Below are 72,089 nucleotides of genomic sequence, written 5' to 3'. Positions count from 1 at the left end.
ACAGTCACCCTGAAGTACCACCTTAAGAAAGCTCTGTGCTGCCGGATTTAATGGCCACATGTTGCAAAGGCAGGTGTGTTTGGATCTGTGGGTTGCATTCCATAGATAAACCATTTTACTAACCAGCACCAAATACCAGGGTCAGAATATTCCTGAAATCTCCGGGGAATGCAGAAGTGGCAACCGGTCACTTATATCACCGAATATCTTCTCTGTATCATTCATCCCTCCCACCACTCACACAAACTCTGCAAAATGCCTCCGCTGCCTTTGTGTTCAGGTTTGCTGCCTTTTCCTCTTAAACGCATGAAATCTGACCTGTCCTCCTGTCCATCATCCCATTAACACATTGGCGTGCCTGAAATCATCGCTTTTGTCTAATACAGCTACTGATTCCCGTTGCCAAGGCAACGCCATCCAGAAGCAACTAAACAAAGAAAAGGGTGTGTGGGTGCAGGGCAGCGCGTTGTGTGTCTGAGCAGCAGCTGAGAGTGGAAAAACTCGGCTGCATGTGCTACCCTCACAGCGGTACTAGGGGGGAGGTGTGCAGGCCACGATCGAGAACGCTGCTCGCCACCATCAATGGCGGTCACTCCGAGGGCAGTGGGTTCTGGCCACTTATTGATTCATTTCCATATGGCTGCAAGAGTCATAGAATCGTAGAACTGGAAGAGACCTCAGGAGGTCACCAAGTCCAGCCCCCTGCCCAAGGCAGGACGAATCTCGCGACACGGCAGAGAAGTGTGGAGCGGGCCAGGGTGAGGGGTGTGTGGAGAGGTTCTCTCCGGCAGAGTAGCTTGGTGAACGAAGCCAGCCAATGGAACCCATGGCAAAGTTTCAGGGAACGACCCCCTACGTAGCTACGCATGAGCCTCAGGTTTGACACCCAGCCCCTGGAGGAAAGGCATCGCCCCCACTCCAGTGACCCAATAGAAAGGCAGTGGCAGGCTCCCATGCAATCTCCATCCTGTTTTCTCCACTGAGAAGTTTGGAGGCCATGGCAGAGAGACCAGAGAGCTGTCAGCGAGGTGTAAGAGGCCAGCTCATGCTCTTCGAAGAGGCGGGGCCTCAGGCGTAAGGGGTGGAGCCTCATGGAGAAGGGGCGGGGCCAGGACTGCCCTCTCACCACCTGGAGAGTGTTGTGTCCCCCCCGAAAAGCCCTCTTGTGGCGATTTCCAGTATCACGGTATCACTGGCAATGCCTGGGAGACCCAAGCACCTTAGAATTGCTGGGCCCTGGTGAAACTGCCCTATTTGCCCCGCCCGCCGCCACCTGATTCGGCAGGCCTGAGGGGAAAAAACCCTGGGACGGTTCTATTGTAAATAAAACAAACTCCCATCCCTGGCTCTTTACTACATTGTCGAGGCAGACCAAACAAAAGTAAACGATCTGCCAAATATATTTTCGTGTGGGGAAAAATGTGGTGATTTCTTAAATGACTTTCTGTGGCTCGTATTCGACCCACCTTTACCTGAATGAGACTCCAACTGGGTGAAGGTGCATCTCAGTGGGGACTGGTAGCCTAAAGCAACACGGATATTTTCTTTGAAGTCATTGGCACTGGCTTTGGAACAGCAACCCGCTTGCAGCACAATGGTGGGGAGATTTTACATCCTGCATGAATATTAGCATAACCCTCATGAGATGAGTCTTGAGGAGAAGTGTGATGCCACTAACTATCCTGACTCTGTTTCTCCTGTTGCCATCTCAGACGTATTTGGGATCCCCCTTGCTTTGTAGCCAGCCTTTACTAGCCCTGTTCCCAGGGACCTTTTTCACATTTCTCGTATTCAGCAACGTGCGCAAAATGGTTCACACTATTCATGCCCGCAAAGACACAATTGGAACTGGATGAGACTCTGCCCATCACCTGTGTTTCTTCCATTTTCCTTGTTGTTGATTCAGTTTTGATTGTTTTATAGCCTGGAAATAAGGCCCCAATCCTGCCAACACACAATGGAAGGAGCAATTTAGCACCTTTAGATAGAAAAGAGCAGCTGAAGGAATGCCCAAGGCTGAAGGGAGGTCAGAGCTAAACTGATATCCCTCATTCCCTAGCAGGAGCTGGAAAACTGGTTTTGCAACCTGTGTGTGGTAAAGGCAGAGAAAGTTTGGAGACACATTTGTGAGCATGCCTGAAAGGAAGCCAAGGAACAGAGCTACGTGTTACAGAGCTCGCTGGTGTGGCAGACTTCAGATCTCTCCACAAGGCAAATGCCTGCTTGGAACTCTGCGTCCATTCGTTGCAAATTAAGAAGTCACACCAAAGAATATACCTGAATCATATGATTGGTTTCTCATTGTAACTCACAGAACCCTGCATCGCACTGCTGAGGCCAAAGGAGCAACGATATGCAAATGGATGGTCTTTGGAGTACTAACCGGATTGTACATAGTGGCATTCAACTCCAAATTGCATACGCTTCAAGGAAATGTGGAGAAAATGCCACCCCTTGAGAAGCCACTAGACAGTTACTGTCCTTTGAAACTTACGAGTTCCCACACTACTATACTGCTTTCATGAAGGCATGCAACACACTGGGTCCAAACACTCAGCAGGGAAGCAGGGAGTAGCTGGGACTTTGGTGGGTGCCTATCTCCAAGCCAGTCCCAGTGGCAAATGTTCTTGGCAATGATTATGATGTTAATGTCTGGTACTATAGTCTGGCAAGTGAAGAGTCTCAGGGACTAACATCATTCCAGACATGAAGAACTCTGTGTAAGCTCAAAAGCTTGCCTCCCTCTCCAACAGGAGTCGGTCCAATGATGGGCGGCAGGTCATGTAGACACGGGAAAGTATTGCCTTCCCAAAACTGCCTACAATCTCTGGCTGTGGGGGCTCTGACATGGCAACCCGGCTCACTGGTTGCCAAGGAAGACTCAGGCGGCAACGCAGCAGCTCCGACCCTCCAGGTGGCCAGGATGAATAGAGCATGGATCCATTGCGGGAGGAGGTTCCTGAAAGGGTGGGTCCTCATGTGAAAGGAGAAGGGCCGGGGCTTACCTTCCTAGCTGGGCCTTCACCCGCCGCCCATGGGTTCAATAAAAAGTGTTACCTCACCCACCTTGCCTCTCCAATATCCTTGGATCGACACAGTCCCAACAATACTGCATATTTTTAATACAGACAAGCATAATTTTTCTGCTTCAAGAAGAATAGACCGAACGAATGCAACAGCTCTGTGTCCGGGTGACGGTTGCTATGAATCTGCTCTTTGAAAACTTTGAAATCTTTTCAAAACTATTTAATAGATCAATTCCATTTCTTATCACTCGTTTATTCTCTTCCCACCGCCCATGAAGTCATCTGAAATCATGTGCCACTTAGCCTTGTTATAATTATGTTGTAGTTATTTGTTAGCATGAAATGCCTATCCACTCCAAAAGGTATTGTTGCTGCAAGATCTAATTGAATCTCTCAATGAATATATTCCCTTGAATAACAGTATATTGTTTGACAGTTCCTAAACGCTTGAGTGCTTCGAAACATCAAAGAAGCAGAGTACGCACATTATTATCTGAAGATTCATTTAGCAAATCAGGATAACAGCCAAATTAATAATAACAAAGTGTATTTTTTAAGGCTGGATGGTCAGAAGTTTGTCTACGAATGTCTGATATTTCCCTCTTCCAACTCCCGCTTGGCTACAATAGAAATGGACATTTGTTCCCACCTACTTTTTCATGTTTTATTTAATTTTTTTGTGGGGAGGAGTAAGCGTAGGGGGAAAGGAAAGTACATGGTCATGAGAAATACTAACTGGACACTGAAATGCAGGACAATGTAGCACTTTAAAGACTAACAAGATGGTTTATTAGATGATGAGCTTTCGTGGGCCAGACCCACTTCCTCAGATCAAATAGTGGAAGAAAGTAGTCACAACCATATATACCAAAGGATACAATTAAAAAAATGAACAAATATGAAAAGGACAAATCACATTGCAGAACAGGAGGGGGATGCGGGGGGGGGGGGGAGGAAAGAAGGTAAGTGTCTGTGAATTGATGATATTAGAGGTAGGGAGAGTGGGATGTTTGTGAGTTAATGGTATTAGAGGTGATAATTGGGGAAACTGTCTTGGTAATGGGTGAGATAGTTCAAATGTTTGTTAAGTCCTTGTTGGAAAGTGTCGAATTTTAACATGAATGACAGTTCAGAGGATTCCCTTTCAAGTGCAGATGTAAAAGGTCTTTGTAGCAGAATGCAGGTGGTTAAGTCATTGAGAGAGTGTCCTTTCTGGTTAAAATGGCAAGAAACTGTTTTCTCTTTGTGATCTTGTCTGAAATCTGTTTTGTGGGCATTAATCCTTTGGCGAAGTGTCTGAGATGTTTGTCCAATGTACATAGAAGACGGACACTTTCGGCACATGATAGCATAGATTATATTTCTGGATGCGCAGATCTTATAACTCACTTGGTTAGGTCCAATAATGGTATCAGCAGAATGAATATGTGGACAAAGCTGGCAACGGGGTTTGTTGCAAGGGAAGGTACCAGGGTTGGTATTAGTGTGGTACGTCCTGTGGTGGTTGGTAAAAATCATCTTGAGGTTAACCACACTAATACCAACCCTGGTACCTTCCCTTGCAACAAACCCCGTTGCCAGCTTTGTCCACATATTCATTCTGCTGATACCATTATTGGACCTAACCAAGTGAGTTATAAGATCAAGAACACATATTCCTGCGCATCCAGAAATATAATCTATGCTATCATGTGCCGAAAGTGTCCGTCTTCTATGTACATTGGACAAACATCTCAGACACTTCGCCAAAGGATTAATGCCCACAAAACAGATTTCAGACAAGATCACAAAGAGAAAACAGTTTCTTGCCATTTTAACCAGAAAGGACACTCTCTCAATGACAACCACCTGCATTCTGCTACAAAGACCTTTTACATCAGCACTTGAAAGGGAATCCTCTGAACTGTCATTCATGTTAAAATTCGACACTTTCCAACAAGGACTTAACAAACATTTGAACTATCTCACCCATTACCAAGACAGTTTCCCCAATTATCACCTCTAATACCATTAACTCACAAACATCCCACTCTCCCTACCTCTAATATCATCAATTCACAGACACTTACCTTCTTTCCTCCCCCCCCCCCCCCGCATCCCCCTCCTGTTCTGCAATGTGATTTGTCCTTTTCATATTTGTTCATTTTTTTAATTGTATCCTTTGGTATATATGGTTGTGACTACTTTCTTCCACTATTTGATCTGAGGAAGTGGGTCTGGCCCACGAAAGCTCATCATCTAATAAACCATCTTGTTAGTCTTTAAAGTGCTACATTGTCCTGCATTTTGCTTCAACTACCCCAGACTAACACGGCTACATTTCTATTTCTAACTGGACACTGATTTCCTTCACAGTTTTGAGGGGATTTAGGGGAGGAACAGGGACCCACGTCCTCAAACATATTTTGACTCTTAGCTTCCGTTTTAATCAGCAGAAATACTTTAATATCTTTGAGGTTCTGAGCCTGGGTCTTTTGTTATTGCAACATCCAGTCTGGCTAAAAGCTGGGTTTACAGATGTTGGCTGTATCCCTTTAAAATGTCTGCAAGTTTGTAGTACCTTGTCACTGTGACTAAAACAGAGGAATTGGCGCCTTGACATTTTGCAACAATCCCCTAGGTTCCATTCCTATGGTTGAGAGGTGTCATCAGAATCCCTCTTCCAGAAAAGTCACCTCTGACCTCTTCCTGTTGGGTGAAATTGTTATAATGGTGTCTTATTTCCTTTGCAGCCATTCCTATGAGCCTCAGCCAGTGTTCAAGACCAGTAATTCCTGTTAGATGAGTGGCTGGGCAGCCACCTAGGACAGATTCAGTTGCCATCCAGCTGATTAGCACAGCCAGCAGCATGTGTTTCTACTGGTGGTGCACATCTGCCCCTGCCTTGGTGCGTATAACAAAATTTATCCCACACTTGGACGGAAAAATTTGAGGGAACATTCTTCAAGACCCTATTGTGCTTGGCACTGGGAAGACACAGAACAAAGAGATAGATTGGGAACTTGGTGGGGCAGAGGCTAAGCCCGGAGCATGCCCCAGGAACTAATGCATTGATGACTAACAGCATCAAAAGCAGGGGTCAACAGCACATCAGCTGTTGATAGGTTGTCCAAAGAGGGAAAAATTCACATCTGTGCATGGGGCCGGCACTCATCCCAGGCTCCCCTTGAGTCCTAGTTAAGAGCAGTATTCCTTCTGAACACACACACACACACCCCTCCTTTCTGTCTCTCTCACATGCATGCTCCTTCACGCCCACCTCCACACCCACGCAAGGAGAAAGCGCTCGCACGCGCTGCTCTTTCTGAAAATCCTCCTTCGTAGAACAAGCACTAATTATTTGCTCGTCTCCTTGCAGTGCACCCCTCAGGCCTCTCTCACCCAAATGCTCTGTTTGTGCTGACGGCAACCTGGAGTCACTGCTGGACATCAAAGGCACAATCATTCCTTTAGTATTGGCTGAAAAAAAATGTCTAAACAAGAGCTACTAGAAAAGCAGGGAGAGGGAAGGAGGGAGGCAGGGAGAGAGAGAGAATGAATGTGCCTACGGGGAAGGGAACTGAACGTGTGTGGGAGGAATATTGATTCTAAACTCCACAGTAGTTCTATTTTTCATAGGAATAATAAGAAGGAAAGTGTAAGATGGTGTAATTAGGGGTAGAAATCACCGTGATGCCTGGGTGCTCATCTGCTGCTTTTACTAAAAGTAAAATAAATACCTGGGACCATTTGGCTCACTGAAGGAGATGGGAGTGAGGTTTTAAAACAAAACTTCCCTAAGTGATTTAGGAGCCAAAGTCCCATTTTCAGAAACTTAAGATCCAGATTTTTAAAGATATGTAGGCGTCACTTCACTAAGTGGTGCCAGGCCTAAGTGATTTAGGAGTTTAGCTGTCACTGAATGCCAAGAGGGACCCAAGTTTCATTTTCAAAAGTGATGGTGGCTCTGAAGAGCCTAAGTCACTTAGGTCATGCAATGCTGAGCGAAGCCACGTCTCAATACCTTTAAAAATCAGGGCCTAAGTGCCTTAGAAGCATTTGAAATTGGGACTTGTGTGATTTTAGAAATTTTACCTGCATTGTTCCTATTGTTAAGTCCAATATCAGTGTCACTGCCACTGATAGCTGGTTTATATGATTTTAATAGATGCTCTTTGTTGGTTGGGCTTTGGGAAAAGTCTTAGTCCAGTTCTTACAAGTCAGCAAATATCCACATTGCAAATGCCTCCCTCAAAAGCAACTTCCCTGTTAGGAATCAGAATCATAGGATGGGAAGGGACCTCGAGAGGTCATCGAGGCCAGTCCCCTGCCCTCATGGCAGGACTGAATACCCTCTAGACCAGTGGTTCCCAACCTTTTGGGGCTGCCAGGCACCCGGGCGTCGGGCCATGCATGCGCCTAGGGGCGGGGCCAACCATATGCTGTGTGCCCGGTGCTGGTGCCACGCATGCTCCGCCCTCCCGGGGCTGGTGCCACAACTGTGCTGTACACCCAGGGTTGGAGCCGCCCATACACCATGCGCCCGGGGCCGGAACAGCCCAAGTCCTGTGCGCCTGGGGGCGGGGCCGTCTCCGCCCATGCACTGCGTATCCAGAGCTGGAGCCTGTGCCATGCGCCCATGAGCTGGCAGCCCCCATGCGCTGCACATCCGGTGGCAGGGCTACCCATGTGCTGCGAGCCTGGTGCCAGTGCCACCCCTATTCCACGCGCAAGGGTCGGCGTCACCCATATGCTGCAAGCCCAGGGCCGGCAGAGCCCCTGCATTGCTCACCTGGAGGAGGGGCCACCCATGTGCTGTGCACATGGGATCGGCTGCCCCTGTGCCGTGCGCCTGGGGTTGGCACCGCCCATATACCTGGGGCCGGCACAGATCTCGCGCCGTGCACCCGAGGCTGGCACTGCCCATGCGCCGTGAGCCCAGGGGCAGGGCCGGCCCTGATCACTCGGCGGGTGCACAGAAATGGCCGAGTGGGCGCCATGGCACCTGCAGGCACCGCATTGGGGATCACTAGTCTAGACCACCCCTGATAGACATTTATCTAACTGACTCTTAAATATCTCCAACGATGGAGATTCCACAACCGCTCTGGGCAATTTATTCCAGTGTTTAACCACCCTGACAGTTAGGAAGTTTTTCCTAATGTCCAGGGCTGGCTTTAGGCCGATTCCCCCGATTCCCCCAAATCGGGCCCCGCACCTAAGGGGAGGGGGCAGGGCTTAAAAGGGCCCCACTCCCGGGCACGTGGTACATGCATGGCCCCGCCCCCATAAATTGGGCTCCACACTTTCTAAAGCCAGCCCTACTAATGTCCAACCTAAACCTCCCTTGCTGCAGTTCAAGCCCATTGCTTCTTGTCCTATCCTCAGAGGCCAAGAAGAACATTTTTCTCCCTCCTCCTTGACACACCCTTTTAGATGCCCCCCCCCTTAATCATCTCTTTTCCAAACTAAACAAGCCCAATTCTTTCATTCTTCCATCATAGCTCATGTTCTCTAGATCTTTCATCATTCTTGTTGCTCTTCTCTGGACCCTCTCCAATTTCTCCACATCTGCTCTAGGAGGTGAGGAATTGAGCTAGGATGGAAATGTTGTAGCTGTGCACTTATACACATAGGAGTCCCACCCAGCTCCTGGCGGATGCTTACTGTTTGTATGACAAATCCAACTCCATGGTCTATGCTAGGAATTTATTTCAAAATAATGGCCGTCTCCCGGTTGAATTTATAAGCGGAGTGTCTACACTACCAACCCCATCATTTCAAAATAATGGGCCATGGATTTTAAAATCTGCATTTCTGCTTTTCATCAGGAGTAACACCAAATCTGAAGTTGTTATTTTGAAATAGCGGGAGTGTGGGCGCTCCGGTTCCACTATTTCAAAATAAGGTACTCTCCTGAGTAATTTGAACTAATTACTCTCCAGTGCTGTGTCTCCACATTAACGGAGCCTGCCTCAGACTAATTTTGAGGCTTTCCCATAGTGCGGACATGCTAGTTCAGGAGTTAAGTCGAATTTACTAATTTCAAAATTGTTTTCTAATGTAGACATGGCCAAAAGGTCTGGATAAAATGTAGACAAGCATCCTGCCATCTGATCTCAGGGTTGTCCAGAGAAATGGAAGTGTCCATTTTTCATCTATCAAAATACATAAGTATCTAAAATGAAATTAACTAAACACCTGGATTTTAATTTGGTTCCAAGTCCTTTGAAGTTTCACACATTTCTCACCCAAGCCTTTAACTAATATGAGCCAAATTCTTTACACTGGCACAGAGCTGATGGCATTTACTGACAGCAATGGGATTTCACATTTGTAAGTGAGAGAAGCATCTGACCACTTCAGTGGGCTCAAACACAAAGGGAGAAACCTACTCCACACAACTTGTCCTGCACTGTAAGGGTATGTCTACCCTACAGCGTTATTTCAAAATAGTTTATTTCAAAATAGTTTATTTGAAATAAGTTATTTCGAAATAACGTGTCTACACACAAAATGCATTTCAAAATAGCATTTTGCTATTTTGATATAGCACATCCACACTGAGTGGACGCTGAATTGCTTTTAAGGCCGGCCAGAACCACGTCCGGCATGGTATCAGGTCAGGAGTTACTTTGGGTGGCTGCTGCCTGAAGCTATCTGAGGCCTGTGCTTAAAGGAACCACCCCCCTGGACAGCCAGTTCTCAGCTTTCCCTGCTTGCTTGCCTACCTCGATGAGGGACAGCAAAGCATTTTGTCTCTGTATGCTCTGGTTGCCCTCACTCAGGACACCACAGCACTCTGCAACATGGAGCCAGAGCTGCCCCTGGGCACTCTGGTGCTTCTTGTGGTTGTGTTGCTGCAAGCCTGGCTGCACTTTCTGCAGGCTGCCATCCGGGAGGTCCATCGGGGGGCTGTCAGTATCCAGGAGGCCCTGTGGGAGAGTTTCCACCCTGAGGAGCACTAAAAGCCTCCCTGGTCTGCCCCACTGAGGGCTTGTGCCTCATTCGTCTCTCACATCCTTCCACTTACCCCTCCCTAACCCCCCTTCCTGATGTCAAATAAAATACATGTATTTTCATAAACACAAACTCTCTTTATCTAACAAAACTCTGGGCGGGGCAGAAGGAGAGAGGAAATGAAACTCTGGTGAGACTGGGGAAAGGAAGCAGGAGAGTGGAGAAGAGAGGGTGGGAGAGGGGAGGGGGAAAGCTGGGAGGAGGGAGCTGGAAGGGGGAAGAAAGGGGAAGAAGGGGGAGGGGAAGCTCAGGGTTGGGGGTCTCGCTGGACCAACTTGATTTTCATGCAAACCTGCTCCTGGGTTCACATGTGGCCTTCGGTGGCCTGCTATAGCCAGCCATGTTCCTCCATCTAGTGCGGAGATCATGGACGTTGGGGGCATCCCCCCCAAACCTGAATGAGGTCCATCATCTCTACCCTGGATCAGGAAGGCACCCGCCTTCTCTGGGCCCTGGCAGGCTCCTGGGAGTTGGCAGACTGCTCCTGGGGAGTGGTGGAGGGCTGGCTGCCAGTGGCTTGCTGGCTCATGTTTTGGGGCCACTGGGTCAGGGGCAGTGACTGCTGGCTCCAGGCTGGCAGGCTTGGAGCTGGCACAGGCACTGTGGCCAGAGTCAACCCCTTTAAGGGCTCCAGGGATGGGGGAGGGAGGGGAGTGTTCTTGGTTGAGGCTGGAGTGGCCACCAGGGCACCCTGGGAAGGCTGGAAGCTCCCTATTTCAATATAAGGGTATGTCTACACTAGCCCCCTAGTTTGAACTAGGGTGGCTAATGTAGGCATTCGAACTTGCAAATGAAGCCCGGGATTTAAATATCCCAGGCTTCATTTGCATGTACCCGGGTGGGCACCATTTTTAAATCCCCTTAGTTCGAACGGACTGCCCGCGGCTACACACAGCAGTCAAAAGTTAATCCGAACTAAGTTCTTAGTTCGGATTAACTGTTACACCTCATTGCAGGATGGGTAACAGTTAATCCAAACTAAGGACTTCGTTTGGATTAACTTCTGACTGCTGCGTGTAGCCGCGGGCAGTCAGTTCGAACTAAGGGGATTTAAAAATGGTGCCCGCCCAGGAACATGCAAATGAAGCCTGGGATATTTAAATCCTGGGCTTCATTTGCAAGTTCGAATGCATACATTAGCCACCTTAGTTCGAACTGGGGGGCTAGTGTAGACATAACCTAAGTGTCTACACTGAACTTAATTCAAAATAGCTATTTTGAATTTGGAGTTATTCCTCATGGAATGAGGTTTACCAAATTCGAAATAAGTGCTCCGCTATTTCGATTTAATTTTGAAATAGGGGTTTGGCTGTGTAGACGCTCCTAAAGTTATTTTGAAATAACTTTGCTGCGTAGACATACCCAAAGGCTATGTCTAGACTACATCCCTTTTTCGGAAAAGGGATGTAAATTAGACATATCACAATTGCTAATGAAGCGGGGATTTAAATCTCCCCCGCTTCATTAGCACGGAGCTTTGCCGGAAAAAAGCACCAGTCTAGACGCTGATCTTGCTGAAAATAGAGTCTTTTCCGAAAGATCCCTTATCCCTCTTGAAATAAAGGATAAGGGATCTTTCGGAAAAGGCTTTATTTTCTGCAGGATCAGCGTCTAGACTGGTGCTTTTTTCCGGCAAAGCTCCGTGCAGAAAAAAAGTGGCAGCCATTTTTATGCTAATGAAGCGGGGGAGATTTAAATCCCCGCTTCATTAGCAATTGCGATACGTCTAATTTACATCCCTTTTCCGAAAAAGGGATGTAGTCTAGACATAACCTAAGAGCTCTTGCATAGTGGTAGCAATGTAGGTTATTATTTGTTTATGGTGTTGTGGGAGTAAGTACCAATCAGATGCAGCAAAGTGACATTACCATACTCTTCCAAGGAACTGCACAAACAGAATTATGCGCCAAAGTTAAGGGCACAGAAACAAAAATCTGTGCTTGAAAATCTGGTTGTGTATATTTATGCGCACAGTCTGGAGAAATGTTGTGGTTTTAGGTGTATTTTAATGCCTCTTTTTTTTAGAAACATAAAACAAATGGCATTTTTTGGCTGTGTCAGCTTAAAAACAATAAGAGTAGATTTTTCATATTAAAAAGAACAGGTTCCAGCTAGGGATGTAAAAAAAAATATATAAATATTAACTGTGTAACCGATAAAAATTCGGTTAACCACGGGGCTCGACTGCCAGCCCCAGGGGGCAGGTGATGTTCTAGCCAGGCCACACTGCACCAAAGGCCACAGTTCAGGTGTGTGCTCTAGATGGGTTGGGTGCTGGTTAACCAGTTACCCTGTATCACCCAGTAACCCTAGTTCCAACCCACACAGCTATTACAAATCAAGTTAAAAGACAGGACTATCCTTGAAAACAACTGTTGGATTGACTCCTCTAGCTCCCCGGATTGTACAGTTTTACCAGTCATCTGAGTTTTCAGTCTCAGCAGACAGGATTGTCATGAATCCAGATTTATTTCCTGCTATTTCATATCCCCCGTGGAAAAATCATGTTCACTTTAAGTTTCTTCATTGTTTCCTAAAGGAAGGTCATCTGTCTCTAGGGGTATGTCTACACTACCCTCCTAGTTCGAACTAGGAGGGTAATGTAGGCATACCGCACTTGGCGATCAGGGCTTTTTTGAGGAAAACCGCGTCTAGATTGGCCACGGACACTTTTCCACAAAAAGTGCTTTTGCGGAATAGCATTCTGCCAATCTAGACGCGCTTTTCCAAAAATGCTTTTAACAGAAAAATTTTCCATTAGAAGCATTTTCGGAAAATCATGCCAGTGTAGACGTAGCCTGAGTGTCAGTATATGGCTGCAGCCTGCCAGCAACACTCAGGTCACTGTCTGGCTTCTGCCACCCTCCGACTTCCAGCCTTTTGCCTAAAACATGTGTTCGGCAGTGTAAAGACTCTCCCGGAGAGTTCAGATATTACAGTTCCATAGCCCCGGTAAGGGGTCAACACAGAAGTTTGTTACTTTTGTCACCAAACAATTACTTTTAAACTCAACCTGGGTTAGTTTTGATTAAAGACAAAACAATGAGATAAGAACATAAGAACGGCCATACTGGGTCAGATCAAAGCTCCATCTACCCCAGTATCCTGTCTGTCGACAGTGGCCAATGCCAGATGCCCCAGAGGGAGGGAACGACAGATAATCTTCACGTTATCCCTCTTTTATCATCCATTTCCAGACAAACAGAGGCTAGGGACACCACTCCTACTCATCAGGGTAACATCAGCCTGATCTAGTGAGGACCAGCTGTAGGTGGTCCTTTAGTCGTCCTTTAGTGCTCCACAGTGACCTTTTCCCACAGAGCCACTCGGAGCGCACAATATGATGCTCCGGCGGTGATTTAAAGGGGCTGGGGTTCTGGCTGCTGCTGCAGTAGCAGAGGTGAGGGCAGGCCTGCAGGCATCCATTACCCTGGAATTCACTTCCCACATTCGTCCAGTTGTGCAAGGATTTGAAGATTTCCTGGGTATACTGAATGGGAGCCCTTTTCTCCTGACAGTCTCCTGACTGCGCTCTACACCTCCCTGAACACAGAAGAATATCAGCAAAGCCCCAGTTGCCAAAGAACTGAGTTGTACCTAGTTTGTATTTAAGAAAGGACTCGAGGCCAAAGGATGAAATCTGTTTTACCAGCAAGCATGGTGGCTGCAGTATCATGGAGGAAATAGGGTTGTCCCTTTTGCAGGCCAGACTGAAAGGTGCTTAAATCTCTGTGCACAAATTCCTGCTATTTATACATCCCCGTGTCAGCTCACTCTATACAAGGGACAGTTGAGAGTCCATGATTATTTATTAATTGTTTTACAATAGCACAAAAAGGACAAGGCCATGTCTACACTACCAGGTTATTTTGAAAAATGTGATTTAGAAATAATTCCCGAAATAACTACCTCGAAATATGCTTATTTCTCTGCACAAGCAGGAGTTATTTCAAAATATCAAGCCCCTTATTTTGAAATAACAGGCCTGGTAGTAGTGTGGACACTCACCTTGTTATTTCAGAAGAAGGGGAGTGATTTCAAAATAACTCCTCAGTATAGGCATGCCCTAACAGAGAGAGGGTCCTATAGTGGGTAAAAGACAGCCCCTGCCCAATGAGTGTACAAGGAAGACTAAAGGGGCATGTCTACACAGCAGGGCTAAACTCGAAATAAGCGACACAACTTGAGCTATGCTAATTGTGTTGCTTAAGCCGAAATAGCTTATTTCGACTTTTGGCGCTGTCTACACAACGAAATAGAGCACTCTTCCCCTGACTTATTTTACTCCTCATACAACAAGGATTACAGAAGTCAGAGCAAGAAGCCCGGTATTTCAAATTTATTTCAAAATAATGGTCTTGCTGTGTAGATGCGCACTATGGGTATGTCTAAACAGCAAAGTTATTTCGAAATAACAGCCGTTATTTTGAAATAACTTTCCTAGCATCTACACAGCCATTCTGTTATTTCGAAATTAATTCAAAATAGCGGCGGGCTTATTTCAAAATTGGTAAACCTCATTCCACGAGGAATAGTGCCAATTTTGAAATTGCTATTTCAAAATAAGTGCTGTGTAGATGCTTATTTCAAAATAAGGGGCCTCCAGCCCTTCTCAGGGTGCCCTGCTGGCCGCCCTGGCCACAAGGCTTCTCCTGATTTGATACCCTGTTGGAACTGGTTCTAACCAGCCTTAAATGCGATTCAATGTCCACTCAGTGTGGACGTGCTATTTCAAAATAGAAACACACTATTTTGAAATGCATTCGGTGTGTAGACATGTTATTTCGAAATAGCTATTTCGAATGAACTATTTCAAAATAGCTTATTTCGAAATAACGCTGTAGTGTAGACATACCCTATGTTATTTCGGAATAATTCCAGTTGACGTGTGTAGACATAGCCAAGTTGAGCCAGGAATTAAAATCATAGAATCATAGGGTTGGAAGAGACCTCAGGAGGTCATCGAGTCCAGCCCCCTGTTCAAAGCAGAACCAACCCCAATTGAACGCACATCACTCAAATCCCAAGTCCATTACCGGATCCGCTAGCTCAACTTATTCCAGTCTTTTTGGTAATGAAACAGCAGCCGTCCTGAGACGAGCTGTAAAACTGTGAGGGCTTCACATGCTTTGAATATCACCTTGAGGTGAATCCATTGGCTTCGCTTAAGCATTCCCTATTTATTGTCCATTCCAGCCAGGGCTTAAGTATTAATCAATTAATCATTTCTGAAGTTTAATCAAGTGCAGGAGCTGTAATCAATTGGCCACCCAATGGAACATAAGGATGTTTGCTTGACTGCCCGCCTACCCTCTCGAATCTTAATTAGCAATTATCTCCGCTGGGTGACCCCTTGATCCTGCACAGTTTAGCTGAAGAATAAATATATCCAAGTGGTAATTTCACCTTTTGCCTTCACCACTTGGTATTATTCTGAGTGTTTAAATAAATTCCCAGCCTCTGCCGAGCTTGCAAGATGGGGAAATCTTCACTTAAACCTGCAATTACTGTAATGAGAAAATATAACAAAGTTATCCTTAGGGCAGGGGAAAAACATGAAACATCCTTTTCTCCCCTTACTCGAAACCTTCTTTTGCTCACGCCCACGGACAGAGAACGTTGGCATTTTAATGCTGCCCCTTTTAGCTTTCTACAGTCAGAACCAACGGGCTGGAATTTAATGGGAAGGTTTCTTGGGGTAGCTTGGACCCAGGTTTCACTGCTTCCTTCCAGCCACTTCTTCAGAAAGACCAGTTAAATCACAGCACTCTATGAGCCATGTGCCGATCACATTTGCTTTGAACTGAGTGCTCACTGGCAGATGTGGTCTGGGAAGAGCCAGCGTGGTTTTTTTCCCCTCACCAAGACCCCTTGGCAGCATGGTAGGTCTTGTGAACTCGTGCTTTGGCTCTTTTTAGAGTGGCCCAAGAAAGGAGGAAGTGGATGTCTGTAGCCACCTGTGGATTCCATCCTGTTTCTACCATGCCCCTTTCAAAGGGGACTTGCCTCTGAAAAGTCATTGAGTGCCTTCAACTCCCACCGATTTCTGCTCACGGTGGGCAACACCGTCCCCTACCACTCGCTGGCCAGCTGTACGGGGGCTTTAAAAAAATCAAGAGCCATTGATTTCTTACTTAATGATGGATGTGATGGGGTGTGTTCCCCACACTAGCCCTGAGAAGGTCAATTAGGCTGGACAGGCCTAATTATACAATTAAGCAAGATGTAAGGGAGAAATATAGGCTCCAAGACAGGTCATTTGTTAGAAGCAGGCTTAGCTGGGTAGGTTCAGGAGGGACCTGTATAAACCCCAGGTGCTAAGAGCAGAAGGGGGTGGTGAGGAAGGCAGGCAGGCAATGATTACTCCTTGAGTGGGGAGAGTTGGGAAACTGGTATGCCTGGAGACAGAGGAAGCCAGGTATGTGGGGAGAAGTCCTGGAAGACATCAGCAAAAGCTGGCATTGCAGGATGAGAGTGCATGTTACAGGATCCCTGGCATGGGGCTGATTTGGAGGGGGGGTGCCCTGCTGCTCCTGCAGGGCAGATGGGGGGGGACTTGATCCCTCAATCCCAGGCAAAAGAAGCTGTTGCTTTATCCATTAGGCCCCTGGGACCCACCTCCAGCCTGGGGCAGGCAGCTTGCTCTGGTGCCGCACCGTGGAGCACAGGGCCACTGGTACCCACCCCACTTCCCTATCTGCAGCTGATGCCAGCTCCAGCCCTGGGTAAGCTAGTGATGTCTGTCTGACATCAGCAGGGATAAGGCATCAGCCTCTGTTCCCTGGGATTGTGGGTTCAAGTCACCCCAAACCCCACCCCCACATCCCAGGAGCAGCTGGGCAGCCACTACCAGCTTCCCTAGGGCCAGAGCTGGCATCAGCTGAAGGTAAGGAGGATAAAGCATGAGCTGAAAGAGGTGGGGTGGTCCCCAGTGGCCTAATGGAGACGGCATCTGCTGCCAGAGCCTAGGATTGTGGGTTCAAGTTCCACATTATGCCCTAGAGCTGGCATGGGGTGGGTCCCAGACACTGAGGAATGACTTGGTGTGAGCCCAGACAGCTGACCTGGAAGGACTGTGACTTCCCCTGAAGGGGAGGAACACAGTTAGATTGCCAAGCCATGGCCTGGAAGCTGACCCTCCAAAAGGGAGAGCTATGCAGCCCAAGAGAAGACAACAGGTAGGGAGAGCAAAGCACCTGGCAGAGCTAATCCCCAGCAGCAGTGAGAGGAAACCCCATTGCACCTGACCTGAGACGGATTCTGCAAATGAAATTGAGCTGGCAGTCTTGTTGAGCTAGAAGCCAGGCTAGAACTCGTGTTTGCCTTCCCTAGATGCCTGGGCACCAGGGTAATGCTATGTGGAATAAAAAGGTGTTCAGAACCAGGAGGAATCATTCAAACCGACCCCCCAGCAGTTCCAGAAACATCTCCTCTTGGCTTTTGAAAGCTGGCCTGGAAGCCAGTCTTTCTAGGATTGCAGAAGTGAGCTTCTCCCTGTCTGTCAGCCCACTAAGGAAGATTAGGCCAAGTTTGCTTTGACGAACAGGGCTATGGAAGAAGAGTGCATCGGCAGAGACGTCTGAAGATAAATAGCAGTAATACTGCAGCGGTATAAAGCTGTCATCAGCAATATTCCCACTGGGCAAGTGAATAAAATATTTGCTTTAAACAGTGCAATATTCCCAGGAGAAGGACCCTAAATTAGACCTTGGGATAGCTTCCTATTACTGAGGCATGATGGATGTCCACGCATTAAAGAAGCCATCTCCAGCCATTGGAAGTGCCGGTACAGATGAAATATTTTGATGAAGTACGGCTGTTCAGGCTTATATATTGAAAAATGCATTGGCTTCAGAGGTAGAGGCACTCAGCGGAGCTTTTGCCGGGTTCTCTCGGTTTGTATTCTTGCAACGTGAGGAAGGGGAGCAAAATAGCCACAGGAGCAAGAACAAAATTTTCACCTCCACGCTCCAAGCCCCAGACTCGGATGTCTGGGGGAAAAGTTGCAGGCAGTTCTATCTGTTTGAACGTGGGAGGGACTGAGGGACTGTCAGTGAACGCCCAACCAAACAAATGCGTATTGTGACCGACCAAAGGCAGCAGGCTGCAGGAATTTGGAGGAGGGCAGGTACACTGGTAGTTGGGCGAGTGGGTTCCTATTCCCTGAATAGACTGCCAGAGATGGCAGCTCAGCAATTAAGATAGGCAGGCGCTTGAGACTCATTAGCAGCAGCAGGCTAATTGGACACCTGCAGCCAATTAAGGCCTACTGGTTGTAACACGCTGTGACTCATCACTGGAGCGCCTCCTGCTGGTCGCTCTGGGAATTAGCTTCTTGCTGCTGGAGCGCCCCCTTCTGGCTGGTGTCTCCCCATGTCTCTACACTTTGGGGTCCTCCCCCTCTGGAAACCCCGAACCTCCTATGCCCTGTTTGCCTCAGTGACCCATTGCCAGACTTCATCAAGCCCTTTACCTCAGGGGCAAACTGTAGTCTGAAATGATCACGCATTGTTGGCAAGGGGTGTGGATCTGCTGCCTTTGTTTTCCCTGGCTCTCCCAGCATCCCTAGTAGTCTCAGGCCTTGCTTCAGGTCCTGCAGCCCAGGAGTTTGCCTAGCCAGCTTCCCAGCTCTGCCCGCCTTTCCACAGACCTACTCTAACTACAGCCCTAGTATTCTCAGGCCCTGTCTCCAGAAGCCTTCAGCTTCCCTGGTAACCAAGTCCCTCCCATTCCCCAGTCAGAACAAGAGTGCATGTGTTTCCACCCCACCAGGAGCCTTTATTTATACAGCCCTCAGCTGGCCCCTAATTGGCTCATACCGGCCACAGCTACTGGCTCCACAGCTCCATTGCTCCAGCCCTCTCCCAGGCTGGGTTTTAACCCTTAAAAGGCCAGTGCAGGGCAGACTGTCCGTCACACTGGTCCACTATAAAAGGCTTCCCCTCAGGTAAGGCAGGGGAAAGGAGAGGAGTGACGGATGGGAGAGGAGGAAATGCAGAGTGGAGGAAAACTGGAGGGTGCCAGGAGAAGGTTCTGTGGGAGTCTTTGGGGAAGTGGCTCAGGGAGAGGTTGCTATTCTATGGGGATAAGGGCAAGATCCTCACTACTGGCTGCTACCTAGGGCCCTGGGCCAGAACCCATAGTCAGTGGACGGGACCGGCTTCCCCCCAACCCTCCCCATGCCTGTTGGGCCACCACTGGGGGGGAAATGGGGACTCTCTGACCACCGAAGGGTTTTTTCCCTAGCCAGTGGCTTGCCTGTGATAAGTACGGCTCATTAAATGGGGACTTTCACCTCTGGGAGAGACAAGAGGTGGTGGGAGGGTCACTCCGAGCCTCTGAGGCACACTAAAAATCCATCAGGAAGTACAACCGGAGCACCGCTACAGTATTTAAGCACCCCCGTGACAATGTACCCCTTTCGGTATGGCTATGTCTAGACTGCACGCGGAACTTTCGAAAGAGCGGCTTGCTTTTTCGAAAGAAAGCATCCAGCGAGTCTGGATGCTCTCTTTTGAAGAAGCCCTATTTACATTGAAGAACGCCTTCTTTCGAAAGAGGAACTTTCGAAAGAAGGCGTTCTTCCTCGTGAAATGAGGTTTACCGCCATCGAAAGAAAAGCCGCGTTCTTTTGATTTAATTTCGAAAGAACGCGGCTTGAGTCTGGACGCAGGGGAAGTTTTTTCGGAAAAAGGTTACTTTTCCCGAAAAAACCCCTGAGTCTGGACACAGCCTAAGAGTGGTGTCCATTCAATTTAGCACAGTGGGGTCCATGAATGAGGTTTAACACAGATAATTAACAAAAGGAACTATATTTGAGCATCGGGCTCCCCCCATTGACTTGGCTGAAGACGGTTCCTCCTGCTCTTTCCCTAGTGTTGCGTTATCCTAAGACTGATTCCCCCCTCCTTTATTTCCTATCCTTATTATTTGTCATCCAACTCGATTTTGTTCTTTTCAACTGGCTGCTGCTGTTTGCTTCCCATGTGCTTGGCAAATTACCGACGCTCTGCAACATGGACAGAGGAAGGGCCTGCTGGTTTGCACAGTCCAGGGAATGGAGAAAAAGGACCGTGCAAAGGTCAAAAGCAGCAGAGCTCGCTAACCCCTGTGGTCTCTGAAGGGATTGCTGTGCCAGGGTCAGGCAGGGCATTTTCTTCTAATAAAGGCTTGAAGAAGAACAGGGGAAAATGGCCCAGCCATACCACAAATTAATAATCGGGACAATGAGTGGAAGGAGGTTATTGAAACAGCAAACGGGACTGCACATAGGAAGGAAAGGAAAATGTAATGAAGCAGGGCTGCCTTTTTAGCAATGCATTTTCGGACTTTTCACATGCAGGTGTCTAATGGTGCTTCCTTTTGTTAGCTACAGAAATAGTAAAATAGAGAGAAAACTAGGACCCAATTCTGGTGCCTGAGAAAGCTTTGCCTTTCACTTCTTTGGGGTCTTTGCTGCATCATTTGAAGGCGCTAGTTAGGAAACGGCACAACTGCTAGCGGAAGACATTTTCTTGGGCAGGATTTAAAAGACAAGGAGATTAAATAACTCTAGATTAAAATAAAATGACCCTTGATTATGTTCCCTTAATTACACACGGTAGAGTAGAGGGAACTTTTTTTCCCCTATGAAAAGAGTAGATACACGTACTCTGAAAATACTCTCTGAGATTCACTCTAGAGATTCCTACCGCCTTTGTGGGGGTGTTGAAACCTCATCAGTCCCTGCATCAGAAGGAGATGATTTTGAGCACCAGTGACAGGGAGGCTGTCTGATTGGCTCATCTGACGTGAATAATGTAACAAGCCAAGAGCGCCAGGGCTGAATCTGCCTTCCCGCCCTTACTGGAGCACCCCCAGAAGTGGGGCACAGAAGGAGATGTCGGGGGGAGGGGAGGATGTGTTATGAACTGAGGAGATTTTGGTGGATGGGGGCATGGTTGAGTGCATAGATTAGGAGCTGGAATTTGAGGCCAGGAGGAACGAGGAAGGTTAATATTGAGTTGAAAGGAGAGGGGCAAACACAGGAGCATCCCAACAGCCTTTGTAGCTATGGGCTAAAACGGCTCCTTGCCATTTTACTGGCTGTTGAGGCAACCAATCCCATTTCAACTAGGCCTGAGCCAAGGTTATAGAGGAGGAAGGGCTGCTGCTTTTCCCACAAGGCCCCTCAGATCTTTTCTTAAGCGTGCCGTTAAAACAGTTATGTCAAGTGAAAACACTAATGATGCCAGCCAAGCCTTCTTCCATCTACATCTCTAATGAAATGGTTTCTGCATCCCTAGAGGGGGGAAAAAGGAGAATTGGTTCCCTCTCTCAATTATTTTTCCAGTCTATTAAATTGTCTAAACTACGGCTTCTCGGAAAACAAATAAATAAATAAAGGGAAAACCAGAGAGAAGGAAAGAAGTAGAAGCCTCGGCTTATCGCCTCTGGCACCGTTGTCTCACCATACCCAGGAGATATGTTTAGAAGCGTGGCTTTACAACCGAAAGAGAAAACAAAGCTACAGCAAGAGCGCCTGCAAATAGACAGCCCCGTTGTGCACAAAATGGAGCCGCCTGCTTTCTCACCACAGCCATTCACTCAATAGGCTCCTACTTGCAGCAAAGATGGGCATTAAGGAAGGCTGAGGGTGGGAGAAGGAAGAGGAATAATTCCTTTTTAACACCCAGAGCGTGGTCATCTTTTAACACCCCTCTGTTTTCCCCCCCCCAAGTTAATCACAAAACCAGCTTGGTCCTGTTGTATCGTAAATATAAATTGATGAATGCACTTACTTTTGGGTGCACCTGCAAGGAGTGCAGTCACGCTTGGCTTTGAAATACTGGTACTCGTGTCAGCAGAAAGGAGTAGGTAGGGTGTCCTAAGCCGAGCCTTGTGGGCTTTCTGGGATAAGGAGCACATCTTTTTGGTTTTTGCTTGAACGGCCCCGAGCAAAATTGTTGTGTGCTGTAACGGAACATTGTTCTATTTCTTAACATTTAGAACAATGCACTAGAACAGAGACAAAGCGGACTGATTTAGGGAGCAGAGAAGACACCCAGGGCTGTCCTGGGGCATACCAAAACACACTGCAATGTAGGGCACCCAAAAATTAGGGGCTACACATTTTTGGGAGCCCCTATGCTGCCGTATGTACTTATATGCCAGAGGATGGCCTTGCCATCTGCTTCTCTGCTTCTTGGTTCATCTCCAGCCCCTCTCCCCGACTGTTCTCTGCTGCTGATGGCAGGGCATCTCCTGGCCTCCTCCCCTGCACACATGCTCTTCTCAGTCAAGATCTGACTGCCAGGGCTCCTTCCTGCCAAACTGGGGGTGAAGAGGAGCCCCCAGACTCTGTGCATCTGCTCTGGCCCCAGGGAAGTCTCTGAGCTGTGGCAGAAGCTGCACGGGAGGGAGGGGGCAGGGAAGGGAAGCCCCAGGCTCCTGGCAGATGTTGCACCTGGGGGGGGCTGCCTCTGTTGCGTCAAGCCCCATAATTTGTAAGGACCACCCTGTAGACCCTTTACTCTAGACTAGCTGGCTGGCAACTGACTGCTCCTAGGTCTCGGCCCCGGCTGCAGACTTCCCTGCCTGCCAGAGCCTGTCACCTGTAAACAGAGCCGTGAAAAAAATCGCTGAGCATGTGGCGTGGCAGTTTGCCGTGTCAGTAGATCCCCACACCGAGGTCGTCGTTCTGGGCTGGGACTTCCAGGAGCTACCACAATACACATAATAATAAAAATCATGACAAGGAATTTAGGAGAGACTCTAGTGCAGTGGGGATCTCTGCTGCGTCCCTGGTTCTTCCACTGTTCTGCGGTGGGATTTCAGGCTAGTCACTGCACATATCCACTGGGTCTCTATTTCCCCCCTTCCCCATCTGTAAAATGGGGGTAATAATACTAGTTAACCTCCTTTCGTTATGTGTTTGGAGATCTATGGATGAAAATCGCTAGGTCAGAACTAAATATCGTTGCCTAGGTCTACACTAGACCAGGCAGGTCAGCTTAAGGTATGCCACCCAGCTATGCAAAATGCGTAGCTGTATTCAGCTTACCGTAAACCAGTCCGCTGCAGTGTCTACAGTGTGGGAGGCCAAGGGGAGGACACACTCCCATTAGCTTCCCTTACTCCTTACAAGACACTGGTGGGGGCTGCCCTCAGTGTTCATAAGAGCATAAGAATGGCCATACTGGGTCAGATCAAAGGTCTATTCAGCCCAGTATCCTGTCTGCTGACAGTGACGCATGCCAGATGCCCCAGAGGGAATGAGCCGCACAGGTAACGATCAAGCAATCTCTCTTCTGCCATCCATCTCCACCTTCTGACAAACAGAAACTAGGGACATCATTTCTTACCCATACTGGCTAATAGCCATTAATGGACTTAACCTCCATGGCTATGTCTACACTGGCGCGATCTCGCGCCAAAGCAGCCGCTCTTGCGCAAAAACTTGCTGCCTGTCTACACTGGCCGTGTGTTTTTGTGCAAGTAAACTGACGTTCTAATGTATGAAATCAGGGCTTCTTGCACCAGAACTCTGACGCTCCCGCTCAGGAATAAGCCCTCTTGCACAAGAGCTCTTCCAGAAGAGGCCAGTGTAGACAGGCAACTTGAATTTCTTGCGCAAGAAAGCCCTATGGTTACAATGGCCATCAGAGCTTTCTTGCGTGAGAGAGCGTATACACTGGCATGGATGCTCTTGCGCAAAAGCAGATGCCAGTGTAGACGCTCTCTTCTGGAAGAGTTTTTGCAGAAGAACTCTTCCACAAAAGAGTTTTTGCGTGAGAATGCGCCAGTGTAGATGTAGCCCATGAATTTATCTAGTTCTCCTTTAAACCCTGTTTTAGTCCTAGCCTTCACAACCTCCTCAGGCAAGGAGTTCCACAGATTGACTATGCGCTGTGTGAAGAACTTCCTTTTATTTGTTTTAAACCTGCTGCCCATTAGTTTCATTTGGTGGCCCCGAGTTCTTATATTATGGGAACAAATAAATAACTTTTCCTTATTCACTTTTTCCACACCACTCATGATTTTATAGACCTCTATCATATCCCCCCTTAGTCTCCTCTTTTCCAAGCTGAAAAGTGCCAGTCTCTTTAATCTCTCCTCAGATGGGGCCCATTCCAAACCCCTAATCATTTTAGTTGACCTTCTCTGAACCTTTTCTAATGCCAGTATAGCTACCCTAGACCCGCTAAATGGAGCGCTAGAAGATCAGCCTCCAGAGGGTTGATCTTCACCGTAGTTTAGACATGCCCCAGGTTGGTTCATGCATGTACTTTTTGCCTGGTTTTAGACCCCTGGATTTGCTGGTCCTCCAGAAATAGAATGAGGAACACAGCATCAAAAAAGCAATGAGAGGAAGCTGGAAACCACAGCTGGTGGCACGTGGTAACTTTTATTTGTTTGTATTTTTAGTGGGGAACAGTTGCATGGACACGGGAGCAGATATGTGCTCTGGAGCATACAGCGCATTAGCAGACAGAGTAAGGAAGAGCCATGTTAAGCAGAAGATGATGCAACTTTCAATTATTTTTTTCTAAGGAAAATAAATACACAGCTCCTTCAAAACAGGACAAGACACATAAGAACGGCCCTACTGGGACAGACCAACTGTCCATCCAGCCCAGTGTCCTGTCTGTCAACAGTGGCCAATGCCAGATGCCCCAGAGGGAGGGGACACAACAGGTAATCCTCACTTGATCCCCCACTATCATGCACCTCTGGAGTAACAGAAGCTAGGGACACCTTTCCTACCCATCCTGGCTAATAGCTATTGAAGGACCTAACCTCCATGAATCTATCTAGCTCCCCTTTGAAGCCCAAAGTCCTGGCACTCACCACATCCTCTGGCAAGGAGTTCCACAGATTGACTGTACTCTGAGTGAGAAACACAGATTCACGGGGTCAACTTCAAAGACTCCGGAGCTAAGCTGGTGCATAGGGTTGCCTGAGCACAGCTCCTATGCCACAGTCCTTTTCATTAACATATGAGGGTGTGGCCACGGATAATGGGTGTGGCCAGAACATCTCTATGCCTCAGTGGTGACTAGCTTCAGGAACTGGGCTGGCACAGGAACAGCACCATGATCCGAGTGAGGGCTTAACTATTTTCTGCTGACTTCCACCTTCCCTTGCTTGGCCTCAGCCAAGAACCTGGCCCACCCCAAGAGCCGATTTACAGTTACGACACGCTCTTCTGTCACCCACACATAACTTCCCTTCTTGCTGAAGCTTTCAAGCAGTGCTGTGTACCAGACTCTCGCAGGCCAGCTCTGGCTCGAGGCCTGCACAATGACTCGTTGCCAACTCCATCAAGGGCTGAAATGAGAAGATTGGAAAATCATATTTTGAGGGCTCGGTCTCACAGGCTGGCAAATCAGATTATATTTTCATCGCTTTGGAATAAAATACTGCATGCCGCTTGCAAAGTGAATAATGCCGAAATAAGCAGGCTCTTTTTAATCAATCATTGCACTGAGTAGGGCTACGCTTTATCTTCTAAGTACTGAGGGGAAAAGGGAGGGGGAGAAAAATGAATGTAGCCACGATTTCTTCTTTGTTTTCCCTTCCCTCCCTACGTGATTTTGTCCCTGTTGCTCTTCCCAAGAATCCATACTGTGTGTGGGAAGGGAGGGGGTGCAGTTGGGTGGGGGAGGGGGTCATGGCAATATATCTGCCACAGCATTCGCAAAAGGAGTTGTACCTCCAGGATAAATCCTGTTCTAAGTGCGGGGAGGTTTCCACTCTGTATGGAGAACAGGCCCATGATCTTGCAGGGATGATGAAGGGCTCAGTTCTGTTCTAACTGGTGTTGACAGGAATGTTGCCATGGACTCCAAAGGGAATTGGATTCGGCACATGAGAAAAGGGCCGGCTGATATGGCCTTCTGGGAACCACACGTGCAGCAGGACATTGTGGCCAGAGGAAAATTAGGCAGGGGCTGCCTACCAGTCAACTCACGTCCATGTCTCAGGTAGCAGCAAAGTGCTTCTCGCTGTCTCCCCTCAGTCCCCACATCCTTATCCCAGCTGACAGGGGTGGCAAAGGCAGCAACTGCTCTGGGGCCCGGCGACTCAAAGGGGCCCGGGGCCCTTTAAATTACCACCAGAGCCCCAGGTGGTGCACTCCACATGGTGCTGAGGGAGGGAGGCATGCTCTGGGTGGTGCTGAGGGCCAGCTTCCCTGCCCCACACCTTCCTCCTCAGGCCCCGCCCCTTCCAAGAGCATGGTGCCATCCCCCCCTCCATCTTGCCCAGGAGCCTGGTGACTCTGTCAGCTTCCCTGTCCCAAACAGTCCTGGCAGGTGATCCACCAGCCATCAACTCTGGTCTTCTTCATGGCACTGGCCCGTGCTAACTTTCACTCTCCATGGTTTTAGCTCACTGCAGCGAAGGCAGAGCATCGGGGACGGGCAACGCACAGCTGCTGTGTCAGATGCGGTACCAAGTCAGTACTGCTGAAATATTCATCATGTCTATTTCTGAGCAGCTGCAAGGGAACGTACAGCCGGCGTCGCGGTGCACAATCCCCCCATAGGAGCACGTGTTAAAAAATAGACGAACTCCTTGGGATCACCATTTTTCAATATGTTCAGCAAGTCAAAAAGTCCCCAAAAATTGTTTTGAGTTGAATTAAATATTCCGTTTGACCACAAAATGAAATATGTTTCATTTCAGTTTCGAGCAGTTCATATTCTTAAATTAATCATTAAAAGAACACTTTTAATCAGTTGAAATAAAAAAAAACCAAACAAACCCAAATCTTTCCTTTCGAAAAAATTGTGTCACAACGAAACACAGATTTTTTTTTCTTTGGGGGTGGGGGCATTACTTGTTTTTTGATAAGGACACTTCCGTGCAATTGAAATGAATTTGCAAAATGTTTTGATGTTAATGAATACACACGTTTTTGCCCTCCCCCCTCAAAAAATTAAAGTTTGGGTCATAACTTTTCAACCGACTCCAGTCTAAACATTTTATTGGCATTCTTTAGAATCGACACTTATACCAGCCATTGCCTCTGAACAATGCACACATGAGTAACACCTTTAAACCACCTCCTTCTTGGATACCCGATATTGCCTCTGCATGCCTACCCACAATAATGGCCCGCTGCATGCCAAGAATTTCAAGGCACATTAGAATAAAATGAAAGAGACTCATAAAACTAGGTTACAACAAAGGGACCCCACAAGGTATATTAAAAAGTTAAACATAGCTGGATGCTTTCAAAGTCAAGCACCAAGGTATGCTGAGAACCTGTCCTCCCTTTGTCTCCCTGTCACTTCTTGAAGGAATTCTGTAATTGAGTAATCAGCTTGCTGGTTGCCATGGCAGCGGCTCCGGGCCTGCTGCATTTAGCAGGCCTCCTCTCCCTTTGTCTCTGCCTCGGTAGCCACCCACCCAGGCTACCACTGGCAGTTCTGCAACTTTTGGGTGTTGCTGTCACAGCCAGCGCCCAGGACTTGGCACAAGGCAGGGGACGGTGGGAAATATGGGATAGGAAGGATAGTCCGAAGGCCAATTTTGTGCAGACTCTCCCCCTTCAAAGTTCTGCGTTTCAGAGTGCGTTCTTAATCGTTTAATTGGGTGTGAATTTCAACCTCTGAGACAAACGGCTCCTTTCCAATCTCCCACCAGTCATTGGCTTGAAAGGGTTACTCTTGATTAACACCTAGAGTGAAAGGCAACTTCAACCTTTTCCCTCCAGGATCGATACTGGAAATGCAATTTCGCTGTGGCCTTGACAGGGTGATTAAATTCAGCGTGTGCTGATTAACACGGAGGTCTGTCGCTGGATGCTGTACCTCCCCAGCTGCAGAACACGAAGTCTGTGTAGAGAGAGGAGAGCAGAAATGAGGGGATCTATGCTTCTAAAATCCACAGGGAGGGCCAACTTCTTTCATGCAGCGCACAAACATCCCTGGGGTCACTTACTCCCACAGGGAAGCATCATCAGTTGAAAGAGGTTTCTGCTGGGGTAATAACCACAATTCCCAGAGGGAAAGATGATTAAGTTACACAATAGGGCCGAAACTCGTTCAGGAAATAAGAACCCTGCAACCTCATAGAATCAAAGAATACTAGGACTGGAAGGGACCTCGAGAGGTCATCGAGTCCTGTCCCCTGACCTCATGGCAGGACCAAATACTGTCTAGACCATCCCTGACAAACATTTATCTAATCTACTCTTAAATATCTCCAGAGATGGGGATTCCACAACCTCCCTGGGCAATTTATTCCAGTGTTTAACCACCCTGACAGTTAAGAACTTTTTCCTAATGTCTAACCTAATCCTCCCTTGCTGCAGTTTAAGCCCATTGCTTCTTGTTCTATCCTCAGAGGCCACGTAACAGGATGTGTTCCTGGCCATTAGATCTTGGTCTTCATGTCACGCTCACAGCTATTGACCATTTCTTGCCATCTCTGACTGCAGAATGCTTGTATATAAAAGGCGCCTTTTTCTGCCTTTTGACTGACACTGGAAGAGGGATCCCTCATGTGCATCAGTCTGTGGAACAGGCAACATATAGCATAACAATGACATGGACTTCTTAAATTCCAGTGGAGAAGGAGAGAAAAATTGTTATTTCCCCTATCACCTTGCCCTGCGGCAGTGCCCCACACTCCAGGGACTTCCCCTCCCAGGGATCCCCTATACCCATCTTGCTTCAGTGACCCAATGCCAGGCGTCATCTAGTCCCTACCTCAGGGCAAACTGCAGTCTGAAACCACCACTCATCATTGGCGGGGAGTGGACCTGCTGCCTTCTCCTATCCTGGCTGCTCCTCTGCAGCCCTAGTACCCCTTAGGCCTTGAGAACAAGGCCTCAGCCTGGGAGTTGGGTCAGGGCAGAGCTCCCCAGCTCTGTTTGCCTTTCCCCATCCCTGGTTTGTCACAGGTGCCCTGTTGTAGCTCCCTGGGCAGCCAGGTGCTTCCTGCTCGCTCCATGGCTGGAGCAAGAATGTGCTCCCCTCAGACCTTGAAGCCTTTTATAGGGCCCAGCCTTGCTCTGATTGGATAGGATTGCACAAGCCTCCTCTGGCTACCTTATAACTTCTCTCTGTTGGAGTGGGCTACTGCACTGCTACCAAGGCAAAGACTTAACTGTGGCAAGAGACAGACATTTAGTCTGGGTGTTGCTAAGGATCAAGATTTGACTGCCCCATGGGGTTCTTCAAATTTGAGGGACCTTTTAGCCCAGTCCCCTGCCCTCATGGCAGGACCTTTTAGTGAGCTTTATCATTATCCATGCCATGTACCACATACATAACCCACTTGCCAACCTAAGCATGACTTGATGCTCTCCTGTGGTATTTCCTTCTCAGCCTGAGATGTCCGCGCTTCCTGCAGATCACAACACAATTCAAGATACTTTTTTGCTCTCTAACATAGAATCATAGACCTGGAAGGGACCTCGAGAGGTCCCCCATCCTCATGGCAGGACCAAGCACCATCCAGATCATCCCTGACAGGTGTCTGTCTAACCTGCTCTTAAACATCTCCAGTGATGGAGATTCCACAACCTCCCTAGGCAATTTATTCCAGTGTTTAACCACCGGGACACACAGGAAGTTTTTCCTGATGTCCAACCTAAACCTCCGTTGCTGCAGTTTAAGCCTATTGCTTCTTGTCCTATCCTCAGAGGCTAATGAGAACAATTTTTCTCCCTCCTCCCTATAACACCCTTTTAGGTACTTGGCCTACATAAAAGAACACTGTAGCAATAATGAGGAAGCCCTAGCATGCTAACGCGCAGCTCTCCTTAGTATTGGTTCCTGTTTGACATTCCCATTGGGCATGGAGGCTCAGGTGAGTTCATAGTTCTTTGTGGTAATAGGTCATGACTGACGTTTGCTCCTTGGGTAGTCACAAACAGGCACTGCAGGCCAACAGTGCAATAGTTCAGTGCTACACATACAATTAAGATGTCACAGGGACTAGCAAAGCTTTGCTTCATGCAAATAGGCCATCAGCCATCCTTGAGCTGGCCCACAGTGTTCAAGTCATGCCTCCTTAAGACCCAACTCTTTCCCCTCCTTAGAGCATGCCTTTGGCGGGTTACGGGACAGTAGCAGGGGCTCAGGGTATGATCATACGGGCCTTACCCCGGAACAGGATTCCTTTACGCTAGAAGATTTCCCCATGCTGCATTGTTAGCTCAACGTTTTGGCCCCTTTGCCCCATGGGTGCATCTTCTCAGGGTGTGGCATTAGGTCCCTAGCTGCAAATGCACATGCTCTTACTTGCGAATGAGATGCATGTCAAGATATGCTTTGCTGTGGGCATAAAAATATTCTTGATAAAAAGTGCTTATGGACTCTAAAACAGAGTTTAAAAATCAATGGCTAAGGCTAAACTGATAGCCCTAGGAAGCTTCGTTCTCTGTATACAGATTATCTATGCCAGGGGCGGGGAATACATTTCACGGGGGGTGGGAGGAAGCCACTTAATGAATTTTGGTACCTGGTCACGGATTGGCGCCATCCGTGGAAGGGGCGGGGCCTAGGATGAAGGGGCGGGGCTGAGGACTAGCTTCCTCCCAGAGTTGTTTGGGGCCAGACGCTTTGAATTAAAAACACAGGAAAGGGCTTACCGCTACTGGCTCCACTGCTACCACATTGCCTGGCAGTCACTTGGGGTTGTTGCGGTTATTTAAAGGGCTCAGAGCCCTGGCCCCTGCAGGGATGGTGCCATGACTGGGAGCCATGAGCTGTTTAAATAGGATCCTGCTGCCTGAGCCACCGCCTGAAATTCAGTGGCACAGGCAGCAGGGTATAAATAAAAAGCGGCCAGATGCAATCCACAGGCCAGATCAAAGTGTTAAGCGGCCCCCAAGATGCATTTGTCCAGCCCTGAGCTATACCATGATCAATGTCACTGCCAGCATTCTCATGCGTATTTCATCCATGACCTCTTAGCTGACCCTGCTAGCGAAAGTGCCATTTGCATGATAGACACCTGCCTGTTGACAACTGGACTCTGACAGTGAGCAAATGTCCACTTGATGGATGATCAGTGGCCAATGCACACTAACAGCTCAAAGGTAAAAAGTTAAGTATCTGATTATTAGTCCTCTCAGGATATGTCTACACAGCAGGGCAAAAGTCATATTAAGATATGTAATTTTAGCTACATCAATTGCATAGCCGAAGTCGAAATAGCTTAATTCGGCTTTTGGTGCTGTCTACACAGCAGGAAGGGGAAGGAAGAACACTCTTCCTTCGACTTCCCTTACTCCTCGTAAAATAAGGGTTACAGGAGTTGGAGTGAGAAGTCCTCCCGCTCGACATTATTTCAAAAGAAAGGCTGGCTGTGTAGACACGCACTATGTTATTTTGAAATAACATCAGTTTTTTTGAGATAACACTGCTGTGTAGACGTATCCTAAATGACCAAATAAACAGGAAATGAGGATCTTGAATCATACTGAATCCCTGAGCGTCCAATAACTTCAGTAGTATTTGATGGTCCATGGTTTCCAGATCAGGGTTTTTGTAAGGTCATTTTGTAAAGTAGTGTAGTCTTGAAGTTTGGTAACCGAGTGGCATGCGAAATGGTTGACACTAAAGTTTTCCTCTCTTGTCTTTCTAATGATACCTGAAATTAACATAACTATTTCTTTGCTGAATTACATGTACCCTAGTCATGTCAGCATAGCTCTGGGAATTAGTGCTCATTACTTAATTGCTGCTACATAGCCAGCAGAGGGAACACAAAATATTGTTTGGTAGATCCTACATAAACATTAGCTTTCTCCCAATTCTTTGATGATGAAGCGGTGAATTTTCAAAAGATATTTCAAAAGCGACATCCGCCACAAGACTCTGATGGTAGAGCAAATGTAAGAGATTAGCTCACAGTGCCCTTTAAAAATCGGAACAAAATAGTGTGCTGAAAAGAAAGGTGTGAATCCATCTGTAAGAATTGCTACTCTCCTTGCTCCCTGAAAAGTTTGCCAACCTCGGTGGTGCACTCTGCAGTGTCGTTAGTTGACCGTGCTTTGTTCAAGTCTATCTTGCAAGTTGCAACAGCAAAAGCATTTTAATTAATCACTGGAAGGCTCTATTTTGCAGAAAGTAGATTCAGCCTCTTTGACCCATTAATTAAATTGTGGAATTACCAGTTCCTTGAAAAAGTTGAAGAAGCAGCCGATGAGAAAACTGTAAGCTGCATTTGAAATGGAAATTGAGCTACAATGGACTTCAGATGGGGAAGCAGGAGAGAAACGATATGTAAAAAAAATGCCCTTAGCTCAATACCAAGACATTAGCTATGCCAAAGCCAATTTGGAGTGTGAATTTTCAGAGAGGAGAAAAAAAAATCCACATCCAGAATTTATAGGCCAGATCTTTGTAGGCCAGCTGGTGTGATTGGCCCAACTCTCTTAATTTCATTAGAGCTATGCTCACTTACACCAGTTATGGGTTTGGTCCAATGTTTCCTTAATCTTTTCCGTCCACGTGTGTAATAAATTTTGTTATGTGCACTTAGGCATATGCAGATGCATACCACCAACAGAAACACAGGCTGCTGGCTCTAGGAAGTTGTAGGTGCTCTGCCAATCATCTGGGTGCCACCTGAATCTTTCTTGGCCAAGGGCTCAGCTCACAGAGAATGCTGGTCTGGTCCATAATCTTTATGCTTCTCACTAAATTGTTTTCCATTGTCAAGAGATGAGAGTCTGGGATGTTCTTGCATAGCCCTCCAGAACTAAAGGCCAATTGATCAAGAGGCTGCTGCAAAGAAATTGAGTCTTTATCACCTCTTGTGAGCTCCTAACTGAGGGGCAACATGAGTTCAGGCATGTCACTTGATTGCCTTGAGCTACAATCAAACCTAGCTGAAGAAATGGATAATAAATACAGGGCTCTTGTTGTCATTCCAGTCCATCCTGTGCTAAGCAGAGAAAGTAAACATATGACTGAAAAAAAAAACCCTATTTGCTTACAGTGTTCTATTTTATTCATAAGGAAGAACTGATTCCTTTAAGCTTATTGTTGATTCCTGTAGAAAAAAAAATCAGTAGAGATGGTTAAAACTTTGCAAAACCAGAATTTTTCCCGTTATGGTAATGTGCCCTGGGGAATCTAACAGCAATTGTCTTTTCCCATCGCCACCCCCATGCCCCCAGAACTTCATTCAATAGTTCATGGCAGGGTTACGGAATTCCATTCAGACACCCAACTTGAACTCTGCACCTTAATTCCGATCGTAGTCCTTTCTTGTAGACCCACAGGTCACGGGGATGTCCAAGTGTAACTTCCTCATGAGAATGCAGGAGGTCCGCGTGAAAGGAGTTGGCTTTATGCATTGTGGCTGGCTGCCTGTGGGCATTGCAAGGGAGTGCGGAGTAGAGCAATCTTGGAGTCTTATGATGATTTGGAGGTGGTAAGGCGTCTAAATTCAGACTGGTGAGAATTTGGCTTATTCTAGGATTGTCAAGTTTTTCAGAAAATGCAGGTGAGGAAACCTAGCAGTAAGTTAAATTAAGGCCTTGTCTACACTACCAAGTTTTGTTGCCAACAACTACCAGTTTTGGTGACCAAATACAAGTTTTGCCCACAAAAGTGTGTTCTGCCCACAAAAGCTCATGACACTATATATATTTCTGAAAAAAACCCGAATAGTCTTGCAGCACCTTAAAGACTAACAAAACATATAGATGGTATCATGAGCTTGCATGGGCACAACCCACTTCTTCAGGTGAATAGCATTAGGGCCTTTAATAACTCCATTCATCTGAAGAAGTGGGTTGTGCCCACAAAAGCTCATGGTACCATCTACATGTTTTGTTCATCTTCAAGGTGCTGTAGGACTGTTTGTTGTTTTTTAAAGTTTTGCCAGTTACAATTAACTGAGCTACTCCTCTGAAGCTTTTATACATATTTTTGTTAGTCTCTAGGTTGCGTTTACACAGCAGGGCTTAAATTGAAATAAGCTACGCAAATTGAGCTACACACTTATTCCGAAGTAGAGCACTCTTCCTCCAACTTCCCTTAATCCTTGATAAATGAGCATTACAGGAGTTGAAGTAAGAGGTCCTTGAACTTGACAGTAGTTTGACATTATTCTGAAATACCTTCCTGCTGTGTAGACGTGGATTAAGTTAGTTCAAAATAATGTTGCTGTGTAGACGTATCATAAGGTGACACAGGACTCATTGTTTTCCACCCCTTTGAGAGATTTTTTCCTTTCCCCTTTGTTTCTTTATTGTCAAGAAAGAGCCACTGTAGACCTTTCACCCCCATTCATGGCTTTAATTGTCTTCCTGGAAATGTCCCATGTACCCATTCTGGCTGCGTTGGTCACCATTAATAATTACGCGGCAAAGGTAAGTTAGTCACAGGGATAATACATCAACATTGATATCTATCCCCCATGGACTTTGTACATTCCCAAGTTACACATGCTTCCTGCATCCCCCCCAGTCCCACCCAAATCGACCTTCTCCCCCGCGGGTCCTTCCAAAAACTGCAGCTGTCTGCACAGGCCAAATAAACCTGGGGACTTGCATCTCTAAACATCTAATTTGCACATGCAATGAGGTAGCTTTGAGATGCCAATACTCAGATTTGTAACCTGGATTCAATTGCAAGAGTGCACCTGAATTTATTTGCAAAATCTGAATAACTGAAAGGAGCACCCCTTGGAAATCTGCCCTGATGGATGATTAAACAATTATGGAATGAAGCTCTTTCCGATATGATCAAAAACTATGTTTTTTTCTCTTATTTCCTCCCTCAGATAAGGCATTCCCCCCCACCAATTAAGGATGCTGTTGGTAACTCACTCAACGAATCAGGGCATCTGTGAGTGTCAGGTTTCTAGATCCTGAATGTGACTATTAGCAACCATGTACAAAACGTTTTTCCCGTGTCTAAGGCTTCTTGACAGCATTAAGTTATCTACCCTCCCACGTTTGTAGGCTGGGCTGATGGATGCATGCAAATGCCTAGCACCAAGGAAAGAGTTTAATATACTGCCTCACTAAGTTACTCAGTTCATTGCAAGAAGCGAGAATACAAGATAAATCAGACTGTTCCCTACATATCTCCTGGATACAATAGTGAGGAGAGAAAGAGGCCATAGCCCCAGAATGCTATGGTAGACATACAGAGCAGACAGATAATCCACACAGTGTCCTATTACAAGGGAATTTCTACTAGAGTAGCACATGGTGTTATCCAATTACTTACTTTGAGCCGTGGTGTCCAACCAACTCTGAAACGAACTAGCTACACTCAACGGGCCAAATCGCCACATGTGGCTAGTGGCTAGCGTGTTGGATGTCATGGCTTTATGGGTTCCCAGAATCCATGAGTAACAGAGGGACTCAGTCCTCGTTCCCATTTGTCTTTGAGTTCAAACTGTAGCTTATTACTGAAAGCATCCACAAAAGTCTTCTGCTGGTGAGGATGGTGTAGCAGACTAGACTTCTTCTTTGGGTGCATGGATCTTTGTGCTGCTCGGGAGTGGTAAACAGCAGCATTTCAAGCTTCGAGCCAGCTTCTGTGCTGTGCATGCCAACACAGCAGGCAGATCCTAGGAGAAGAGATGGAAACCAAAGTGGCTCTACAGCAGCTTTGTACTTCGGGGATCGTGGGTCAGCCCTGGAGTCAGCACAGCCCCTAGTATGAATTACAACAGCCATGAGGAGCTGAAAGGGGGTCTCTGAATTAGTGACCCTGCAATAACATATGAATGGCCATATTGGGTCAGACCAAAGGTCCATTTTGCCCAGTATCCTGTCTTCCAACAGCGGCCAATGCCAGATGCCCCAGAGGGAATGAACAGAGCAGAGAGTCGGCAAGCGATCCGTTTCCTGTCACCCATTTCCAGCCTCAGACAGAGGTTAGGGACACCATTCTTACCCATCCTGGTTAATAAATAGTGATGGACCTAACCTCCATGAATTTACCTAGCTCTTCTTTGAACCCTGTTAAAGTCCTGGTCTTCACAAAATCCTCTGGCAAGGAGTTCCATAGATTGACTGTGTGTTGCAAGAGGAAATACTTCCTTTTCTTTGTTTTAAACCTGCTACCTATTCATTTCATTTGGTGACCCTTAGTTCTTATGTTATGGGAACAAGTAAATAACTTTCCCTTATTTATTATCTCCACAGCAGTCATGATTGTATAGACCTCTATCATATTCTCCTCCAGTCTCCTCTGGAACATGAAAAGCCCCAGTTTTATTAATCTCTCATCATATGACAGCCATTCCAAACCCCTCATCATTTTTGATATTTTTTTCTGAATTTTTTCCAATACCATGATATAATTTTTGAGATGAGGTAACCACATCTGCATGAAGTATTCAAGATGTGGATGTACTGTGAATTTATACAGAGGCAATAAGATATTCTCTGTTTTATTCTCTCTATCGCTTTTTAAATGATTCCTAACAGTCTGTTTGCTTTTTTGACTGCTGCCACACAGTGAGTGGATGTTTTCAGAGAACTATCCCCAATGACTTCAAGATCTCTCTCTTGACTGGTAACAGCTATTTATTCCCCTTCATTTTGTATATATATGCTACGTCTACACTGCAAGGTTTTTGTGGAAAAAAATGTCTGGTTTTGCACAAAAACCTGCAGAGCGTCCACACCTCAAATGCGCTTTTGCGCAAGGAAATCAAGAGTAACATAGCAGAACAGAGGATTTTTTCCAGCGTGGGTAAACCTCCTTTTACGAGGCATAACTCCTTTTTGTGCAAGAGTTCTTGTGCAAAAAGGCAAATGTGGATGCTCCACAGACAGGGGTTTCTTGTGCAAGAAACCCCTATGAGAAAAAGCACAGGTGCTCTGATGACCATTCTGTGAATGGCCATCAGAGTTTTCTTGCGCAAAAGTGTCCATGCTGTGTGGACACTCTCTTGTCCAAAGCACATCGCTTTTGCAATGTGCTTTGAGGTGCGGACATGCTCTTGTGCAAGAAGTTTTCGCACAAAACTCTTGCACAAAAGGCTTCTTGCGCAATAAACCTACAGTGTAGACGTAGCCATAGCTGGGATTATATTTTCCAGTATGCATTGCTTTGAATTTATCAACATCCATAATCATTTGCCATTTTGTGGCACAGTCACCTATTTTGGTGAGATCCTTTTGAAGCTCTTCACAGTCTGCTTTGGACTCGGCTATCTTGAGCAATTTAGTATGATCTGCAAATTTTGCCACCTCACACTGTTTACCCCTTTCTCCAAATCATCTATGCAATTCAGAACAGCCAGCATATCAGAATTCGTTAATATATAAAATGACAGTAGATGGCACTCAAGAATACGTAGCACAGTTCTTAGCTTAGTTATGCCGTTCCTTATACTGCCTCTAACCACTCAGCTCCCCCATATGCTGTGGGGTGGGGAAAAGCAAAACTAACTTTATACTATACCGCTGCCCAGCTAGAGTTCCTATTATTAAATCAATGGGAAGTCAGGAGATAGCCCACCAAAGTAAAACATTTTGAAGAGCAGTTAATCACTCAGTGATTGTATGGTAAGACACTTTCTTCTATGTAAAGGGTATAATTCTCTATTAAATTCTAGTGGTTTCCAGAGAGCTTCTTAGAGCAACACACTCAAATTATACCAAAAACTATTGATTTCAGCACTATACAATTCCACAGACCTTTTCCAGATGGGTGACTCTTTCAAAGTAACAATGCAAAATATAGTCCCATAGCGCCAAAAACATAATTTTGACTGAAATCCTTTCTTTCATTATTGTTTAGCTTTTTCTGGAGAGTTGTGATCATCCAAAATGCTGCCCCTTCTCATGCAACTGCCTTTGTGATTTTTTTAAAAATGCCTGGTCTCCTTTTGTACTAATATCTGAGTGCTCACGGGAGAAGATTTATGGATCGGGAACCAAAATGTTTGCTGCCAATTGGGCTTCCCCTGAGAGTGAGGAATTACATCTCAGCAGGTCACCAGAAAATGTTGCATGCAAGAAAAGGAAAGAAAAACAAACTCATTTTTGAAAAAGACAGGCGATTGGATGCATCTGTTATTTATTTCCACAATTAGCAGCCAACTGTGCTCTGTATTTTGAGAGGATTGAGGTCTTCCTTTTCTCATTTTATAAAGCTCTGGTAGCAGTGCTGGTAATAATAATAATAGAAATGATAATACTTTATTTTATATTGCTCCTTATGTCCCAAAAGATCAAAAGTGTTCTAAAAGCTACAAGACCATTCCTTAAGGGACTACTTAAGAGACCATCAAAAATAGGCTTAATAATAATAGTTAATACTTATATATGTTCTTCCCATGTTCTAACCTATGGAATTTTCACTAATAGCCCCACAATAGTTCTACCAATTAAGCATTTAAAATTATTATTCCTATTTCACAACTAGGGGTGAACATTTTCATATCATTAGCGGTGCCATGTTCCACGTTGCCACAGATATACTGGTGCCAAACAGCTGTATACCTGCCAGATCCAGGCAGTAGAGGATTGTCCTGCCACACGGAGGGAGGTGTTCTCATGCTGGGCACATTTGCAGCGCCTACACCCCCCCCTGCCTGGTACAGTCGTGATGTCACCCAAATCCGGCTGGTCTCCCATGCCAAGAGATTGGCCTAGTGCTGTGGGCTGCCTTCGGCTCGGCACACTGTCAGGGAAACCAGTGCCAATTCCTGAATTGCTTGCCTCTCATTCTGCAGTCCCTTGTTCCTAACTGGGATGCCTCCCATCTTAGCTCAAGTTTATTTTGAAGCCGCGCAGAGCTGTACCGTTACATTCCCCTTAGTGATTAGGATGTAGGTGCTGAATCATAGAACCATAGAGCTGGAAGAGACCTCAGAAGGTCATCAAGTCCAGCCCCCTGCCATAGGCAGGAATAAATCCCAACTAAATCAACCCAGGCAGGGCTTTGTCAAGCCAAGACTTAAACACCTCTAGGGATGGAGACTCCACTACTTCCCTAGGGAACCCATTCCAGTGCTTTACCACTCTCCTAGTGAAATAGTTCTTCCTAATATCCAACCTGGACCTCTCCCACCGCAACTTGAGACCATTGCTCCTTGTTCTGCCAACCATCACTACTGAGAACAGCCTCTCTCCAGCCTCTTTGGAACCTCCCTTCAGGAAGTTGAAGGCTGCTATCAAATCCGCCCTCACTCTTCGCTCCTTCAGACTAAACAGACCCAAGTCCCTCAGCCTCTCCTCATAAGTCATATGCTCCAGCCCCCTAATCATTTTGGTTGCCCTCCACTGGACCCTCCACAATGCGTCCACATCCTTTTTGTAGTGGAGGGCCCAGAACTGGACACAATCCCATCATCATCAATGTGCAAGATGCTTTTTGAGTCGCGTGAAGGCAGGAGGCAGGGCTCTTGAAGAGCTTACAATTTGACTGGGCCACACAGAGACCAATGGCAACGTGGCTGAGAACAGGGCACATTGTTTGGGGAAGGGATCAGGCAAAGAAACAGGAAGTCTGACCCCATCTGTTGACACTGGTATCAGTAAATCTCCGGGGAGAATGTTCATTAGGGGATTAGCATGCAGCCAGTGATCATGAGCTTTTTAGAATGGCTTTGATACCAACGAAAATTATTTCCTTCTTAAATACCTGTAGCGTGGGCGCTGAAGGAGTTTTGATACCCACCAGGAGCATCCATCGTGAGGACCTTGAAAGCCCTTACAGCAGCCATTTTGGATTGTTTCTCCAAAAGACTCCATTTTGAACAGCTGTTTTCATGGTTTTCCAGCTTTATTTGCAGTTGCACAGGGAGATTTGAGTATTGCTTATCTCGAGCCACATTGCCCATGTTCGAGAACAGCTTGGCAACTGAAAATAGGCCCTTAAGAGCAAATCCAAAATGGTGGCCAACGGCCAGAGCTTTGTACCTTCCTCAGAAGCCTTTTGAAATGATACACTTATTCCTAGGGGGGCCATGATATCTTTAAAGCGACATTACCTCATAAGATGACACACATAATTACTCCTTAAAATCAATTAACAAATTGGCAGTAATTAAATAATAGCAACTCATCCACTTATCCTAATGCGTTAACAATTTTTCAATTAATGATTTTATTGCTAGGGCAATTAGCCATGCTTAGAGGAACTAAGACCAGGCTAGGAAACATATGTGTAATTATGAGTCTCACAATATAGAATTTGAAACCAGACAGAATGATATCTGGGTAGAAGCAAAGGGAAATGTACAACTACAAGATGCTCTTCTCACATACAGTAACTTAATCTACCTCATGGCCTGGAGAGCACTACATTTCTAATTTACTCCAAGTTAGAGAGGAATGGCTTAATAGCTCTCTGACTCAGAGCTATAATCCTATACCTAACCGCCCTGCGTATAGAAGTCACCATCTTAGAAACAATCACTATAATTCATGAAGTAGACAGTGGTTCTTCAAACATGAAATCACAGGATCAGCCAGTCAGTCCTGTGCAAACCTCATCTGTTCTTGGTTGGTTAAGTAGGGATGTTAAATATCGGTTAATTGAATAGTTGATTAACCTCATGAATTCTTATCGGTTAGTTGACTATTCTAAAGTCACCAGGGGTGGGGCTGGCAGCCAATGGGCTCTAGTCCCACGCCTAGGGAGACTCCTGCCACCCCACGCTGCTGCCTCTCTATCAGAGGTAGCAGCACGGCGTGCCAGGTGGGAGCTGGTCTGTGAGGGGAGCCTGATTAAAAACCAGCTGGACTGGTTGCCTGCCCACATGACTCATAATACACTTGAAATGCAGAGCTGCAGTGGGGATAGGTCCCAGACCTGGTGCAAGCTGGGACTGAGCTGGGCTGCTGGCCAACCTGCTAAAAAAGTTACTGGCGGGAGGGGTGGGGGGAGTGGGTCAGGGAAATGCATGTAGTTTATAGCGTTAACCTATAAGCTTTTGCTCACCGATTAATCGGTTAATCAACTACACTATTACATCCCTAGTTTTAAGCTCTGTTTGCAGTTGAAGATGATACTTTTTCAGTTACTTTCCATAACAGTTCTCTCTAAATAATGGTCCATTATGACTCTACATGAACAGAATCGGCACCTGTTTGCCTACCAGTCTTCCTCTCTTCTGATTTGAAAGGCTGTCCTGTAGCCCTAAAACAGCTTGATGACAAATGGCAAAGGGTTCACCATTATGTAACAGCAACTCTGCTCAGGCCTGACAAACTCAGTACACCCTACATCTGCAGTCATAGGGTATGTCTACATTACAGCATTATTTTGAAATATCTAATTTTGAAATAGTTAATTCGAAATAGCTTATTTCGAAATAACATGTCTACAAGCAAAATGTATTTCGAAATAGCGTTTTTCTATTTTGAAGTATAGCGCATCCACACTGAGTGAACGTTGAATCGCATTTAAGGCTGGCTGGAACCAGTTCCAGCAGGGCATCAGGTCAGAAGTTACCTTGTGGTCAGGGCAGCCAGCAGGGCATCCTGGGAAGGTCTGGAGGCCCCCCATTTCAAAATAAGTGTCTACACAGCTCTTATTTAGAAATAGCAATTTCAAAATTGGTGATATTCCTCATGGAATGAGGTTTACCAATTTCAAAATAAGCCCTCCACTATTTCAAATTAGTTTTCAAATAGCGCTTTGGCTGTGTAGACGCTAGGAAAGTTATTTCAAAATAACGGCTGTTATTTCGAAATAACTTTGCTGTGTAGACATACCCATAGTATTTATCTGCAAAGGATGGGATGTGAGGTCTGAAATCAAAGCCACGATCATATGGATTGTTAATCTCCTTATTGAAATGTAGGTGTCTGATTGTTTTAAACAAGTTAGGTCCAGATACTGAAAACATGCCCTTCTAGCTTGCATCAAGATGCTGCTCCCTAGCGAAGGCGAAAATCTGGTTCTCCAGACAAAGGGATGGTATTCTGATGTAACCCACAGGCACTGCAACCACTGAGGAGAGAGAGTAAAGTACTTTAGAGCCCTGGCTAAGAAGCAGCTGGCTTTTAGCACATGTGGTAGAGGCATATGGTTTTAGCTCTTACGGTCACAATTCCTCCTGCCAACAAAGATCTGCCTAGGTCAATATGTAGATGAATCATTGGAAGATGAACACCCTGGGTGCTCCATCTGCATTTCAGATCAATCCAGGGAGGTGAAGGCCACCTGGAGCCAGCATATGAGGATGGAACATGGGGAACGGGTCATAGCAACTTTGAGGCTGAGCACTGCATTGTGGTAACCATCAGGATAATCAAAGAGACATTTTGATATGCAGTTATTGAGGTAACCTTTTGAAGAGCATGGGGAGTATTCATGAACACTTGGGCTACGTCTACACTGCAAGGTTTTTGAGCAAAACCGGCCATTTTTAAGCAAAAACCTGCCAAGCAGCAACACCTCAAATGCGCTTTTGCGCAAGTAGATCGGCAGTAAAAGGCAGAACAGAGGGCTTTTTCTGGTGTAGATAAACCTCCTTTTACGAGGCATAACTAAGAGCATGTCTTCACTACGGGGAATATTGACACTGCTGTGATCTATCTTCCGGAGATTGATTTAGTGTGTCTAGTAAAGACCTGCTAAATGGAACTCAGAGGGCACTTCCATTGGTGGCCAGTACTCCTGCTCCTATGAGGAGTAAAGGAAGCCAATGGGAGCATTTGCTCCTGTTGGCCTCCCACTGTGGGGACGGTGGGAAAACTAGAATTAAGGTGCATTGACGCCAAATACGTATCTTAATTCAACTTTCTACTTTAGTGTAGACCTGGTCCTAAAGAGTATAAGTTCTATTTTCAAAAGAGACTTAAGCACATAGGAACCAAGTTTCACTGATAGCCCATGAGGCATAGGCTCGTAAGTGAACATATTACTCCATGTCTTACAGCTGGGTGGAGTTGACTAAGCTGGTAAAATACTTTGTGATTAAATGTACGAATGCAAGTTATTATTTTTTTCTTTATTTTTTTTAAAATCACTTTTATCCATTCTCTTTCTTATTCATGTGCTTCAGGTCTAATCCACTGAAAACTGTTAATTTCATAAGAATTAAGTACAACAAATTTGTGTTTAAAGCCTGGGAATTTCCCTATAGACGGGCGCCAGCAGCATATCCTTCTCTCCCTAGGTTTTTTTTATTATTATTATGTAGAAGTAAAAACAATGGGCAGATCAAAAGAAGGGCACTCAGATGCTACAAACGCTGTTTCAATCATGCATTCAATCAACTGATAGATTCAAAGGGGCCCAGAGGTCCCGGGGGTTGCAGACCTAAGCCCTTTAAATTACCGCTGGAGCTCTACAGGCTCCAGGCAGCTCTGAGAGTTGGGGGGTCAAGAGGGTGGGGTGATTCCACAGTCTGGGCAACTCTGAGAGCTGGGGCACAGTCTGAGCAGTGCTGAGGGATGTTTGCCCCAGCCCTGCCCCTTTTGCTAGCATGGGGCCACCCCTACCCCCACCCCTTGCAAGCTGTTCTAAGTCTACCTATGAAGCCTTGATTTTCATTTTTCCTCTGTGGGGTTACACACGATTAAAATTGCTCACGTACATAAGGTCTTCATGATGGCCTTTGAGCAAAACCCAGCAGTTTCACTAATTCTAGTTTTCCCCGTGCTCTTAGGCAGCTGTCTTCTCTTTTCCTGCCTAACCCCTATAGAATATGGATTAAGAAAAGTATCAAAAGCAGTGTAGCGACCTAGTTTAAATCACATTTTCAAAAGAGACAGGCACTAAGCAGCCCTGGCCTCATTGATTGCTGATTGCTAACTTAGCTAGAAAAGATACTGGGATTCTAACTAAGTTTCCCAGTCATATGCTGAATGACTTTTTCAGGACTACTTTTGCTTTGTCTTCTTCATGCCTTAGCTATTCCTCATTCTTTTGGTTTCAGGGTTTTTTTTTAACTGTGCCTGTCATTTGGACCTATATTCCAACAATTGAGAGGTTTCATTGCAATGGCTACGTCTACACTACGAGTTCGCTCAGCCAAAAATATGCTAATGAGGGACTCATTTGTATGAGTTGCACTCATTTGCATATTTTCTGCCTATTCATTTTTGCGCTAGGGGTTTTTGTGCAAAAACAAGCAGCGTGGACATTTTCTTTTTGCACAAAGCCTTCTTTTGTGCAAACCACCCTTTTTTCACAATAAGGATCTTGTGAAAAAAGGGTGGTTTGCGCAAAAAGAAAATGTCCACGCTGCTTGTTTTTGCGCAAAAACCCCTAACGCAAAAACGGATCGGCAGAAAATATGCAAATGATATTGCGACTCATGCAAATGAGTCCCTCATTAGCATATTTTTGGCTAGAAAACTCGTAGTGTAGATGTAGTCAATATGTTGGTCTCCAAAGAGGGCCACGCTGAATTCATTCACATGTCACATATTTGAAAACAGTACATTAATTTTGGTAAGGAATTTGTTTCAACTGTGGCTAATATATTTTCAAACTTCAGGAGAATTGTTGAAGATCACAGCACCCTGATGCATTAATCCTTCTCCCCGATGCACAGAACAGTTTTAGTTTAAAAATGTCTAGTTTCTAACAAAAAGCCTGTTGGGGAAAAAAATGTGGTTTTGGTTACAAAAATCCCAAATTCTGGGTGTGAAGAGATTAAGGATGGAGAGCCAAGTTCAGCTTTCTCCTGGCCTAGGAGCTTGGGAAGATCCAAAGAAAGGAAGAGAGATTCATGGGATTACATGGTAGGCCTGGTGTGTTGTCAGGGAAAGGGAAGCCCAATATGACCCAGTTCTCTTCTCCTCCCAGTCCTGCTACTGCAACTGCTCTGGCGGCTCCCACGTATTCTCGGGTGTTGTCGCCGCTGCTGCTTTTGTGGTGCTGTGGGAACATCTCTTCAGAATGTTCATGTTCAGTTGTCACTCTGGTGTGCAGCCCACATCTTCCTGAGGGATTCAAGCATGGCATTTTGGGATAGTTTAGAACATAGCAAAGCACAAAGGCACCTCTCTAAGCTGTAGGGGCCTTCTCTCTGCTGAATTTCAAACAAGGGAGGTGTCCCGGTGCCTCAGAAAGGGTCACAAATAACTAGGCATCCTAAATATTGCTGCCAGCTCCCTAATACGCATGCATGCACATCTCCATCCATAGCTGCAAAAATGAACTGTGGATATCCACATCCGCGAATGTGGATACCCACAGATATCCGCAGAGTTGCAGGGCTCTCGAGATAACATGCAGCTTTCTCTCTCCTGGGAGATAGTATATAAATACAGCAGCAGCCTTCTGAAATCCCTCAAAAATACCATTGCATCATCCTGGTTGCTTTATTGTCATAGCACTGTGGTTGCAACAAATACAACCTCTCTCAAATGGACAGAGAAGCTGGACTATCTTTTTCCACTCCTGAGGAGCAGTACGAAGCAAGAGTGGACATTGGACTAGAATGATCATTGAAGTCCCTTGTGACCGTAAAATCTATGACTACAGGTTGAACCTCTCTAATCCGGCACTCTCTGGTCCGGCAACATCCACGACCAGAATGATGTTAGTGAGCCAGATGTCCACTTACCATGGGTGTGGCCAAGTTTCCTGCAGTCCCATAAAGTTTGTTTGCAGCCACCAGTCCTGGCTCTCAGTGTTCTGTGCTGTTATTTAGTTCAAACTTACCCCTAAATTGGCAAGGAGTCCTGTGGAACCTTATAGACTAACTGAAGTGTTGGAGCATAAGCTTTCGTGGGCAAAGACCCACTTCGTCACATGCATGCATGGGTCTTTGCCCACAAAAGCTTATGCTCCAACACTTCGGTTAGTCTATAAGGTGCCACAGGACTCCTCGCCGCTTTTGCAGATTCAGACTAACACAGCTAACTCTCTGATACTTTACCCCTAAATATCTTCTAAGAGCCCAGTAAGCAGTGGAAGTGTTGGTAATGCTGCTAGACAATATTGACCTCCCGTGTCTGGCAAATTCACTGGTCAGGTTCTGAGGTTGCCAAACTAGAGAAGTTCAACCTCTAGTAAATCTTTGCCTGGCATAAATAAGTTACAGATGTTAGATCCATTTAATGGCACTAACTCCATCTACTGAAAGACTCCTATTGACTTTAAAGGCCTTAGTATTAAGCTTAAATTGAAGACATATGTATACCTATTGTAGGGAGATAACAGGTAAAGAAACTATTTTTTCTCCCTTATCAGAATTTGATGTGTTGGCCATAGATACTAATAGACATGGGTATATATCATTATTCAGTTCCTGTTGTAACTCTACTAATTTCAGTGGCGCTACACCCAGGACGCGTTTGTCCCATCAAGCTTGACATGTGGAGAATATGTACTCTAGAATGTAAAATAAGGCATCAAAGAAGCTGATGATAAATGCCGTCTCTATTTCTGCTCTTCCATTAGAAATTGCATTTGCAGCTGGGCTTTCTCCATAGAATCACTCAAAAATCCAAGAGCAAAACCAGTGTTCATGTTGTTGTGGTGATGAAAGTATGTGCGTTCTTCATTAGCCAATGCCTCTCAAATTGCTTCTTAATGTTGGTAGCTCTGATGGGCTATTGTTCACAAAGCTGTTGCTGGTTTTGAACCATCTGCACGGCTAGTATCGAGGAGCACTTACAATGTGATGCTAATGTTCCTCCCCCTCAAACATAAAAATATATAAAGCAAGAAGCAAATATCTGCACATACTGGTCATTTCGGAGTCTGCCCGTTCCAACAATCATCTATTGATTTAAGGCTATGAATAAATGGACTTTATGTGGACCCAGGGAATTGCTACATTACCAGGAAATCAAGGACTAGTGCTAAAAGTTCACAAGTGAGTTAAACCAACGTAAATCTAACATTATCCCAGTTAATTCTTCTTCTGAGCTGCTATTGCCAGCTGAGTCACAGTGCATGGTGTTTTTTAAGATGGTGGGGTGGGGAGTGAGTTATCTACGGTGGAGGATATCACCCTGCCCATTTGAATGGGTGGAGAACTGAAGGAGACTGGTGGCAATTGGGACATCCCTAGCAGAAAGAGAGGAGAACACATGCTGGGACAGTAGGGGAGCTCCTTCCCCTCTAAAGGTCCTCTCCACTCACTGGCCAATGAGTGGTCCATTGCTCTCCCCTTTAAATCCTAGCCCAGGCCACAAGGAATCACTTTTTGCTCCAAAAACCAGGCCAAAACAGGAAAGGAGCTTAAGGGGTGTTGGGAATACATGTATGAACTTGTGCTCCATATGAACAGTCAAAGCTTGCCCCGTTGTATAGAACCAGGAACAGGGCCTGCTCATTGTAGTGCTAAGATGGCAGTTCTGTGACGCGCTAGTTCATTACGGTTGTGAAGAAAGTTTTGGCCTATTTTGGTCTCAACCCTGTGGCTCTTTCTTTCAGACTTGGAGCAGTGTTCGAAGGTGTGATTCTTGGAAGGTCTAGACTCTGAGGCATTGAAAATTGAGTTGCAGATCTTATGCTGATCCCATGGGCGTAGGTATGGGATGTAGGGTGCAGGAGGTTTTGCACCTGGCTTCCTTGCACCCAAGGGCTGGCCCCACTGCCAATCGACTGCCAGCTCCACCAGTTCTGGGTTACAGGGTCCCACTAGCTTTCCCACCCTCCAGGGTCCAGGCCACCGGCTCTGGAGGCCCTGCTGCCACTTAGGGTCCTGCTGCCACCCTGGGGTTCTCCTCATAGCCTTGACCCAGGGCTCCACAGTCATCTTCAGCTGTGCCTCGGTTCCCAACTCTCTCAGACCGGATGCCATTTGTAGCAATGGCATCCAGTCCATCTTGTCCAGGAGAGTTGGCAACCTGATGTGTCACCCCAGCCTGGGGTTGTGAGGGATGCAAACAGATGTAAGGGGGCACAGCTTAGAAGTCCATCCTAAAAGTAGCTTAAGACTTTCACCCGTGGGAGAACTTTCTGTGTGGGTGACAAGAGGTCGCTTCTGATTGTCTTTCTTAGTCCTCTACAATCACACTGGGCTCCAACAAGACACCCGGGGGGGCTGACTAATCACAGCTGAGCTTCACGGCTGAAGCTACATGCATGGAGTTGTTTGGCAGGATAGGCACGAGGTGGGCCTAACTCATACCTCTTCTGTACATACGGCTCAAGAACATCCACGCAATCAAATTCTGTTTATTCAGAAACATGGTTCTTGGAGCCTCCACTGGAGTTAATTGGAAGGTTAATTTAGAGGGATGTTGGGTTGCTCAACCAGTTGTGGTTGGACATAGGATCAGCCTGGTCAGAGATGCTTGTGAGGCTGGTGTGAGAGGGAGACACAGAACTGGCCCATGTGGATAAAGCCTGAAAAAAGGTGAACCCTGAGTTAACCAGGATCTTCCTGGACACAGGTGGTTCTGTGGCTCAGCAGAGGGGCAGCTTTTATAGTGTACCTGAGCTTTTTCAGGGATGATTGAGTACAGCTGTTGGATTCAGGGCACAACAGCTGGCTCCAGAATGTGAGGGAATAGATGGGAGAAGATTTCTGATATAGAGAAAATAACCACGCTAGGTACTGGTACCCCTATTGGCTAGCTTCCAGTGCAGTTAAAGGACTAAAGAAGGCTGCTACAAGAGGTAAACGAGAGTGGAATTTTGATAATAGGCCTGATTTTCATGGGATGGGGAGAGATCTTGTAGCCTTTTGTGGGGCTAAAGACCCTGCCCCTTTTAGTAGCCTCTGTCCACCTCACTGGGGTATGCTTGTGAAAGGGTTCAGAAGAGTGAGCTGAATCCTAGGGCTAGCCAAGCAGAACTGACCCTGAGCTCAGCTGTGATGTATCAGCCCCCCCTGGGTGTGTCTTGTTAGTTATATGGTAGGACCTCTGTCATCCCTGGCACCACTTAAAATGACTGGTATATGATTCCAGGTGACAGGGAAGGCAGATAGCACCCTGCTGTGTGAAGTCTAATAAAGTTGCAACCTTCCATTTAAAATCCACCCCACCTCCGTCTTCATTCACTGCTCTGTGCAGATCAAACATACCGGGCTTCCAATTTATTTTACTTTGAGATTGGAACTCAGTTCTCCGGAGACAAAGAAAAATTATATTAGGATTTCAGATTGGCCAGAAGACAGCAAGAAAGAAGCAATCCCCTTTTCATCTAACACCAGTTGGACTTTTTCAAAATATAATAGCATGAAGCCAGGTAGGGGACCTGAAACAGCTGTCTGAATCCCACACTTCAGACTCCAAATAAGCGAGTAGGATTTCAAAAGATATCTCTTTCTTTTAAACAGGAGAGTATTTAATAACGATTGTAGGTTCCCCATACAACAAAGGATTCTATGGCTTCCTAAGACACATGAGTGACAAGTTAAATACCAGTTTTAAATGTATTAAATTTACTGATACTCTCTTTCCTAAGAAGTAGAATTTAGCAAAGGGGGGGAAATTAAAATAATTTAATTAATTAAAATAATAAATAATAAAATAAAAAATAAATTCTAAATACTAAAAAATTAAAAAAGGTTAAAATAATACAATAATCTAAATGGCAATGATCAGAAGATGTCGAAGCAGAAACACACACACACACACACACACAAACTCTAGGATCTCTGAGATAGCCCCAATGACTCTGAGGTCATGAGAGAAAATGGAGTCTCACAGGAAAGAAACTTCCAGAACAATCACTGTGTGTCAGTATTGTTGGTAAATGATCGCACATAAGCACTTGTCATTCCAAATGGGTCCCAAGACCCTAAGGAACAGAGCAAATATCTTGGTTGACCAGCATATGGTTTTGTTCCTGGAAGGTTAGATGGCTAAGTTGGACTTCCAAGTCTAAAGCACAGCCTAGCCATCAGGACAGTTGAACTAGTTAGAGGCCAGGCGAGGTACCCTGGGTCCATGTTCAGAAGACCAGGAGAACGGACTCAAAAAGTTGTTAAAAAAAGGACAGCCTGCATTCTACTCTTACTTTTCCAGCCTCCCAAGGTCTTCATTTAGCTGAAGCTGTAGAAGGAAACTCACACAACTGGAGTTGCACTCTAGCAGTGTTTCAAAAATAATGGCGTTGATCCTCCCCCATATGGAGAATTTCTATTTTCGTGTCCCTCCCCTTCCTTTATACCAAAAACCATTCCTTTTTTAAAATGAAAGATTTTTCCCGTTTTTCACTGCGATGTCCATGTTTGCTGACAAACAAAATTAAATTTGTCTCTGGAAAGCAAATGCTGCCACTGGAAAATTTCATTTAGTCAATGTCACCGATTCATAGGACCAGGGCTATTCCTCCAGGTTTGTAGCAGTCTCTAGGAGAAACCCCTTTGGCGTAGCAAGCAGGCTCATATGTCCTGTGTAGAATAGGCCATGCAGCCTCCGTACACAGGTCCTCTGGGGTTGCAGCACTCCTCTTTCACACCATGAGATCTGGTCAGCAGGTCCAGCTGAGACACACCCATGCTAGAGGTTTGCATTTTCTTCAGGACTTAATATACTTCCCCAAGTATTTGCAGTAACACGCAAGTATTATCAAAACCAGCAGGGCGGACAGCTTCGCTAGGCCCCTAGGCAAGGCAGGGGGGAGCCTGCAACATGCCTCGAAGGGGTGAGGCATTGGCCGGGGCCAGGGCTAGGCCAGCCGTAGGTGGGGTCAGGGCTAGGCAGCCCTCACCCTCACCAGGAACGTGCTGCGTGGCAATCTGGCAGCAATTTAAAGTACCCAGGCCTCTGGACGCAAGCTCCAGCCCCTTTTGTATCATCCGGGCTTTTTACCTTTCCTTCCCTCCTGTCGGTGGGCATGGCCAAAACAATACACTGTAGAAGTCAACTGGATAACCGCAAGTTAGGAAGTCCTTTGGTTAGCACAGAGAAAAGAAGGTTAAATCAAATTCCAAATCCATTCTGGTCACACCCCACAAACACAGTCAAGCTGTAACAAACCCATTTGTTCAATTACTGTCTAATCTGCTTGGTCAGATCCCAGAGGAGAGAAATTGGCTTCATCTGTAGCCCTGTAGATTGAGGTTAGATATTACGACAATCTTTTTAAGTATACAGATAGAATCCTACAACACTAAATATGAAAGGGGCCTTAAGAGATCATCAAGTCCAGTCCCCTGCCCTCATGGGAGGACCAACTACTGAGAGGCGTCTATCCAACCTGCTCTTAAATATCTCCAATGATGGAGATTCCGCAACCTCCCAAGGCAATTTATTCACGTGTTTAACCACTCTTGTAGATAAATCTATATATTAAATATATTACTTCATATGACTTGACATTGTACCTCTCCATATAACCTTGTAACTTTGTATTAATCTATATAACCGTGTAACTTTGTATTAGAACCTGAATCCATATAATCTTACCCTATATAGAAAACTTGTAGAAAATTGAGTATATACTTAAAGTGGTAAAAATGTCTTTTGCTAGGAGTAGAATAAGATCTTCCCCCCACTCTGTAATCAATTGCCCTGTTGAATGAATGAGGTGTGAATGAGTAAGATTTGGGAGCCAAGCACCTCCAGACAGCTACACCAGTTGAAGAAAGGGTGGAAGCCAGACCCAAGGTGTCAAGTGGGCTCAAGAAAGAAGAGCAGACATATTGACAGCCTTGGGGATTAGAAGCAAGCACCTTCTTTGGAAAAAACCCTCTCTGAACAGACAACACCCAGAGAGAAGCAGAACAAAGGGACCAAGGGACACAGACCCAGATTTTGAATCTGGGATATATTTGCATAAGAGGAAAGCTGCTATAAAAGTGAGGTGTCTTGCAGAGGACCCCGGGTTTCATCCTGTCACCATCGGAGCATTGATCCGGATTGGCAGAAGTCCGGCTCCACCCCTCCCCCATCTAACTCACCTGGCCAGTGAAGTTAAGGGGAGCAACTAGTTGGTAACAACAGCAAGACAGAGTGTGCTTGTGTGTGTGTGTGTGTGTGTGTGTGCGCATGAGTGACATAGAATAATCAATACTTATCTCATTATATATATATATATATATATATATATATATATATATATATATATGATAAGTATTGATTATTCTATGTGTGATCAATAAATGTGGCATGTTGCCTTATCCCTCTGAAAAAGATCCTGAGTACTTCTTTTAAGTACAACACTCTGACAAAGTTTTTCCTCGTGTCCAACCAAGACCTCCGTAAGCTAATAGATAAGCTTTGGAATTGGTTTCCAAGGGAGGTTGTGTCTAACATGTTTTTAACACACCTCTCACAGATGGCCTAATTTTACTTGATCCTGCTGGGGGCTGGACTTGGCAGCTTCTCCAACCTTGCACTTCTAGTTTGACCACGCCAAAACCATAACACAAGAGTGTGCCCAGAAACCAATGCCTGAGGTCAAAGGGCATGATGTGATTGTGACCAGGTGAGTGCCAGGGGTGTGAGAGAACATCCAGAAAACTGCAAAATACAAGCTCGAAAGAGTAGCTGAACACAAAGTGACGGACAACAAAACCCCTGACGAGATTTTTTGAGTCTGGGCAAAGGCTGAAAAGAATGTTCTTGGTTCTGTGAGCAAAAGAATTTTTGTTGCTGTTTGACACCTCCTGCTTTCAGACATTCAAGGCCTTTGTGTCCTTCAGAAATAAGGATTCTTTATATCCTTCAGAAATAAGCAAAAAGTGCAAGGAAATTCCTATCATTAATTTCTATTCCCAACTGGCACACACCCAAGGCTTCTGTCTTTTACTGTCTGGTTGGGTTGAAGAGACAACACCACATCTTTCATGTGTTCTGTTAACTCTACCCTCCACAGGACTTATCTAAACATCCATCTACATTCCTGAATCTATAGCACATGTTAGTTACACTTTGCAGTGAGGGGCAACACTCAAGGGTCAGGTCCCCATTGTGTTAGATGCAGCTGAAAGAGTTCCCTGCTCCAAAAATCCTTCCAGTATAGGTTACATCAAACCAGAACAGATGGATAACACAAACTAGCAAGGGGACAGGAAGGAACAAATGAACAAAATATAAGCAAATCAGAGTACAATAAATGGAGATCTCTATCCCTCATCAAACCACTTCAATATGGCAGATATGCAATAAAAGCTCTGTTATCCAGCACTAAATTAACCAGAAAGCTCAATTAACCAGCATTTCTGATATTTCCCAATACAAATCTTCAGTCTAACAACCGGGACCAGTATACTACCCAGCACACTATGCAATTGCATATTCGGTGCTCTATTTTGACGGAAAAGAGGTAGAGAACAGGTAAGTCATTTGCCATCAGGGAGTTATTCCAAAAAGCAGCTTCCAGGGTATGTCAATGGGGGATTACAGATACAGCCCAATTTCCTACACCCTCTACATCAACAAAGATAATGGATATTGATAACGATGAACCTGAGGCACTGCAAGATCCTGAACTACCTTCTGAATCATGAAAGATTAAATTATGTTCTGTGTCATTTTAGGGTTAAGGGAATTGTTAGGGATCTGGGTAAATACCATGTCTGTGTCTAGACTGGCAAGTTTTTCTGCAAAATCACTTGATTTTGCAGAAAAACTTGCCAGCTGTCTACACTGGATGCTTGAATTTCTGCAAGAACACTGACGATCTCATGTAAGAAATACTATGCTGCTCCCGTTCAGGCAAAAGGGCCAGTGTAGACAGCATAGTAGCGTTTTCCGCAAAAACGCCCCGATCACGAAAATGGCGATCGGGGCTTTTTTGCGGAAAACCGCGTCTAGATTGGCCACGGACGCTTTTCCGCAAAAAGTGCTTTTGCGGAAAAGCATCCTGCCAATCTAGACGTGCTTTTTCAAAAATGCTTTTAATGGAAAACTTTTTGGTTAAAAGCATTTTCGGAAAATCATGCCAGTGTAGATGTAGCCCATGTGCTGCCCATAGTGATATGGAGTGTCATAAGATAACCTACTGTATAGAAAACTTTACCTGTAGACACTTAAGTGTTTCAAGAAAACAGCCGCTCTGCAGTGCTGCACTGCTACTGGATGGGAGAGTACCTATATACTAGTGTATACTCTATTCATTGTTTTGTATTCTAATGCCTTGAAAAGTGTATTGCATTGGTGAAGTATAAAGCTCAGTTAACCAGAATAGTAAATTAACGAGCACTCCCCATTCAGGGTCCCTTTAAGCTGCCTGGCAGCACAGCCCCACAGCTACTTAATGAGCCCCACCCAGGGGCTCAGGACCACCGGCCTGCCTGTCTGGGGAAGGGCACGTCTCCCTCAGTGACAGCAGCCGCTCCCGGCTGAGGACAGAGCAGCGAGTCTCTCCCAGCCCGTAGAGAGGGGATGGGTCCCTACGGGCTGGGAGACATTCCCTGCTATGTCCTTAGCAACAAGCTTCTGCTGTCACTAAAGGAGAACTGCCCCTCCCCCAGCCATGCAGGCCCATGGGCAAGTCTTGAGCCCCAGGGCAGGCCTCCTTAAACAGCTGTGGGGCCGTGCTGCCACGCAGCTTAGAGGGAACCTTGCTCCCCGTTGCCCCCCAACAAGATTTTCCTGTATATCTGTCTGTATCTACAATATATCACCTGGTTCCTGTTCGTAGGACCAGACTCCATAGCAATGGCTGTTCTCTTGTCCCTATTCTTGTCTTGCTCAGTTCCTCTAAACAGATTTTCCCTCGTTCCTGCTAGAGGTGCTGGCTGGAAATGCTCTACGCTAAGCGCCTGAGCAAATGGCTTCAAAAGAGAGAGAGAGATGAAATTGCAGCAGCGAGGCCCATCCTGCTGTGGCTTCCTCAGTGAAAGAATGGGTTTTGGGGAAAATAAACACTCGCTCCGGAGACATAATTTGAATACCCTGACTGCAGGGCGGTAATGAAAAAGAAACGAGGCAGCGTGTACATCCCTGGTAGGAATCTCACTGCATGAGCAGCACCACAGGCAGCACTTAGCAATCCAGTGGATACCTGGGTAATATTGTTCAATTTGTGCACCAGGAGGCTGGATTGACAGCGCCAAGAAATTAAAAACCAATCAGCTTTATTGGCCTGTTGGTTCCCACACAATTAGCGCTCATTTGGGGCAGCATATGCTCATTCCCTAAATGCCATCAGGTAAGCGCTCGTGTTAAGGGAATCATTCTGCTGGGTTAAACCTTGCCAATTGTGTCAACAGCAGTAGGAGGGTGGTGCTGGGTGCTTGGGGCAAATCTCTTCTTTGAGCCAAGAAGGGCCATCTAAAGAAGTGGTCTTAGGGGGGGGAGGGGCGGTGAGAGAATTAGGGTACCTTGCTCACTAGTGTCATTCTGGGCAATAGAAGCAACAGAACTGGTGGTGCTTTGCTCCTTATTGAGAAAAATGGTGCCCACAATGCAAAGTCTTAGAGATGGGCAGGGTAAAGCAAGGAAACACATAGGAGTCCTGTTGCAAATGATAAAATTTCCTTGACAGTCAAGCTGAAGGTATATATTGGGGAGCACTTCATAGCAGGTCAACTTTAAAGTTGAGATCTAGATGCTATTCTAGATCTACATTTGATTACTGACTCCCGTATGTCTATAATAGGAGGGACCAAACCAACCCCCCAGATCTCAATTCCCTTGAACAATGGAAAAGTGTGTTCTCATGCACCTTTTTATAATGCAAGAGCAGCTTTCTGAACTCTAATCCAACCCACATATGGCCTGGGATTTCTAATGTACTACTCACTGAAATAGCTAAGCCACAAGTAAGTTAGAAAAGTAGTAAACTTCAGCTACCATTTGCCAGGGTTTGTGTGAATGTTTTCACAGATTTGAGCCAAAGCCTCAGCTTTGTTTCAAGATAGGCGGCTTGATCAAGTCCAAACCTAGTCTATTTACTATTTAGATTCTAAGCTCTTCAGGGTAGGAACAAAAGAGAGGACTATTCAGTACTTTAAAGACTAACAAGATGGTTTATTAGGTGATGAGCTTTCGTGGGCCAGATCCACTTCCTCAGATCAACTTGTGGAAGAAAATTGTCATGACCATATATACCAAAGTTAGAGACGGTCTCTTGGAAGGTTTACTATAGCACCTAATGCAATATAGCCTATAGGCATTATAGAAATAGAAATAAACAAGCCATGTCCCATTTTGTTTCATGTTGAAACCATTAACTTCAACCTGATTCTGATACAAACCCTTGGTAACCTTACTTAGCCTTATCTACAAGCCAAATGAGTAAAAAGTATTTTCTGCTAGTTAATCATCTTTTTGGGGGATCTAAATCTTTGCTCTAAATACCTTGAGCAGTAAGTCCCTAGATATGAAGGCTGACAAATAATAGGTAACAGTAGGTGTGTTTGAATAGCTTTTATCTAGTTTTTGCTAACTCTACATTTTACAATAAATAAATAAATAAATAAATAAAATTCACCCTGGTGTATGCAGTTCCTTTTCTTATACTCTCATGCATCCTGGAGTACTTATAAAACATACAAATCCAACCCCGTGGCAAGAAGTGTCTTGATAGAATAAATGTTTAGCTTAGAAATTACTTGCGCTTTCTTGATAAATGTAAAGTATTATATAAATCATGCTAAATTATGAACCACAGAAAGCTAAACTATAATAGAAAATGACATGACTGTTAAATATATCTTATTTGTAAGCTATAGATTTGATTATTCAAGATAAATAGCCAAAAAAAGCCTAAGAAACTACTCTACTGAAATGTCCTCCATGAAGCTAATCACCCAGTTTAGAAGGAATGCAGTTGCTAACTGAAGCTTCTTATACCATCTGGTGTGACCTTTGACCTTATGCCTGCTGCCTATTGGGAAAAGTAGTTTAGTAACTAGATTGCCACTTTGTTGCAGGTGTTGTTCTTGGTGATTGGGTAAATTAAAAGACATTTTTGCTCTGCAAATTTTTGCATTAACAGGTGCAGATGCTTTTTGTGATCTGATTACAGCAGATGAATGAATTGGGAGCTTTTAAAAAAAATTGAACGAAAGATTTTTAATTCTCTGGGGGTAAGGGTTTGTGGGTAATCTCCCATTAAAAAAGACTGAATTAGCAAACTGCAGGAAGCATATTTCAGGAGACCTTAGAGATTGTATGCAGGGTCATTAGGAGAGGTAGATGTCTATTTTTAGTAATAGGATACAATGTTAATGCTCATTTGTATTATGATAGCATTCCCAGGCCTCTACTTCTATTGGGAAGCTATTGTGCTAGGAACTCTTAAAAAAACACAAGATAGTCTGAGATATGGAGAGTCAAAACAAAGAAAGTTTTATAAATGGAGGGTGGCTTATCTTTGTCTTTGGGCCATTTTCCCCCCCCTTTTATTTATACAAACAAGTGTTTTATCTCTCTTCTGGGAGATACTTTTCAGTTTCAGATTTGGTTGCAGCTGTTTTCTGTAGAGCTATTCAATCTCCCCCGATAGCATCTCTGCTCCATAATGAATAGATTATGACAGACATGCAAGTGGCTATCCCAGTTTCAACCTTCACTTGTTCCTATGGCAAAGGCACCCTTGCTCCTTCCCTGCAGGAACACAGAAGTGCTCCAGGTCTCTGCCAAATGCTCAGGGCATTAACAGCAATAACAAACCTTGTTGTTAGATTTCTTGGCAAGGACCCTTTCCTATGATGTCACCGTCGACTGCTCTTGCAGTTTGTCTATTGCAAAGAAGGATTGGAGTTTTGTATGGAGGTATGCACCGCAGTGAAGTGTTTAACTGCATTCACTTGACCCACAACAGCATTGGTGTAAATGTTTTCACCTTGCAGGGGCCTCTTTCACACTACCCAGAACCAGGGAACTAATCTGTAGTTGTATTAAATAAGTGGCTTAGTCTTAATTTGTTCTACCTTCAAACACCTGAGCCAGTGCACCACTGAGTAGACTGCAAAGAGGACAGACCTGATTCTTGTAGGGGCTAACGGAACTCACTCTGGTGCTAAAGGATTGCAGTGTTGCGTACCTGGGCCCTCCATACAAAGCACAGTTCCTGGCTAGTTTCCCCACAGGGTTGGTGGTGAATCATTCAATCTACTCCACAGTGAGGACAAAGCCTCACACCTCTCAATCTTTGGAGGGAAGGCTTTTCTGTTTTATTTTTGCCAGGGGAAGGGGTTGGATTTCTTGAAATCTCCTGAAGATTAGAGATGAGAAAGAAATAAAGCCACAGAAAACAACTCTCTTGTTTTCCCAGTAGACTGTATTGGGTCAGGGAAACCAACATAAACTCTTCCCAATGCAATAGTAGCCTCAGTGCTGAAGCACACAGTTTGCTCTGATTTACTTAAGTAAAGTTGTTGTGTTCATGCAGTAGCAGCAAACACACCACCACACAAATTTTAGTTCTTGTTTGGTTAAAATCTAGGCAGCAAAGGAGAATCCCTCTGTTTCAGGCTTCATGAAGAACCATTAAAAGTAAAAACAACATTTTGTTCTATAGAAAATTAAACCTGATGCTAAAGAGCTAAGTAAGAGAGACAACTACTGGATTGAACACATTAAAAAGAGAGAGAAAATGTGACCACTTTAACAGTTTATTAAGTTAGCCATTTATATGGTCTTGATTTTACAATGCAACTCAACTGAATGTGTCAGAAAAGCAATCAGAAATAGCTGAAGAAATGCCAGCCATGTATCTAACATATTTGTGCCCAAGGAAAATGTTTTTTATTAATAGGTCCTTATAATGGCAATAATAGCATTTTTGGGTGAGGGTGCATATTGGCAGCTGTGGTGCTTTTAAAAACTCATCCCTGAGCTTTCCAAGTCATAGATGATGAATGGCTTCTGCGGCTACTAAAGAACACACAAAGGCTGTGTCTAGACTGGCCAGTTTTTCTGGAAAATCAGCCGCTTTTCTGGAAAAAACTTACCAGCTGTCTACACTGGCTGCTTGAATTTCCACAAAAGCACTAACTTCCTACTGTAAGAAATCAGTGCTTTTTGCGGAAATACTATGCTGCTCCCGTTAGGGCAAAAGTCCCTTTTGGGCAAAAACTTTTGCGCAAAAGGGCCAGTGTAGACAGCTGAGATTTGTTTTCCGCAAAAAAGCACCGATCGCAAAAATGGCAATCGGGGCTTTTTTGCGGAAAAGCACATCTAGATTGGCCATGGACGCTTTTCTGCAAAAAGTGCTTTTGCGGAAAAGCATCCGTGCCAATCTAGACGCCCTGTTCTGAAAATGCTTTTAATGGAAAACTTTTCCGTTAAAAGCATTTCTGGAAAATCATGCCAGTCTAGACGTAGCCAAAGGGTCTTGGGGAAGATGTCTGATAAATGCATCTTGGAGGATACTGATGTTTCAATTTGTTACTTGTAAGCTAGGTTCTTCCCATGGCAAATCTTGACAATTTGTGTTGGGGGTGAGTTGAACACTACAAAATGCTCCCCGGAATATTTTCTCAGGTGTTGAAATGAATTTGTTGCTGGCATAGGAGTCCCTTTTTGGCTTGTTTCTTCGCTAATGTTCATGGAGTTGTTTTACTGACCCAAATGATACTTTAAAAATAAATTTTAAATGAGCGTGCAGGAGTCCCTTTCATATCACCGGTGAGTCTTAAGTGAGTCCTCCAGAGAGGACAGGACGTAGCTAGAATTGATGGCTGACTGGGAACATGGCTTTCCTTTCTTTTTTAATCTCAAACATCCAGGAAAAATCAAACACAGTTCAGAGAACATAGGGAACGGGTCACAGCACCGTTCCAATGGGTTGAAGGAGGAAACAGCCATAGGATTCACCACAGATTTGAGAAGGTGGAGGTGTATAATTGTCACGCACTAACCTGAAATTGAGATCTTGCTTTTCCATCACTGCAAAATTTGCTAAGTTCTTGATGTGCTCTCTGCCTCAGTTTCTCTATCTGTAACATAGGAATTTGCATTTACACCACAGTGGTGCAGAGGCAGAGAGCCATATTTCCAAAAGAGGCCAAGGGCAAATTTTCAAGTATTTGGCATCTGCGACTGGGCTGAGATTTTTCAGAAGTTCTTCAGACCATTTAGGCACCTAAAAGAAGAGAGACAATCCAGTTTTCAGGGTGCTGGTCAGAGCCAGGGTTAAATTTCCTGCTCTGCTTTAGACTTCCAGTGTGAGCCTGGAGCTGGTCACACCGTGTACATCAGTTCCCCAACAGTAAAATGCGGGGAACAGCACTGGCTCACCTCACAGGGCTATTGTGACGATAAACACATTAAAGCCTTAAAGGTGTTCAGATACTGCAGTAACAGGGGAGCCGTATAAATATCTGAGAGACATTCCAGATTTCTAAGAACTCAGCATTCAACACGCTCCCCATGTGCAGAGCTCTCCCGAATATCCACCCTCTGTCTCCACTGTGGGTGCGTAATTCTTTAGGGCTTTGTGTGCCTCTGGTGAAAGGTGCATTAGCGGAATTTTATTGCCCAGTAGGCCAAATCTGACCCAAAACTGTAAGCTGGGGGGAGGGTCTCTGGCAATGTATGAGGCAGGACCTCCAGCAGAAAGGGCGGGGCTTGGGCAGCCAGGCCTCAGGGCCACCTGGACCACGCTGTGCCACTCTCCCATCCCACACCTGTGAACTGCCCGGAGAACACTGCTTGCGGCTCCAATGGCAATTGAAAGGGCCTGGAGGCAGCAGGAATCACTGGGCCCCAGGGCAGTTGCCTTGTTTGCTCCTGCCACCTGCCTTTAGCTTTGCAGCTCCAAAGGCGGACAGCTCGAAGAAGACACACCTTTTTGAGATGCACTTGTTGCTAGTTTGGCTGGCCCCTGAGCCCTGGTCTACGCTAGGGAATGATTTAAAAATACCCCCCTTATTTCAAAATAATAAGCGAAGCATCCACACAACAAGGCCTTTCAAAATGTATACTCCTGCTTTCCTGGGGGAATGAGCTGATTTCGAAATCGTTATTTCAGAAGTTATTATTTCAAAATAAGTTATATTGAACTAATTTCCTAGTGTAGACATGCCCTCCATGCCAGTGTTATCTCCCACTGGCGAGAGTCAGCGCTTGCACCAAGGGGGGAGAGGACTTTAAAGAGGAGTTAGCGCGCTACTTTCTAAAAAACAAATCCTGCTTTTGGTCTCCTGGGGTAATAAATCAACGGGAGAAATGTCTATTTTCAAGTTCACTATATTAAATGGAGAGAGGCAGCCAAGTCCCCATCCCCATCCTACTCATCCCGTCTGGCAAGAGCGCATGCAAGGAAGTACAATGAGCATCAGAAACATTTTGTAGCTATAAATGCAGATTAGCTTTTGGATACGAATAGATAAAGCTAATACTTAATCCCCATTTTTTCCCAGGAGATGCATTTATTCTAGCTGCGGCAAAAGAAAATGTAATTGCTTGGCTGTGTATATCAGATGAGGCCAATGATGTATGGCACAAGGGTCTGTCAGGATGATATACCCCACTAAAATGTACAGTTACAACAGTAGTGCAATGGGATGGGAGGTACCCACCAGACTTCATCTTCAGTGTAGGTTTTCCTGGCAACACTTTACACACAATTCAGCTGCCGTTTATGAAGGGCTTGAGCAATAACCTCTGTTAGTAGCATTCGGATGCCTGGCTCTTGAAGGCTAGAGGTCTTAATGCGGGTTTCACCTTCCCACTTCCACCACCGTGGACTATGTTTGAAGCCCACCTTTCTTCATTGTGATGCTCCCTGTCCTACATTTAAGAACATTGGAGATGACCTCCTGAGGTCTCTTCCAACCCTATGATTCTTTGAATGGGATCTGTGGATGCAGAGGATCTCGGAAGTCAGGGCAGTTGTAAGGTTTTTTCCTGCCCAACACGGCTTGCTGAGCAGGTGGAAGTTCCGGAGTAAGTGTTCTGCAATTGTCCCAAAGTCTAGCTCATTACTTCAATACTCGATTAAAAACAAGGAAGGGGAAAGAGAAAGGAAGTGGAGAAAGTCATTTTCCCCTGTTCCTAAGCCGTGCAGTTATGCTGTCATGTTTTTCAACCACTACAAATAAGCTTGCTGCAGCTAGATGCTTCCTAAATAGGAATGTAGGAAACCTGGGTTGGAAGGGTGGCTGATGTTCAGGGGTGGCCCATCCATATAGGTGAACTAGGTGGTCGCCTAGGGCGCCAAGTTAAATGGGGCGCCAAATGGTGGCGCAATATCATTGAGGGGTTTGGAGGTGGGGGTGCCGATTGCATGGTTTGCCTAGGGTGCCAGTTGCTGGCAGCTTATTTAGGGCTGCCCCTGCTGATGTTTCTTTCATCTCCTTGGTTGGTTGGTTGGTTGGTTTGTGCACCTGCACAAGCTGCTGTTTTCTTTGCCAAATGAAGGGATTGGGCTCTGCTTTCTGGACCAGCTCTCAAAGGAATAAAGGCTGCCATCACTTTGGAGGGTATTACCCTGGTAGACATGCAAGCAGAAAAGAGCTCTTGTGTCTACATTCTGCTAAAGCTGGACCATTGAAAAGGCAATAGCAGGAGAAAGTCTCTCCCTTTGATATTTGATAAGCAATTTGTACCTCCAAAAGTTGCGTGCTTGCTTCGCCACTTCACCAACTTCTCTGATAGAGAGCCTGTGTCTACACTGGTGACAAAAGTGCTGTCCACATGCAAAAGTCACCAACATTGAAAACTGGTCAGACCAGTTTTTCTGCCTCCCACTGTCCACATGTCATGGCCACATAGCTAGCGCCCTGTCGACAGAGCAAAGCAGTGTGGGGGAGCATGCCACAGTGCAGTGGTATGGGAAGACAGAGCTGCTCCCTGTGCTTGTTGGTTTTCCTTCCTAGCTCTATGAGCTCTCCATGCTGTGTCAAAGCAGCCCAGATGTCTCTCTGGCCCTCCCCCTGCTTCAGCAGTTTGTCTGACACTGCGTGTGTAATGCAGGGCAGAACAGGAGAATACCAATGATTTATTCTTTGTTTGTTCCCCCAAATGGTGTAGCTCACTCAGCTATCAGACACTTCCTGAAGCTTTGGAAGGGGAAGAGTGCATGGTTACAGGGCAGCAGAGATCACAAAACACTGAGCACAGCCATTAGGGCAGCCATTGTGGGATACTGGCAGAAGTCAGTTCTTTTGACAAAACAAAGAGCAGAGTCCACACTGGCTCTTTGTCTACAGTAAAAGGAGGGGAAAAGACAAAAGTCTCTCACAGGAGTAGAAGTTTTTTGTCTCCAAAACTGGGTGTTTTTCCCAACAAAAGTTGCATTGTAGTGTGTGCGCTCTCACTGTTTTGTCGTCAAAAGGCAGTTTTTGGCAACAAAATGTGCCGGTGTGGACAAGGCCAGAGTGCTTTTAATTGTAGATGTTGAATTTGTTAGCTTGGATATTTCCCTCTTCTCCTTTTAACACTAATTTTCCAGATATCAATTTATTTTATTTTAACCATTTTCTTATCTCTTTGCTTCTACACATATTTCTACCTGAGATGAGCCCCTCAGAATAACATGCTAATATTAGCTGTGGATTTCACCAATTCTGTTCAATAGCTGGAAATAATTTGAGCATTGGTACCTTTCTCTTCTAGTAAAATAGCCATTCCCAGAAAATTACAGTTGTCTCGCTCTTTGCTTCCAGTTTCATACATTCATGGATTTTGGAGGCAGAAGGGACAGCTAGACCATCTAGTATGACCTCTTATATACCAAGACTAGAGAATTTCTAACCGTTACCCTACTAGCATGTGTTTGACCAAAGCATATCTGCTAGAAAGGTATCCAGTGTTAATCTGAAGTTCTGGCCTGAAATGATTTCACCTGAAATGAGAAGCAGTGTGAGAAACTATGATTTGTAACAACTTCTCTGAGGCTGTGTCTACACTGGCATGAATTTCCGGAAATGCTTAAAACAGAATGGCTGTGTCTACACTGGGCCACTTATTCCAGAAAATCAGCCGCTTTTCCGGAATAAGCTGTGAGCTGTCTACACTGGCCCTTGAATTTCCGGAAAAGCAACGATGCTCTACTGTACAAAATCTGCCGCTATTCCGGAAAAACTATTCTGCTCCCGCTCGGGCATAACTCCTTATTCCGGAACACCCCTAGTCCTGTCCTCCAGTGGGGCTGCTATGCAAGTTAAGGAGACTCTGCATAGAATGGCCCCATATTCTGGTTCTCTTGTGTCTTTCCAGTGCGCCATACTGACCACAAATATCTTGCTGATACTCTACCATCCTGTGTCACCCTACTTGGATGGCAAATTAAGCTTTGGTCAACCCAAAACTATTTGTGAATTTGACTCATAATTTTGCCCACTCATGAAATAGCCAATCAGTTGTTGTGGCTTGTTGTTGTTGTTGTTATGCTTTGCAATTTGAGCAGCCATCAAATGAAAAGTCAGTGACTTACCTCGCTCTAAGCAAGAGATGGAGGACCTGGTGAGACCACCAAACTCTGCATCTGGCTATGTTGTGACCAAAATTAAAAGCCAAATTCACAGAGGGTACGTCTAAACTACATGCCTCCGTCGACGGAGCCATGTAGATTTGTTTTTTTGGCAAAGGCATATGAAGCCGCGATTTAAATGATCGCGGCTTCATTTAAATTTACATGGCTGCCGCGCTGAGCCGACAAACAGCTGATTAGCTGTTTGTCGGCTCAGCGCGGCAGCCATGTAAATTTAAATGAAGCCGTGATCATTTAAATCACGGCTTCATATGCCTTTGCCTATCTGTTTAATCTACATGGCTTCATCGATGGAGCCATGTAGTCTAGACACAGCCAGACAGTTTGGGGTTGACCCAAGCTCATCCCCTTGGTGGTTGGTTCCCATGGTAAAATGGGAATGCGTGCCTGTTTCTAATTTGAAATTGTCTGTGTTTAACTTCCAGCCCTTGCTTCTTTTTATACCCTTCTCTGCTAGATTAAAGAGGCTGTTAGTGCCAGTTGTCTTCTCCCCGTGAAGGTACTTTTTGCACCATAATCAAGTTACCTCTTGATTGTCTTTTTGATAAGCTAAACAGATCAACTTCTGCCGCAGAGTATATCGATTGTGTTTGGGTTATGATTGTTATCCCTGTAAGTAATAGCCTCTGTGGAAACAATAAATTACTTTTTCATACATTACCACAATCAGAATCCTTCCTGCATTATCACACTTTGCTCTGGGCATGAATAACTCTTCGCTATCCCCATCTATCCTAGACTGCCCTTTACTTGTCCTCTATTAAGTCCCACATACGTCCCTATTGTAGGAGAGTTCTATGGGGAGAAATTCTCTTCACTGGTCCCTTTTGCATGCTCCTTCAGTTTTCCAACAGCATTGTAAATGTTCTGACTTCATTGTTAGGAACACACAGTATCAGGAAAATACCTGGTATATGGCATTTCTAATCGGATTTCTTTAAAAAGAAAGCATATGTCTTCATTATTACTTCAGCTATCCCTTTTTTTAACGTTTAGCTGTATTCTGGTATGGGTTCAGAATTCCTGTATATCTGGGACAGTCTCACAAGGTCTCTCACCGGAAACATGAAATTAGATTTGGGTACTTATTAGATTATTATTATTCTATTTTATGGTACCGCAGATATGACTGGAAAGGTGATATGTTCTGGAGAATGTGGAAGGAAGGAAGGAAGGAAGGAAGGAAGGAAGGAAGGAAGGACAACATTTGTTTACCTTGGGGGGAGGAGGGGAATTAACTACAGTCCTCTCCCAAAGCTTTACATTCCATTTAGCACAATCAGATACCTGCTGGAAGTGGAACCATGCAAGAATGGTGTCACTTGTTAAAAGGGGGTTGAACTGTTGTATGCCAAGCTGTTTACAGTCTCCCAGGGAATGTTCCTTTTATTGTGCTGAGCACGAGGCCTTCACTCTTTCTGAGGGCAAGCCTTTTGGGGCCAGCACCCTCCCTCTGGATTTCACCTGCTTGTTTCTCCCCCTGACTGTCCAGTGGGTCCAAATGAGGTTAGACCTCATCTCTTCAGGGAGTGAATCACGAGTCGGGATTTGCAGTGATGCGGCCTTTTCGAAAGAAGCTGGCATGCACTAGGTGACTGGAATACAGTAATAAAAAGTTAAGAATTTTTGCTTTTGCATACGATCAGCTCAGAGCCTGTGTCAGCATAATAACCTGCCCTTCTTTTCCAAAGCTTCCTGAATTCAATCGTTCTCTGCACTGGGAAGCTGTCCTAATATGTGAGTCTCCACAAAATGAGTCCCATGTCCCTTGGTCTCACATTGCCCTCATGCTGTGCTCACAGGTTTTACTTCCTCAGCTCCAAGACATTATAAGTTAAAGATTGATCCTTTGTTCTCCATTGCATCTCCCTGGCAACTTCATTCCTATTTTGTGGCTTGTACATTCATACCAATCCATAAAACCTTGTTTCCCTGTTCCACCGGAGAAAATAATTCCTTTTCTCACCGTGAGTGGGTAAACTGCTTCAAACTTTGTTCATAAAATACTACAACCATTTCCACATTCTTCACAATGGGGGACTTATTTATTATAATACCAGACCTAAAATTGATTTCATGATGAACCGGGATGGTAAATGAATGTCGGATAGACATGGCGACACACAGCAACACAATGACAATAATCGGTCATTTACTAAGCACAACTCCTGTGGCCGTTGTAACTGTTTAGCATTTGATATCGCAGTAACTCCTAATAGCAGGACCTCCACTGTGCTAAAAGCAGGATAAATGCACAGTAAACAGCAGCTCCTGTCTCGAAGAGCTTTATAATGATAGCAAACGTGAATGGTCTTGTAAAAAAATTGCCTCTCCCTGATTAAAAATCACTGGAGTAAACATTGGGTGGCATGTTATTTTTTAACCATCTCTTTATGGAACTACTTAGCTTCCACTTGGAGAACTACGGAGCTGATGCAAAGTCCATTTGAGTTTATGGTATTTTCCTGATTTCAAAGGGCATTGGGACAAGTTCTAGGGGCTGAAATTAGAAGAAAATTATCACAACACTAGCATCCATTTCTATGATGCATCTTGTGCTTAATTCATGGTCCTATCTGCACCAATATCCAGCCTCAATTGCATTTAGAGCACCACTGGCATGAGAGACAATTGCTGGAACATTGTATTAATTCTTCCTCCCACAATGTCCTGTCATCTATTTAGCTTGACCTTCTTTTGAAGATTGATGCTTCACCCAAGCCAGTAGCAACAATACTTTTATCAGCAGAAAAGGGATGAATTGGAAGAAATACTCCACAGGTCATGACCGCTTCAGAGACATTGCAATTCCAGGCTCTGAAGTGGGTGATTATTGGACACTTCAGGGTGACAAAGAAACATGTTTTTGTGTTATTTTAATGTGATGCTTTCATAATGCAGGGTTCTTTTCCAAGCCCCCAATATTCTGTAATCGGAGAACAGGCTAACTCCATCTTGCTGCTCTTATCCCAGACTCAGATGCCATGTATTGTCTAAAGAGTGCATTGATATCTGTCTTCTATCCACCCCACAACCACTTTCATGGTTAATCATTTTGACTGCTGCTGTATCAGAGAATTCTCCCTGTAATACAAGCTTTGTATCTAGATGAGGATGGATGACAACAAAAAAAAAGAAGACAGTTACATACTAAAACCACAAAACTGGTAATAATAAGGACCTAATTTGGGGTGGGAAAGCCTCTAATTTTGCATCCACCATTCCAGTAGCAGTTTAGCTAATATGGTTTCCATGATGTTAATTGCTTAGTTTTATAGGTACATACTGTACATCCAAAAAGCAAAAATGTTTCATTTAAATGTATGGCAAAAATTCAACTTTCCTTATTATATCTAAAATACTTCCTCTGCCTTTAGCTGCTGCTATGTGCTTGGCTCCTGCCATAAAGAAACTCAGAGTGTCAAGATCTCACACTCACACTCACACTCACACTCACACTCACACTCACACTCACACACACACGAATTGTAAGTCACATTCATTGCCACGCTCATTGTGAGTCTGACAGATTTTTCCAGGACCTGCTTTAAAATGAAAGATAGAATCATAGAATACTACAAGTGTCATTGCAAGGTCATCAAGTCCAGTCCCCTGCCCTCACAGCAGGACCAAGCATCAGCTAGACCATCCCTGATAGAGGCCTATCTAACCTGGGGTATGTCTACACTGCCACCCTAGTTCAAACTAGGGTGGCTAATGCAGGCATTTGAAGTTGCAAATGAAGCCCGGGATTTAAATATCCCGGGCTTCATTTGCATCTTGCCGGGCGCCGCCATTTTAAAATCCCCCTTAGTGCGGACTCCGTGCCCGCGGCTACACACAGCACGGATTAGGTAGTTCGAATTAGGCTCTCTAATTCGAACTATCGGTACACCTCGTTCCATGAGAGCCTAATTTGAACTACCTACTCCGTGCCTCGTGTAGCCGCGGGCACGGAGTCCGCACTAAGGGGGATTTAAAAATGGCTGCGCCCGGCAAGATGCAAATGAAGCCCAGGATATTTAAATCCCGGGCTTCATTTGAAACTTCGAATGCCTGCATTAGCCACCCTAGTTCGAACTAGGGTGGCAGTATAGACATACCCCTGCTCTTCAATATCTCCAATGATGGAGATTCCACCACCTCCCTAGGCAATTTATCCCAGTGCCTAACCACCCTGACAGAATTTGTTTCCTAATGTCCAACCAAAACCTCCCTTGATGCAATTTAAGCCCATTGCTTCTTGTTCTACCATTAGAGGTTGAGGAGAATTTTTCCTCCTCCTCCTTGTGACACGCCTTTAGGTGCTTGAAAACTGCTAGCATATCCCCTCTCAGTCTTCTCTTTGTAATGCAAAGAAAATATTCTGCATCACAATTGATGTACCCTTTTGGAGTTGTCGCCCCCTTGACAGAATCCTTAAAAAGTGGGGTTTCTAAACAAATGTTTGTAGCATAACAGCCCACCCCTCCCTCTCCCACCGGGCGACTGAACTGTGCACGGCATCTTGGCCTCATCTAACCAGTCACTCATGACAGGCAGCTGCTTTTCAGAGACCAACTCAGGTGCTCTGGAGGAAAAAAATGCAGCTTCTTAAGACCCTACTAGCAAAGCTTAATCAGAGAGAATGAGCCTCAGCGGAGCCGTCTTAAGACTGAATTTTTATTTCTTTTGTTCTAGCTAGACTTTGACAGGATTTACTCTTGTTAACTGTAATAGAACAAGTGAGGGTAACAATACAATAGAGTCCACTTAAACTAAATTCCGGGAAGAAACTCAAAAGAATGTTTTCAGAATGAAACCAAAGCAGGTGGATTATTGGAATAGATACCTATTCAGCAAATATTTCACTGAGTGTGAAGCCAGCTCCTTAAACATTATAGCTTTAAAGATGAGCTGGAGAGTGAAGGAATGGGGCATATAAACCACTAGACTATATGGGAACAAATTTTCAACTGGCTTATAGATATGTGCACTCATTTTATGGTCATTGCCTTTTGCTTTTGATAAGGTGAACAGTTCTGTGGAAAATTAGAATTGCAAATGTAGGTTTTTGTGTCTGCAGAGTTTGAAGTTGTGTTTTTGGAAGTCAATTGCAAATATGATGTGTCATGCCCTGCTAAACTACTACATAAAAACTGAGGGTCAATGTTTTCATAAAGGTGAGGCAGAAAAAACACACCTTAACCATTACAACAAAATCTCTGGGTAAAACTTGTTTGAAACCTCACCATCAGCTGGTTTTACACTTCCTCTTGCTCACTGCTAGGTGAAATTTACCCCTGTGCAGAGGTCTAGTAAGAAACATTATGTGTTTCTGAAATCACACTCTGATGACCCGTTCTTCCCTAAATTAATTTTAACGGGTTATTCTTGCTAACCCCAAATCGACATCTGTTTGTCGTTTTTAGACTGTAAGCCCTGCAGAACAAGGACTGTGTTATCTGGTACAGTGCTCTACACAAAGGGAACTTTGGGCTTTACCATAATCTAAATTAGAATTCATGAGATATTTAGCAAGGGCATATCTAGAAGGTGAAATGTAAAGACGTGTAAAAAATATATATATATATATATATATATATATATATATATATATATATATATACACACACTCAATCATAAGCCTAATTTTTTGGTAGAAAATGACACAATAAAGGGCGGGGATTGGCTTATGAATGGTCATTGCCTTTTTCCAATTTTTTTTAACTTGAGGAGGGGTTGGTAAACTTCAGTGCCCAGGCCAGCGGAACAAATTGCTGTGGGACATTTTATATACCTGTAATATCTACAGGCAGGGAGCCCCTCATCTTCCAGTGGCTACTGTTCACTGTTCTGGTCAACAGGAGTGGCGGGAAGTGGTGGCCAGCATGTCCCTTGGTCTGCACTGCTTCCCGCAGCTCTCATTGGCTGGGAACGGTGAACAACAGCCAATGGGAGCTGAAAGGCTCCATGACTGCAGATGCTCTGGGTAAACAAAACATCCCGACGTGCCAGCAGCATGCGCTGATGAGCAGGGATCCAAAGTTTGCATGCTGCCAATATAGCATCAGGTTATGAATGGAGATCATTCCTATGTTTACAACTTTTTTTAACTTGGCGGGGGGTTGGCTTATGAACAAATGGGCTTATGATCGAGTATTTGGTATAAGTTAATTAAGACTGGAAATTGAAGTCATCTTCTTTCCTACCAAACAGGTCACATAGATGCTTCACCTACCTCAGTTCTCACATGGAAGGATATCTACTTCAGAGGGGGACCAGCTGGATTTCAATGCTCATTCAGTCCTGGCTCTCTTAGTGGTTCTGGTTGGGGTGAGGATTTCTGTAATGGCCTCTGTGTGGAATTGTCCTAGGAATTGGACAAAGACCACCAGCTCATTGCAGAGGCTACCAACAAACGCTTAGGTGTGGCAATGAGATGGTTTCAGGTTAGGAGACACTGCAGCTACCGACACAGAAATGAAAGGATATGTATTTCATCGCCCACCTCCTGAGCCACTGAGCACTATGATGCACAATTTCTAAAGCTGTTCCGACTCTGAAGGAGTGAGAAGAAACTGGACCTCTGAGAAGGCAGGAGCTAAATACAGACTATCGGCAAAAGGCCACATTGCTAATTTAATTGTGCTAATTTATTTCTTGAGATGTATTCGAGAGACTAGAAGGGAGTATGCAAGAAGAGGCAATCCAGAAGGTAGCGAGGAATGTGGCAGCAAAACAGATGGAGAAATGGAGAGATTCAAAATTGGATGGGAAGGAGGGGAAAAAAATAAAATATTCTCTGACTTGGCTTCAAACCCTAATTTTCCAGGGGGAGAGGGGAGAATGCCTGTAACCTACTACTTAGGTGTGTTAGGGACATGTATCCCATGGTACAGAAGATATACGTTTGTGTTTATCTTGAGATCTGGTTCTTGAGCTCCAGCTGGAGAGATCTATGCACTTAGCTGTGGAGGTCCCCATATCTGTCCCAAAGATCAGCTAAGACGGCAGTTACTGCAGATCCGTGGAATCCTAAAGAAGAAACAAAAGTTACTTTACAGAGTTATTTGTTTGGGGAGAAAAGTGCACATAGCACCAATCCCTTTAAACCACTTCTTCTTCCAAAGATTTGTTTCCTTTTAATTAAGGCATTTTATAAACCTAGGTTTTACTTCAAATATTGAATTACAATACAAAGGCTTGTGTTCTCATCTGTAGACATGAAAGGGTGTGTAAATCAGTAGCTGCTATCACATGGATGCTGTTAGAGATCGACAGATTAGTACGTGTGATTGTCTTGTATGTGCAATAGCTACAATAGGTATGGATTTGTCTGTTTCTTGCATGCTAGTGGGTAGGTAACTCCAGTCGCTAGGAGAGCTGTTCCCTTTTCATATTGCCTTTTGTTTTGGAAAAATCAGTCCCCTCGAATGCTTCTCATCTCCGTGGGGTAAGGCTGGTAAAATAGGGAAAGTCCTTTTCTGTGCAAGAATTGGAGGCCATCAGATCCTGTTCCCAAACAGGTTGCTTCCCTGTGGACTCTCAGCCCTGACTCCAAATAGCAGTGGAGAGCAACCAGTCTTCTCTTTAAATGTAGTATCTTTTCGTTTGCTGGGTGAGGAGCTTACCTGGGGCAACTCCCATTTGATGGGGAAAGGGAAACAGGTGGCTGCACGTTGCTGGTGTTCACCTGCAGGCACTGGCATCCGCAGCTCCCATTGTCCATGATTCCTGGCCAATGGGAGCTGCATGGACAGAGCTACCTGGTGGTACATCCCCAGCCAGAGGTGGGGAGAAGGAACAGAAGGAATGGCAGTGCATGGAGCCACCTCCTCCCCCCCCACACACACACCAGGAAGAGCTGGCCCAGAACACTGGACTAAGGACCCCCTCTTTAACCCTGGGCCCTGGGCTGCAGTCGTTAAAGCCCCTTTCTGGAGGA

The sequence above is a fragment of the Pelodiscus sinensis genome, chromosome 16 (genome assembly GCF_052426305.1).
Source record: "Pelodiscus sinensis isolate ZL-2025 chromosome 16, ASM5242630v1, whole genome shotgun sequence".
NCBI classification, from domain to species: Eukaryota; Metazoa; Chordata; order Testudines; family Trionychidae; genus Pelodiscus; species Pelodiscus sinensis.
This window is presented reverse-complemented; position numbering follows the sequence as displayed.